The 66082-nt window shown below is 47.0% G+C and overlaps 1 protein-coding gene and 1 long non-coding RNA gene across 2 annotated transcripts; both read left to right on the top strand.

Annotated features, from left to right (window-relative positions):
- Positions 1-17110: 17110 nt before the first annotated feature.
- LOC122927192 lies at positions 17111-25285 on the top strand. Its single transcript, XR_006387767.1, has 2 exons — positions 17111-17149; positions 25096-25285. It is a non-coding gene; the product is annotated as an uncharacterized LOC122927192 (long non-coding RNA).
- A 4781-nt stretch (positions 25286-30066) lies between these two features.
- On the top strand, positions 30067-48880 carry MTHFD2 (methylenetetrahydrofolate dehydrogenase (NADP+ dependent) 2, methenyltetrahydrofolate cyclohydrolase). Its single transcript, XM_044279309.1, has 8 exons — positions 30067-30221; positions 41995-42179; positions 43364-43486; positions 45568-45720; positions 45807-45914; positions 46832-46924; positions 47021-47146; positions 47711-48880. The coding sequence occupies exons 1-8, from the start codon at positions 30142-30144 to the stop codon at positions 47851-47853; spliced, it is 1011 nt and encodes a 336-aa protein (XP_044135244.1). The 5' UTR covers positions 30067-30141; the 3' UTR covers positions 47854-48880.
- Positions 48881-66082: the final 17202 nt, after the last annotated feature.

Raw genomic sequence — 66082 nt, 5'->3', positions numbered from 1 at the left:
CGATCCCACTTAAACGGGGCGTACCTACGAGACAATATCTTAGACTTTGGCGCAATTGCTCGGAAGAACAAGAGTTTGTGTGCCAGGCAAACTGGCTGAGAACACGTTTTCATGAGCGGGGATATCCTGATAAAGTATTACGCTCGGCAGATCAAAGTGCACATACCTAAAACCGTATTACACTGTTCCATCCACCAGACACAGAAGTGGAGCCACGAAAAATCAGGCTGATTGGGACCTTTGACAGCACATCCAGACGAGTGAGGGATATCATCTCCCAACATTGGGATATTCTCCGCATGGACCTATGTGATTGGTCCCCAACCCTCAGGGTAGAAGTCTGAGGGACCACTTAGTGCACAGTCATTTTATGCTAAAACCAGAAAAAGACTCCAGAACCTGGTTAGACAACCCCGTTTTGGGCTGCTTTCGTTACGGTAATTGTAGTTTTTGTGACCGCGTACAAACCACTAAATCCTTTAAGGGTAATGTGGTTGATACCTTATTCAAGATCTGTGATTTTATTAAATACCGCACAAAAGGGGTAATTTACTTAATCACATGTCAGTGTTGCCTTCAATACGTGGGCATAACACATAGAGAATTTTGCTGACGTATCGGCAAACATATCTGTGATATCCGAAACAAAAAAGATACAACAGTGGCCAGGCATGCCGTGGAGGTGCATAATGGTGCTGTAAACGATCTCCCGGCACCCGACCGGCTACCTCCATTAATGGATGCTCATCTTCCAACAAGGTTACCACCCACAGTAAAAACAGCCAATAACTACATACAATACACTCAGACACTCCCACAGAAAATCCTCCCCTCTGCCTGTGATACAATTACCTCACACTGGGTTGATGTAATCATCACAGGCAGGAAAATACACATTGTCTTCTGTCCTGGAGACAACCGAGACGTAATTCAATTATCTCTCAGGACAAAGGGACATCGCCAATACAGACCTCACTACACAACATATACAATGTCCCACCCTTTACAATGCACATAGGCATTTAACATCCCAAAATGTCACGAATTAGACCAGGGGTTCAAGTTAGTACAAGTCTTTTGTGAACATAAGAAGCCTGGCTGATGAGAGGGCCGATAATCCTGGGGCAAGAGGCTAGCAAACAGGCCCCTCCAAAACCCAGTGGCAAGGTTAGTTTCGCCACAGGTGCCACAAGACGTGTCCGGTTTGTAGGTATAGAACGGTTTCCGCGCTCACTAGGAGGGGGTATTGGGACAAAGAGATCCTCCAGAGGATTCTGTTAGGTTTAGGGCAAAGTCCGCGAACACCCGTGCCCCCCACACACACTAAATAAAGTTTTCCACGCACGAACACACTCCCCTATGGCCCGCCGAATGTTCTCGGCCGAGGAGGCATACGCCCAGCTTGCCTCCGACTCCGAGAGCCCCAGTGAGGACGAGGATGACCCCACTTTCCTCTTGTCATCCGCGTCCTCCTCATCATCTAGCGATGATGATGAGCCCACAAGGTGGTGGAGACGCTGCCAGGCGGAGCAAGGGGACCGCCATGCCAGGGACCCTGTGGCCCACCCTAGTACGAGCAGCTCTGAGGCTCGTACTAGTTTTCCAGCCCACCAGATAAGTCCATCTGAGCCCCCTACCGGTGAACTTGCATGGTGTACCCCAGAGGATTTTTAGCCCGTGATTCCTGATTTTGTTGGCCAACCAGGAATCCAGATTCCCACAGTGGGCTTCACTGAATATGACTATTTTAGTATTTTTTTCAGTGACCACTTTGTGAATTTGATGGTGGAGCAAACAAACCTGTACGCCCAACAGTTTGTTGCTCCGTTTTGGCTAGGCCCGGTGGCTGGACCCCGGTATCACCACCAGACATCTGAGAAGCTCTGACAGACGTGTAGAACCTCCTCCTTGAGGTTCCTTTGTTTTGCTTTCATTTTCTCATCTCGTTAGCCTCTCTCAGCTGTCATGTAGTTGCACTGATTGCATCCCTTAAAATCCTTTTCCCATAGTGCATCACTTTGCGGTTTATACAACTTCCTAGAGTGTGTGCATGCTGTTCCTACTTCTGAGTCTTCTACAAGATAAGTTTTGTTCATTTATTTGTGTTTTTCTGTTTGCTGGATCCCAGGTGACCCTGACTCCCTCCGTATCTAGTGTAGGGAGCCGGTGGTCGTGTCCCCTCACTATTATAGGGTGTTCAGGTGTTATACAGTCGAGGTACGAGGATATGCGATCATCTATCATTGGGATTTTCGCATAGGCTGAGCAGTCAGGGAGAGAGCCAGGTCTGATGCAGGGCTCTCCCTTTTTGTTCCTTAGTTTTGGATCCAGTCAGTCGTATATTCATTTTGTGTTTTCTAGTTTCCTGCACACCTTCCGTGACATTATAAACCGCCAAAACCGTCTCAAGCATGGATCCGGTTTCACTTTTGACTGAACGCATGCAGGGTCTTTCATTGGAGGTAGCAGATCTCCGTAAGATTCTTTCTCAGTTTCAAGTGACCGGTTCAGCTTGCGTTCATGGAGCTTGTTCTGAGCCTAAGATCTCGCTCCTGGATACGTTCTCCGGGGGTAGTGAGAATTTTGTGCGTTTTAGAGAGGCTTTCAAACTACATTTTCGCCTACTTCCCCATTCCTCTGGTGATGAGGAACGGAGGGTGGGGATCATCATATCACTGCTCAGGGATAACGCTCAGTCCTGGGCGTTTTCGCTGCCGGTGGGGGCACGGCCCCTCCGTTCAGTGGATGAATTCTTTTTAGCCCTGGGTCAGATATATGATGATTCGGATCGTGTTGCTCTGGCTGAGTCTAGACTACGTCTTTTATGTCAGGGTAAACAATCCGCAGAGATATACTGTTCAGAATTTTGGAGATGGGCAGCTGATACTGGTTGGAATGATGCTGCACTCCGAAGTCAATTTTGCCATGGTCTTTCAGAGGGATTGAAAGATGCATTTGCCTTTCATTAAAGGCCTACCTCCTTGGACTCTGCCATGTCTCGGGCCGTTCGTATTGACAGGCGTCTTAGAGAGAGAGGAGAGATCACTCCTTCCTGTCATACTCAATCCCAGGACAGTGCGGCGGTCTCATTCTGTGCACAGGGGTCTCAGTCGCTGTCAACCCCTTCTGAGCAGGAGCCCATGCAGCTGGGTTTGATTGCCTCTAACAATAGAAGATTCAGCCCTCATGGGAAGGTTTGTTTCTGTTGTGGAGGTATAAATCATTTGGCAAATGTTTGTCCCTCTAGGAGATTCAGGCAGTTTTTTGAGAGTAATAAAGAAACAAAAAGGAAAAAATCCTTTAAAAATGTTCCATCTGTTACCATTGGCAGGGTTGATGCGGAAATTGAAGGTTTTCCGTTTGCTTGTAGTTCCCGTTTTGTCCTACCTGCCAGGGTGGCGCTAGAGAGCAAGAACATTTTTTGTGAGATTTTTGTAGATAGTGGAGCAGCTGTCAATCTCATTGATAATCAATTTGCTATAACTCATGGTTTCCAGGTGTGCACTTTGGGAAAGGATATACCTGTTTTTGCTATTGATTCCACTCCACTTTCTCAGAAATCATTAAAGGGCATAGTTCACAATATCCGTTTGATTGTGAGTGATGCTCATGTTGAGGATGTGTCATGTTTCGTCCTTAGCAGGTTGCCTACTCCTCTAGTGTTGGGGCTACCCTGGCTCACTAAACATAACCCCATCATTGATTGGCAAGCGAGGCAAATAAATTGTTGGAGTGACTTTTGCAGAGAGAATTGCCTCACGACATCTGTTTCTGAGGTTTCTACTAAGACTGTACCATCTTTTCTCTCGGATGTACCATCTTTTCGGATGTCTTCTCTGAGAGTGGTGTTCAGGACTTGCCCTCGCACAGGGAGTACGATTGCCCTATTAATCTCATCCCAGGCGCCAAGCTGCCTAAATCTTGTTTATACAATCTCTCCCAACCTGAAAGGGTCGCTATGCGTGCTTATATCTCTAAGAGTCTGAGAAAAGGACACATACTACCCTCGAAGTCACCTGTTGCCGCTGTTTTTTTCTTTGTTAAGAAAAAAGATGGTTCTTTAAGACCATGTCTGGATTTCAGGGAGCTGAACAGTATCACAATTTGTGACCCTTATCTGCTTCCTTTGATCCCGGACCTGTTTAACCAGATTGTTGGGGCTAAAGTTTTTTCCAAGTTGGATCTAAGATGGGCATACAACCTGGTCAGGGTCAGAGAAGGAGACGAATGGAAGACGGCCTTCAATACCCCTGAGGGCTATTTTGAGAATTTGGTTATGCCTTTTGGTTTGATGAATGCTCCAGCCGTCTTTCAGCATTTTGTGAACAGCATTTTTTATAATTTAATGGGGAAATTTGTATTAGTGTATCTGGATGACATTTTGATTTTTTCATAGGGAACACTTACGTCAGGTCTTGCTCATCCTGCGGGATAATAAATTGTACGCTAAACTGGAGAAATGTGTGTTTGCGGTTCCAGAAATTCAATTTCTGGGGTTTCTTCTCTCCGCTTCTGGTTTTCGCATGGACCCCGAGAAGGTCCGCGCTGTGCTTGAGTGGGAGCTTCCTGAGAATCAGAAGGCTCTGATGCGTTTTTTGGGCTTTGCCAATTATTACAGGAAGTTTATTTTGAATTATTCCTTTGTTGTTAAACCACTCACGGATATGACTAGAAAGGGGGTAGATTTTTCCTCCTGGTCGGTAGAGGCGCGTAAGGCCTTTTCTAATATCAAGGAGAGTTTTGCTTCCGCTCCCATCTTGGTACAACCTGATATTTCTCTACCCTTCATAGTTGAGGTTGATGCTTCTGAGGTGGGTGTAGGTGCGGTCTTGTCTCAGGGTCCCTCTCCTGCCAAATGGCGACCGTGTGCCTTTTTCTCGAAAAAACTCTCCTCCGCAGAAAGAAATTACGATGTGGGAGATAGGGAGTTGTTGGCCATCAAATTGGCTTTTGAGGAATGGTGCCATTGGCTAGAGGGAGCCAGACACCCTATTACCGTGTTTACTGACCATAAGAATCTGGCCTACTTGGAGTCAGCCAAGCGTCTGAACCCGAGACAGGCCAGATGGTCTTTGTTCTTTTCCAGGTTTAATTTTGTTGTCACGTTCCGCCCTGGGGTTAAGAATGTGAAGGCGGATGCCCTGTCACGTTGTTTTCCGGGAGGTGGGAATTTTGAAGACCCGGGTCCCATTTTGGCTGAAGGTGTGGTGGTCTCTGCTCTTTATCCTGAATTAGAGGCCGAGGTTCAGGTAGCCCAGTCAGAGGCTCCTGATCTTTGTCCTCCTGGGAGGTTGTTTGTGCCTCTCGCTTTAAGACACAAGATTTTTAAGGAACACCACGATACTATCCTTGCTGGGCACCCGGGGGCAAGAGCCACAGTGGATCTCATCGCTCGGAGATTCTGGTGGCCGGCGCTTCGTAAGTTGGTTGAGGGTTTTGTGGCAGCCTGCGAGACCTGCGCTCGTGCCAAAGTCCCTCATTCACGGCCATCAGGTCCTCTCCTTCCCTTACCCATTCCTTCCCGTCCTTGGACACATCTGTCCATGGACTTCATTACGGACCTGCCTCGTTCCTCGGGGAAGACTGTGATTCTGGTGGTGGTGGACCGTTTTAGCAAAATGGTGCATTTCATCCCTTTTCCTGGCTTGCCCAATGCTAAGACGCTGGTGCAGGCATTTATTGATCACATTGTCAAATTGCATGGTATTCCTTCAGACATAGTCTCTGATAAGGGCACGCAGTTTGTTTCCAGATTCTGGAAGGCTTTCTGTTCTCGCTTGGGGGTTCGGTTGTCATTCTCTTCTGCTTTCCACCCTCAGTCGAATGGCCAGACAGAGCGCGTCAATCAGAATCTGGAGACATATCTGCGCTGTTTTGTGGAGGAGAATCAGGAGGATTGGTGTTCCTTTTTGTCTCTTGCTGAGTTTGCTTTAAATAACCGTCGTCAGGAGTCCTCTGATAAGTCACCATTGTTTGGTGCATATGGGTTTCATCCGCAGTTTGGGACATTCTCGGGAGAGGGGTCTTCTGGTTTACCTGATGAGGACAGATTCTCCTCGTGTTTGTCATCTATTTGGCAAAAGATTCAGGATAATCTAAAGAGCATGAGTGAGAGATATAAGCGTGTGGCGGATAAGAGACGTGTGCCTGGTCCGGACCTGAATGTTGGTGATCTGGTGTGGTTGTCTACTAAGAATATCAAATTGAAGGTTCCCTCCTGGAAGTTGGGTCCTAAGTTTATTGGGCCTTACAAAATCTTGTCCGTCATCAATCCTGTTGCCTACCGTCTTGATCTTCCTCAGACTTGGAAGATCCATAATGTTTTTCATAAGTCCTTATTAAAACCTTATGTCCAACCCATTGTACCCTCGTCTTTGCCTCCTCCTCCGATTGTGGTTGATGGTAATTTTGAATTTCAGGTCTCTAGGATTGTGGATTCTCGTGTGGTACGCGGTTCTCTCCAGTACCTCGTTCATTGGGAGGGTTATGGTCCTGAGGAGAGGATGTGGGTCCCAGTGACGGACATTAAGGCCACTCGTCTCATCAGGGCTTTCCATAGGTCCCATCCTGAGAAGGTGGGCTCTGAGTGTCCGGAGTCCATTCGTAGGAGGGGTACTGTCACCACCAGACATCTGAGAAGCTCTGACAGACGTCTAGAACCTCCTCCTTGAGGTTCCTTTGTTCTGCTTTCATTTTCTCATCTCGTTAGCCTCTCTCAGCTGTCATGTAGTTGCACTGATTGCATCCCTTTAAATACTTTTCCCATAGTGCATCACTTTGCGGTTTATATAACTTCCTAGAGTGTGTGCATGCTGTTCCTACTTCTGAGTCTTCTACAAGATAAGTTTTGTTCATTTATTTGTGTTTTTCTGTTTGCTGGATCCCAGGTGACCCTGACTCCCTCCATATCTAGTGTAGGGAGCCGGTGATCGTGTCCCCTCACTATTATAGGGTGTTCAGGTGTTATGCAGTCGAGGTACGAGGATATGCGATCATTTACCATTGGGATTTTCGCATAGGCTGAGCAGTCAGGGAGAGAGCCAGGTCTGATGCAGGGCTCTCCGTTTTTGTTCCTTTTGTTCCTTTTTGGATCCAGTCAGTCGTATATTCATTTTGTGTTTTCTAGTTTCCTGCACACCTTCCGTGACACCCGGTCAGTGCAGCCGAGATGAGGACATTTCGGGGCCTCGTGCTGCACATGGGCCTAGTCAAGAAGCCTAGTGTGTCAGGCATTACTGGAGTTGGGACGTCCTCTACCAGACCCCACTTTACAGTACGACCATGACACACTCCCGTTTTGAGGCCATTCGGAAATGCCTGCATTATGCAGATAATGCAGCATGTGGCCTATGACCGCCTGCACAAAATCAGGCTGGTCATCGATCACTTTGGGGCCAAATTTTGGGAGGTCTATGTACCTGGAAGGGAGGTCGCAGTTAATGAGTGTCTCATTGCTTTCAAGGGGAGACTCATTTTCCGCCAGTATTTTCCCTCTAAGCGGGCGAGGTATAGCGTGAAGCTGTACAAACTTTGGGACAGTACCTCAGGTTTACTTACAAGTTTCGTGTGTACGAGGGGCGAGATTCCCGAATTCAACCCCCAGAATGTCCCCCCACTCTGGGTGTTAGCGGGAAACTTGTGTGGGACCTTATGCAGCCACTGCTAGATAAGGGTTACCACCTGTACGTGGATAACTTTTACACTAGTATCCCCTTGTTCCAGTCCCTCCCCGCCAGATCCATGTCCGTTTGTGGGACCGTGCAGAAAAATCAACGAGGGCTCCCTACCCCACCCCCTCCAGGTACCTATCCCCAGGGGTGAGACCCGTGCCCTTACCAGTGGAAACCTGTTGCTGGTCAGATATAAGTACTATCCACAATTCACAGTAATGGCATCACCCCTGTGCGAGGTACCGCCGCAACGGTCCTCAAGCCCGATTGTATTGTCGACTACAATAGCTATATGGGAGGAGTTGATCTCTCTGATCAAGTCCTCAAGCCATATAACGCCATGTGAAAAACCCGGGCATGGTACAAAAACGTTGCGGTCTACTTGGTACAGGTTGCCTTGTACAACCTCTTTTGTGCTGTCCCAGAGCGCTGGAAACACAGGTAAATTCCTCCAGTTCTATGAGGCAGTCCTCAAGGCCCTGATCTTTTCTGACCGGGAAAGAGCAGGCCAGAGTACCTCGGGAAGTGGAGGCGCCCGGATAATCCCTGGCCAACACTTTCCAGGTGTGGTCCCCCATACTGGAAAGAAGGGACAGACCCCAAAAAGGTGCAGAGTGTGTCACAGGAGGGGGATACGGAAGGACACCACCACTCAGTGTGACACGTGCCCCGATCATCTGTGCCTCTGCATTATTGGTTGCTTCAGGGAGTATCACACTTCCATTAAGTACTAAATTTATAATCCCCTTCCCCAATTTTAATTCGATTTAGCCACTGACAAAAAAACTATGGTTTTCAGACTTGAGACAATGGTTTTCAGACTTTCAAAAATTATATTTTGTAAAAAAATTAAAATAAAAAAGAGACACATTAGGTATTGCCGCGTCCGTAAGAATCTGCTCTATAAAAATACCCCATGACCTAACCCCTCTGATGGGTCAACACGGTCAAAAAAATAAAAACTGTGCCAAAACAGCTATTTTTTGGCAAATTTTCAATTTTAATCAATTTTTTCCAGTAACAAAGCAAGGGTTAACAGCCAAACAAAACTTAATATTTATTTCCCTGATTCTGCTGTTTACAGAACGTAAACTGCTGGTCGTAAACTGCTGTATGACCAAACAGCTGGGCGCAGGAAAGGAACGCCATATGGTTTCTGGGAGGCAGATTTTGATGGCCTTTTTTGGGCACCATGTCCCATTTGAAGAACCCCTGATGCACCCCTAGAGTAGAAACTCCATAAAAGTGACCCCATCTAAGAAACTACACCCCTTTAGGTATTTAAAACAGAATTTACAAACTTTATTAACCCTCTAGGTGTTCCTTAACATCAAATAGAGATGAAATTTCAGAATTTCTATTTTTGGTAACCTTGTGTCACGGATGTAGTAGGCGAGAACACCAAAAAACAATCAAGAAGGAAGGGGAAAGACACTAGGCCTCACCGCTAGGAAAGGAAAAGGGTCACCACCTATAAAACCCTGCTCCTGGCCCTAACTCCTATCCGTATGGGCACCTCTCGATGGTAGAGATACCCATACACGGGAACCTAGAAAACCCTGATGACCCTCAGATGCCCTAAAGATAATGACAGGGCAGAGCCCACCCGTTCCTTCCCTGGTGAAGGAACTAGCGTCTCACTGAGGCCTAGTAAACAACCGGGGGAAAAGGGGAATACAAAACACGACAAGCGGAACACTTAATGAAGCTATCCCAAGCAAGGAGTAATGGGAAAAGTCAGACTAAATAGGGTGTGGTAGAGGTCACATGATCCACACCTGAATAGGAGGTGTGGACATACCAGCAACACACAGACAAAGTGAAACCAAAAGAGGCTGTCAGATCACTAATGCATAGATAATCTTTCAGACCTTCTGGGACCTGTCACAGATGTGACACCTTGCCTCACAAAAATGTAATATAGAACAACCAAAAATCATATTTACCCTAAAAATAGTCCCAACAAAACTGCCACCTTATTCCGTAGTTTCCAAAATGGGGTCACTTTTATGGAGTTTCTACTCTAGGGGTGCATCAGGGGGGCTTCAAATGGTACATGGTGTAAATAAACCAGTCCAGCAAAATCTGCCTTCCAAAACCCACACGGCGCTCCTTTCCCTCTACGCCCTACCGTGTGCCTGTACAGTAGTTTACGACCACATATGGGGTGTTTCTATAAACTAAAGAATCATGGCAATAAATATTGAGTTTTGTTTGACCCAAAATTTGCCCCAAAATTGAAATTCTGAAATGTCATCTCCATTTGCCAATAACTCTTGTGGAACACTTAAAGGGTTAGCAAAGTTTGTAAAATCAGTTTTGAATACCTTGAGGGGTGTAGTTTCCAAAATGGGGTCATTTTTGGGTGGTTTCTATTATGTAAGCCTCCCAAAGTGAGTTCAGACCTGAACTGGTCCTGAAAAAGTGGGTTTTGGAAAGTTTCAGAAAAATTTCAAGATTTGCTTCTAAACTTCTAAGCCTTGTAATGTCCCCCAAAAATAAAATGGCATTCACAAAACGCTCCTAACATGAAGTAGACATATGGGGAATGTAAATTATTTTCAAAGGTATTACTATGTATTATAGAAGTAGAGAAATTGAAACCTGGAAATTTGCTAATTTTTCAAAAACTTTTGTAAATTTGGTATTTTTTTTATAAATAAAAATTGATTTTTTTACTCAATTTTACCAGTGTCATGAAGTACAATATGTGACGAAAAAACGATCTCAGAATGACCTGGATAAGTAAAAGCGTTTTAAAGTTTTTCCCACATAAAGTGACACTGGTCAGATTTGCAAAAAATGGCCTGGTCCTTAAGGTGAAAATGAGCCCGGTCCATAAGGGGTTAAAGGGGTTGGCCCCTTTCTGATTACTTGTGACCAATGTGTAGGTAAGATGGCTATAAGGCACTTACTAATTTAGTCATTGTTGATATTCTGTGCCGTTTTCATAAGCCATACTCCCATGTTGGGCAAATCTTCTGTGCTGTCCCCATAGAGGTCCTGTCCATAAGATGGCAGCTGATGGACATGATGCACATGACCAGACAAATCACACCGTCTTCTCTATTCAAACCTCCTAAACCTGGACTAAACTCACAACAGATGGCATGTGAGGGTGACATCACACGGAGGTCACATGACCCCCTATCAGCAGCCATTTTATGGACAAGACCTCTGTGTGGACAGCACAAAAGATTTCGCAAAGAAGGGGCATATCATATGAAATACAGAAAATGGCACACAATTTCAGCAAACGCTACAATAGTAAGTGCCTTATAGTCATATTTAGTGTTGAGCGACGTGAGCTTCGGAAGCTTCATCCTAAGTCGCTTTGTTACTAAACTTCGGAATAATACTGTACGGAGATTCGTCTCCGTACATTGTTAGAATGTATGGGCTCCCATGAGCTGAAGTTAGTTATTCATGTAGTCGCGCATGAACTTTGTTGAATAACTTCGGTAATTGATTTTTAAAGCGGAAAACCAATTTAAAACTTGAAACCGAACTCGGCTTCGATTCCGACTAGTACCTCGGAACCAAAGCTCAGTTCAGTTTCAAGTTTTAAAGTGTTTTTCCTGTGTCCTGTGGATAGGGGATAACTATCAGATCGGTGGGAGTATTCATGGAACTCCCATAGAAATGAATGGAGATGTGCGACCGGCCAGTCCGGTCATTTCAGGGGGCCTGCAGGGGTTACGGGGACCCGTTCTCATAATCGATGGGGGTTCCAGTGGTAGGACCTCCACCGATCTGACAGGGGATAACTTTTACCTACCGGAATACCCCTTTAAGTGTCACTGAACTTTAAAAAAACTTTTTACATATCACAGGTTTTGTTCAGTGGGGTCTGAGTACTGAGACCCCCATGATTGCTAGAACGAGGATAGAGGAGCACTCACATTCCACTCAGGACAGGTTTAATAGAAAGTCTATGACTGTTTCTCGATTCCATCTCCAGCAGTGAGGAGACAGAACATTTTTCTTTCCTTGTTGTAACGAATGGTCGGATTCCCAGCACTCGGACCCCACCAAACAAAACCCTTGATACGTCGCTATGACATAGCCCACTTTAGATCTTGCACAATTTGCCAAGATTGTCTGTCAAAATTTGGCATAATCCGAACAAATTCAGGGCTGTCATACAAAGATGGTTCGAGTCCCCCAGAATGTGAGCTGCTAGAACTGAGGAGGGTCCTGAGTGGGCCCTCATTATATATGGATTGCTGGATGAGGACACTTACATCCTGCAGCCTTTCTTCCATGCAGTACATTCAAAACACTGCTCAACGGTTTTGCTGATAGTATTTTGGATAAATCAGGGTTTAAAACATATTTTGCAAAAATTAATTGGTTTCATACATTGTGCTGTGAGGCTGGGGGGTTTACAGTATATGTAGAACCTTTGGGAAAGCAAGTGCCTCACAGTGCTGACCTCTAGTGGTCAACAAGGGTTTAGCTGAGTGCTGCAAATGCAGAGTTGTGCTGAGTCAGCAAAAATGCAGAACCAGCTGGTCTAACATTGCCTTTATCTAAAAGGAGCAGTATGCCCAGAGGTTCTTATCAGGACAGAGATAGGCGCAGTACTCCATTAATCATAATCAGTCCTTACCTCGTTTTCTCTTCTGTACCTTCCCATGTGCTGCATTTGTATGAATGGAAGCATTGTACGCTTTGTTACAATTTGAACACAACTCCTAAAATATGATCAAAACTAATTCAGGAGGTTAGACGGTAGGCGTGCTCCTTCTGGAGGTGGCGGTATACTTGCTGGGAGCCTGGTTTAGGACACTGTCACTCATCTGGAAGTGGGATAGTGGTTTGAGTGGGGTGAGGGCCATTGTATCCTGCACTGGGCTTTGGAAATAGGCTGGAGCTACGTGAAACAACAGATTGAGCAATGGGTGAGCAGTTTGGGTTTCAGCGCAAAAGACGTCTCTTGGTAAAAATCTAAATTGGACTAGCCCATGGTTTACACTACCACAAACCCTGATTCAGACCTATGTTTAGGACAGAAGAGTCAAAAGTATAGCTTTAGGTAACACAGTGCTATCATGTTCACATCCCACTGCAGGGACATCATATAGTGGTCGTGTGATGATCATAGAGGGCTTTCTTTCCTTTGGACCTAGACAATGTACTGTCATAGAAGAATCCATGACTTCTCCCTTGTACAAATACGTTCTTAAAGGGGTTGTCCAGTATCTACAACAGCCCCCCTCCATGGGAATATAGTTACCCTGCTCCCGGCACCGCTGCTGGGGGGGGGGGAGCAGCCAATGGCAGACGGGGAAGGGGGCGAGCCATCCTAGCACCGCGAGTGACGCTAGGGAGACTCGTCCGTAAGATTAATAACTTAATCTTACATTTTGAGCAATAGCCATTTTTTTCTGTGCTTTTTTTGTTTATCTTTTGAGTCCAGTTGTTCACTTATGCAATATACCTAATATTGTTGTTGGGCTGTGTCCCATACATGATACTTGTGTTTTACTATAGAAAAACAAGGAAAAACCTAAATAAAGAATTTATTTTAAAAAAGTGCAATTTTGAAATTTCACCTCTATTTTCCTTTAATTCTTGTGGATCACTTCAAGGGTTAACAAAGTTTGAAACATCAGTTTTGAATAATTTGAGGGCATATCAAAAGTTTTATATTGATGGGCTTTCCTCCAAATTGGTCATCAGTACCTGGCATCCCCACGGATCAGCTGGTTTGATTAGGCTTTGGATAGAGCCTGAAGCAGAGGGCCCCCACTACTGTATAGCAGTGTGCCAGGGTCCTGCAGCCCATCTCCCATTCAAGTGAGCGGGAGCCGAGATGCAGTATGCTGACGTCGGAAACTGCACAGTGAATGGAGTGCATGGCTTATGGTGCTGCCTGTGAACAGCTGATCAGTGGGGTTGCCATGAGCCAGACCCCCACTGATCTAATATTGGTGACCTGTCCTAAGGATAAACCATCAATACCTAAGTCATTGAAAACCCTTTTAAATTCTATGTAGAAGTGAATATTAAAATATTGCAGTTTTCAAATTGGCCACTAGATGTCAGCACAACCAGCTTTACTAGTGATTTCCAAAGTCTCATTACAAGTAGAGAGGAGTGAAGTTAAGAAAACTTTAATTCGGCTGCTTCGCCGAATTTCACAAAGAAATTCACTGTGTGAAGAATTATTTAGTCACGAATCACATTTATTTGTGAGTAGCGGGCGCAAAAACAGGGAAAGGCAAGTGATCTGTTCCCTGTCACTAAACCCCTCAGATTCTGCGTTCATCGCTGATCACGACATCTGAGATAAAAAAAATTGCGACTATCAGTGGTTAATCAGTGAAAAAAAAAAAAGACTCACCTGGCCGGCGTGAGTACACATCACCATGCACGAGATTTTGCTCGGGATCTTCAAGCAAGATCGCCTTGGTGGCCTCTTCGCGCTCAAATGGATGAGATGAGTATGAAATTCGGCTTTGGGGCGAATCGGATTTTTTAGAAGCGTGTGTATAATATTTCCTAAAGGGAACCTGCCACCTGAAAATCGCATATAAAACCGCCAGCATTACCTTATAGTAGCCCCCAGTCTGTTATTAATGATGTGTTTGATCCGCAGGGGCGGGCTGGGACGGGGGGCAGGGAGGCAATTGCCCCCCAGGCCGCTCAAAAAAAACGGCCGGGCCCTGGATGCAATCGTGGCGGAGGGCAGTAGGAGATGAGCGCTTCCATTGTGAAGCGCTCATCTGCATATTCATCTGTATCGCCGTCCTCAGGACAGCGATACAGATGTCTGTTCTGCAGCAGGAGAGGGAGAGGCGTCTCCCTTCCCTGTTCTTCTGATAGGCCGCAGGCACTAATGCCTGCAGCCTATCAGAGGCCGGCTCAGGCGGCGCGATAACGTCATTATCATCACGACGCCTGAGCCGGGCAGCACACAGAAGGGACACAGGCCGGAAGAGGCCTGCATCGCATCGCTGCTGATGGAGGTAAGTATTAGTGTTTTTTTTTGTCTTTGGGGGGGGAGCTGGCATTTCTTACAGCCGCATTTTTTTTGGGGTGGCATTCTGGGGGAATTTATTTCTTGCCCATTTTGGGGGGCACTATGGGGGCATCTGGGGGCTCTAAAGGGGCTTTTTTATTATTGGCACATTATGGGGGGCACTATAGGGGAGAGCGGCACTATGGGGCATATGTTGGCACTATAGGGGCATTATTTGGGGGCACTATGGGCAAGTGGGGGCTCTAAAGGGGCCTTTTTTATTGGCATATTATGGGGGGCACTATGGCATCTGGTGGCACTAAGGGGGCATTTTTTACTGGCACAATATGGGAGGCATTATAGGGGAGAGTGGCACTATGGGGCATTATTTGGGGGCACTATGGGGGAGTGGAGCACTATTGGGGCATCTGATGGCACTAAGAAGGGGCATTTTTTACTGGCACATTATGGGGGAGAGGAGCACTATAGGGGCATCTGCTGGGGGCACTAAGAAGGGGCATTTTTTTTTCTGGCATATTATCGGGGACACTATGGGGAAGGGGGAGAGGAGCACTATGAGGGCATTTACTGGGGCACTATATAGGGGTATTTTATACTGGCATACATTATGGGGACATTAACTCAACTGTGGGCACTAAGCGGGGGTATTTCATGTACTGTCATATTATAGGGAGAATTTTTACTACTGGGGGTATTATGCGGAGCTTTACTACTACTGGGGGGCTATGAGGAACATGATTACTAGCAGGGTTTTTTATCTCAGAGAAAAGGTGGTGGAACTCACCCCCCCTCCCCTGGCCACACCCCTACCCACCCCTAGGACCGCCCCCTAAAACCGCCCCTTTAGAGAACAGGGATGCAAGTAAAATTTGGATGGGGGGGGGCTATAAAAGTCCAGCCCAGCAAAGAAACTACCCAGATGGGGATGGCACTGTTAATGGGGGATCTGGGGATGGCACTGTTATGGGTTGGAGGATCTGGGGATGGCACTGTTATGGATCCCCATCCTATAACAGTGCCATCCACAGACCCCCCCCATCCTATTCAGTGCCATCCACAGACCCCCCACCCTATAACAGTGCCATCCACAGACCCCCCCCACCCCATAACAGTGCCATCCACAGACCCCCCCCCACCCCATAACAGTGCCATCCACAGACCCCCCCACCCCATAACAGTGCCATCCACAGACCCCCTACCCCATAACAGTGCCATCCACAGACCCCCACCCCATAACAGTGCCATCCACAGACCCCCCACCCCATAACAGTGCCATCCACAGACCCCCCACCCCATAACAGTGCCATCCACAGACCCCCTTAACAGTGCCATCCACAGACCCCCCCACCCCATAACAGTGCCATCCACAGACCCATCCCACCCCATAACAGTGCCATCCACAGACCCCCCCACCCCATAACAGTGTCACCCACAGACCCCCCATTGCCGCTCCAGTACAGTTATAAAATGTGTAATTCAATTAATAATGATTCATGCTGCCCCCTCTGTAGTATAACATTCAATATATCCTACTCACAGGGCTACTGTTTCATTGTAATGCAGGCCGGCCGGGCAGACAAGCGACAGCGTCACTGACTGACGTCACGTGCCTGCGCCTCCTGCTTCATTCATAAAGTAGGCCGGGCAGGCACGTGGCGTCAGTCAGTGACGCTGCCGCTCGTCTGCATTACGATAACAGTAGCCCTGTGAGTAGGATGGATATATTGAATGTTATACTACAGAGGGGGCAGCATGAATCATTAATTGAATTACACATTTTATAACTGTACTGGAGCTGGGGGCCGGAGCACAGTGAACGCACCGGCCCCCAGCTCCTCCTCCCAGTCCCTCCCCGCTGATACATCGCAGCCTGCGATGCTGGAGAATGGCAGGCTGCGATGTCAAAAGGTGGCGGAGCGCCGTTCCGGTGCGTTCCGCCAGAAAAAAGCCCTGATTACTAGTATGGGCACTATAGGGGCATTATTACTACTAAGTGTGCTCTGGCAGAGAATTATTTTTATTGGTGGGATTTTGGGGAGCACTGTTACTTTGGGGGGTACCCTGGCACAGTATCAGCTTAGCACAATTATTTTTGGGGGACATTATCTTTATACTATTAGTGTCTGGGCACAGTTATTTTTTAGAGCACTGTGTGCTAATAATTGTCGAAGGGGGCTCCATCTGTGTGGTAGTAGTATTTCCAGGGGGACTGTTTCTGCAGTATAGTATTGGGGGCACAGCGGGCACAGTATTGGGGCACTATCTGTGTGGTAGCAGTATTTCCAGGGGGACTGTTTCTGCAGTATAGTATTGGGGGGGTGTCAGGAAAGGGTGTTCAGAAGATAATGGAAATGTGGGAAACTAATGTCTGTTTGTCAATCTCTGCAGAGACGGGAGATGGCTGAAAAATCATCATGGTGGTCTGGTCTGAATGGAGAAGATGAGGAAAGAGAATGTCTACAACAAAACGTGACATCACTGGATGTAAGAGGTATGGGGCGCTATGTAGGAGAGGAGATGCTCCTGCTCTTCCCCCTGCCATTTGCAGAAGGAGGATTCAGAGCTGGGTGAGGACGGTCAAGGGGGGCAGCAGGCCACGGGCGGGTGGCAGATGGTGGGGGGAACGGCAAGCCTTGAGCAGGATCTGGGGAGGGAGGAGAGCGGAGGAGCTTCCTGGCTGTAGCCTGCTGTTTATTGTATATTGTGAAGCAGGCAGTGCAGCCAGGACACGCCCGCCCCTCTCCGTATGATGTGTAGAGACAGGCCGCAACTATAGAATGTCAGCTGTACAGTGTTTGTTGGGAGTGGCCTATTATATGTAGGAGGGGCTTTTAATAATGGGAAGGGCTAAAATGGGCCACTTGACTGGATTTGCAGCCAGCCAGTAGCGCAGGGGCAACACGTGAGGTGCACGGTGGACCGATGAGGGGCCAAATAATAACACACAGTTCATCAGTTTGAGTCCCTTGATGGTATTTGTCGTTACGCCAGTACTGTTAATGGTGGTACAACCAATAGTGGTAATAATGAGGTAGACAGTGGTAAGATGCAACTCACAGCTTTTACTGATGTTGTATTTGGCTGCAGCAGTACAAAATACAGTCTCTTGTTGGTATTAGAGTTAGGGTCCATTCACACGTCAGTATTTTTACCTTTCCAGATAAACGTTCCTTTTTTTTTTGAGGATCCGTTTTTCAGTACAAGTTTCCGTTTTTTTACTAAAGTGCTTACGAATCCTTTCCGTGTTTTCATTATTCCGTTTTTTAGATCTATTTTTTTTTTCATCCATTTTCCTGTCAACGGATCCACAAAAATCGGATGACATTCGGATAGTTTTGAGAATGTCATCCGCATTTATGTGGATCCATTGACTTCAATGGATAACGGACCCGAAAAACGGACAGAAAGTAGGACAAGCTTAATTTTTTTTCAGGATTCGCATACCTGAAAATAGGAAAACAGAACGGATTTTCGTGATTCGGACAGCACTAAGATTGGTGTCCGCATTTTTTCAGAGGCAATTGAAATTAATGGATCCGAAAAAACGTGGGAGCCGGGATTGCGCAGTAACAAGGAGCGCACCGCGCATGCGTGAGACTAACGCGATCCCAGGCCGCACTGTGGAATTTCAATCACACAGAAGAGGGGAAGGTTAGGGGGCGTCTTGACTTGAAGCAAGGAGGCCGCTGCCGCCTTGACTTCAGACTGACCAGTGAGATAGCGCTGATGGCGACTAAAACATTGGGCCAGATTTATCATTAGCTCAGGTCAGAATAATGGAGTGAAAAAGTCCCCCAAAAAGTCCCAAACGCTAAAACTACGCACAAATTTGCGACTTTTTTCTGCTCTGCACTATGCTCGCCAGTTTTCTGAAAGTGGGTGTGTTTTCTTATGTAAATTAATCTCTAGACAGATTTACTATTGGGACTATTTAACAGCCTCCGGACCGCCTAACGCAGATGTGCGGTCCGGAGGCGGCGGCCCTGCGCAGAGTCACGCATATATGCGTCATCTCGCGAGGGCCGGGATTTCCTGTGAACGCGCGCACACAGGCGCGCGCGCTCACAGGATCGGAAGGTAAGCGAGTGGATCTCCAGCCTGCCAGCGGCGATCGCTCGCTGGCAGGCTGGAGATCTGATTTTTTTTAACCCCTAACAGGTATATTAGACGCTGTTTTGATAACAGCGTCTAATATACCTGCTACCTGGTCCTCTGGTGGTCCCTTTTGTTAGGATCAACCACCAGAGGACACAGGTAGGTCAGTAAAGTCGCACCAAACACCACACTACACTACACCCCCCCCCCGTCACTTATTAACCCCTTATTAACCCATGATCACCCATGATCACCCCATGAAAACTCCCTGATTACCCCCCTGTCATTGATCACCCCCCTGTCAGGCTCCGTTCAGACGTCCGTATGACTTTTACGGATCCACGGATACATGGATCGGATCCGCAAAACACATGCGGATGTCTGAATGGAGCCTTACAGGGGGGTGATCAATGAGAGGCGGGTGATCACCCATATACACTCCCTGATCACCCCCTGTCATTGATCACCCCCCTGTCATTGATCACCCCCCTGTAAGGCTCCATTCAGACGTCCGCATGTGTTTTGCGGATCCGATCCATGTATCCATGTATCCGTAAAAATCATACGGACGTCTGAATGGAGCCTTACAGGGGGGGTGATCAATGACAGGGGGGTGATCACCCTGATCACCCCCTGTCATTGATCACCCCCCTGTAAGGCTCCATTCAGACGTCCGCATGTGTTCTGCGGATCCGATCCATGTATCCATGTATCCGTAAAAATCATACGGACGTCTGAATGGAGCCTTACAGGGGGGGTGATCAATGACAGGGGGGTGATCACCCTGATCACCCCCTGTCATTGATAACCCCCCTGTAAGGCTCCATTCAGACGTCCGCATGTGTTTTGCGGATCAGATCCATGTATCCATGGATCTGTAAAAATCATGCGGACGTCTGAATGGAGCCTTACAGGGGGGGGTGATCAATGACAGGGGGTGATCACCCATATACACTCCCTGATCACCCCCTGTCATTGATCACCCCCCTGTCATTGATCACCCCCCTGTAAGGCTCCATTCAGACGTCCGCATGTGTTTTGCGGATCCTATCCATGGATCCGTAAAAATCATACGGACGTCTGAATGGAGCCTTACAGAGGGGGTGATCAATGACAGGGGGGTGATCACCCTGATCACCCCCCTGTCATTGATCACCCCCCTGTAAGGCTCCATTCAGACGTCCGCATGTGTTTTGCGGATCCGATCCATGTATCCATGTATCCGTAAAAATCATACGGACGTCTGAATGGAGCCTTACAGGGGGGGTGATCAATCACAGGGGGGTGATCACCCTGATCACCCCCTGTCATTGATCACCCCCCTGTAAGGCTCCATTCAGACGTCCGAATGTGTTTTGCGGATCCGATCCATGTATCCATGGATCCGTAAAAATCATACGGACGTCTGAATGGAGCCTTACAGGGGGGGTGATCAATGACAGGGGGGTGATCACCCTGATCACCCCCTGTCATTGATCACCCCCCTGTCATTGATCACCCCCCTGTCATTGATCACCCCCCTGTAAGGCTCCATTCAGACGTCCGCATGTGTTTTGCGGATCCGATCCATGTATCCATGGATCCGTAAAAATCATACGGACGTCTGAATGGAGCCTTACAGGGGGGGTGATCAATGACAGGGGGTGATAACCCTGATCACCCCCCTGTCATTGATCACCCCCCTGTAAGGCTCCATTCAGACGTCCGCATGTGTTTTGCGGATCCGATCCATGTATCCATGGATCCGTAAAAATCATACGGACGTCTGAATGGAGCCTTACAGGGGGGGTGATCAATGACAGGGGGGTGATCACCCTGATCACCCCCTGTCATTGATCACCCCCCTGTAAGGCTCCATTCAGACGTCCGAATGTGTTTTGCGGATCAGATCCATGTATCCATGGATCTGTAAAAATCATGCGGACGTCTGAATGGAGCCTTACAGGGGGGGGTGATCAATGACAGGGGGTGATCACCCATATACACTCCCTGATCACCCCCTGTCATTGATCACCCCCCTGTCATTGATCACCCCCCTGTAAGGCTCCATTCAGACGTCCGCATGTGTTTTGCGGATCCTATCCATGGATCCGTAAAAATCATACGGACGTCTGAATGGAGCCTTACAGAGGGGGTGATCAATGACAGGGGGGTGATCACCCTGATCACCCCCCTGTCATTGATCACCCCCCTGTAAGGCTCCATTCAGACGTCCGCATGTGTTTTGCGGATCCGATCCATGTATCCATGTATCCGTAAAAATCATACGGACGTCTGAATGGAGCCTTACAGGGGGGGTGATCAATGACAGGGGGGTGATCACCCTGATCACCCCCTGTCATTGATCACCCCCCTGTAAGGCTCCATTCAGACGTCCGAATGTGTTTTGCGGATCCGATCCATGTATCCATGGATCCGTAAAAATCATACGGACGTCTGAATGGAGCCTTACAGAGGGGTGATCAATGACAGGGGGGTGATCACCCATATACACTCCCTGATCACCCCCTGTCATTGATCACCCCCCTGTCATTGATCACCCCCCTGTCATTGATCACCCCCCTGTAAGGCTCCATTCAGACATCTGCATGGGTTTTGCGGATCCGATCCATGGATCCGTAAAAATCATACGGACGTCTGAATGGAGCCTTACCAGGGGGGTGATCAATGACAGGGGGGTGATCAGGGAGTCTATATGGGTGATCACCCCCCTGTCATTGATCACCCCCCTGTCATTGATCACCCCCTGTAAGGCTCCATTCAGACATTTTTTTGGCCCAAGTTAGCGGAAATATATATATTTTTTTGTTTGTTTTTTCTTACTAAGTCTCATATTCCACTAACTTGTGTCAAAAAATAAAATCTCACATGGACGCACCATACCCCTCACGGAATCCAAATGCGTAAACATTTTTAGACATTTATATTCCAGACTTCTTCTCACGCTTTAGGGCCCCTAAAAAGCCAGGGCAGTATAAATACCCCACATGTGACCCCATTTCGGAAAGAAGACACCCCAAGATATTCCGTGAGGGGCATATTGAGTCCATGAAAGATTGAAATTTTTGTCCTAAGTTAGCGGAAAGTGAGACTTTGTGAGGAAAAAAACAAAAAAAAACAAATTCCGCTAACTTATGCAAAAAAAATAAAATTTCTATGAACTCACCATGCCCCTCATTGAATACCTTGGGGTGTCTTCTTTCCAAAGTGGGGTCACATGTGGGGTATTTATACTGCCCTGGCTTTTTAGGGGCCCGAAAGTGTGAGAAGAAGTCTGGGATCCAAATGTCTAAAAATGCCCTCCTAAAAGGAATTTGGGCACCTTTGCACATCTAGGCTGCAAAAAAGTGTCACACATCTGGTATCGCCGTACTCAGGAGAAGTTTGGGAATGTGTTTTGGGGTGTCATCTTCTCCTGAGTACGGCGATACCACATGTGTGACACTTTTTTGCAGCCAAGGTGGGCAAAGGGGCACACATTCCAAAGAGCACCTTTCGGATTTCACAGGCCATTTTTTACACATTTTGATTGCAAAGTTCTTCTCACACATTTGGGCCCCTAAATTGCCAGGGCAGTATAACTACACCACAAGTGACCCCATTTTGGAAAGAAGACACCCCAAGGCAGGGATGTCAAACTTGTGGCCCTCCAGCTGTTGCAAAACTACAACTCCCATCATGCCTGGGCATACTACAGCTATCAGGGAATGATGGGAGTTGTAGTTTTGCAACATCTGGAGGGCCATGAGTTTGACATCCATGCCCCAAGGTATTCCGTGAGGGGCATGGCGAGTTCCTAGAATTTTTTATTTTTTGTCGCAAGTTAGTGGAATATGAGACTTTGTAAGAAAAAAAAAAATTTAAATAAAATCATCATTTTCCGCTAACTTGTGACAAAAAATAAAAAGTTCTATGAACTCACTATGCCCATCAGCGAATACCTTAGGGTGTCTACTTTCCGAAATGGGGTCATTTGTGGGGTGTTTGTACTGTCTGGGCATTGTAGAACCTCAGGAAACATGACAGGTGCTCAGAAAGTCAGAGCTGCTTCAAAAAGCGGAAATTCACATTTTTGTACCATAGTTTGTAAACGCTATAACTTTTACCCAAACAATTTTTTATTTTTTTTTATCAAAGACATGTAGAACAATAAATTTAGCGAAAAATTTATATATGGATGTCGTTTTTTTTGCAAAATTTTACAGCTGAAAGTGAAAAATGTCATTTTTTTGCAAAAAAATCATTAAATTTCGATTAATAACAAAAAAAGTAAAAATGTCAGCAGCAATAAAATACCACCAAATGAAAGCTCTATTAGTGAGAAGAAAAGGAGGTAAAATTAATTTGGGTGGTAAGTTGCATGACCGAGCAATAAATGGTGAAATTAGTGTAGTGCAGAAGTGTAAAAAGTGGCCTGGTCATTAAGGGGGTTTTAGCTAGCGGGGCTGAAGTGGTTAAAAAGACGCAAAAAAGTCGCAAAGTCGCAATTTCACTCCAGTGAGGACCATGCTTATCTTATGAGACTTTTTAATAGAACATGCGACTTTTTCATAAAAACGTGCGACTTTTTCGTAAAGCTGCTTACTGACGGATAAACTGCTACCGTCAAACCACATTTATTACAGTCTTAAAGGGCCGATCATAAATCTGACTTGGCTAAAACTGACTTTAGCCATATGTGAAAGTGGAGTGACCTGTCAGAGTCATGATAAATCTGGCCCATTGTTTTTGTCATGTATGGAGTATCAAATTACCGGATCAAACACATCATTAATAACAGACTGGGGGCTACTATAAGGTAATTGCGATTTTGAGGTGACAGGTTCCCTTTAAAATCCCATTCCCTTTGCTGCCACTGCAGAAAATCTGCAAAGTATCAGTTAGGCTGCTTTCACACTAGCGTTCGGGTGTCCGCTCGTGAGCTCCGTTTGAAGGAGCTCACGAGCGGACCCGAACGCAGCCGTCCAGCCCTGATGCAGTCTGAATGGAGCGGATCCGCTCAGACTGCATCAGTCTGGCGGCGTTCAGCCTCCGCTCCGCTCGCCTCCGCACGGACAGGCGGACAGCTGAACGCTGCTTGCAGCGTTCGGGTGTCCGCCTGGCCGTGCGGAGGCGTGCGGATCCGTCCAGACTTACAATGTAAGTCAATGGGGACGGATCCGTTTGAAGATGCCACAATATGGCTCAATCTTCAAGCGGATCCGTCCCCCATTGACTTTACATTGAAAGTCTGGACGGATCCGTCCGAGGCTATTTTCACACTTAGCTTTTTTTTGCCATTTTAATGCAGACGGATCCGTTCTGAACGGAGCCTCCGTCTGCATTAATATGATCGGATCCGTTCAGAACGGATCCGATCGAACGCTAGTGTGAAAGTAGCCTAACATGTGAACATACCCTAACATAACAAGTATAAATCCACACGGCTTAGTTTTGCTGCAAATAATTTGCCGTTGTTGATTTTCCTGTAGAAACCAAAAAAGAACAAAGCCAATGGGGGTCATTTACAAAGACCAGTAGTAAGGCCTCTTGCACACGGCCGTATGTATTTTGCGGTCCGCAAAAAATATGGATGACATCCGTGTGCAATCCGTATTTTACAGAACTGAACCGCTGGCCCCTGATAGAACAGTCCTATCCTTGTCCATAATGCGGACAATAATAGGTGTGGGGATTCGCTCTGGTAGTTAGGACTAGCGGATGCAGTATAGAGGTAAAGTACACAGTTCTTGAATCAAACAGCGGTGTTTATTCACACATTGGTGTATCACAAAACGCAGGTGGCTTGGTGTTTGTTCACACACAAGGAAAGTCCATAAACAATAAAAGTCACCTTTTCTCCTGGGTGTTAATTCACACCCTGTTAGCAGTTCAGCCTCATCAAGTCCATAGGCGGCATGTTCGCCTTTAGAGGGGCCTGAGTCCTCCAGCCTGGCTCAAACCTCAAATCCCAGCATAGCCCTCAGTTCACAGCACACAGACTCCTGAGCTCCACTGTCAGAGGGAGGTAAATCCACACACCTGGCAGTGCTGGCTGGTTTTTATGCCTAGAAAAACCCAGCCTGGAACATGGGGAGTAGTCACCCACCCAGCACTTTGACTACTCCCAGTAAGAGCCGTCCCGGATCAGCTATGACAGCCATGCTAACTCTCAAGGTGTCAATTAGTAATAGCTGCTGACACATAAAATACCGGCTCTTACTTCACCGAGGCCAGGGACACATACCTTCCATCCACAATGATTCCAGGTACCTTCTTACATAGGACATGTTCTATTTCTTCGCAGAACGGAAATACGGAAATGGAATGTACATGGAGTAACTTCTGTTTTTTTTTTTGCAGACCAATTGAAAGCAATGGTTCCGTATATGGCCCGAAAAAAAAACGGAACGGAAACAGAATGAAAATCCGTTTGTGTGCAAAAGGCCTAAATGTGTCGAGCACAGCTAAAAAACTGGGGGTCATTTACGACAGGCGCTGCACCCTTTTTTGCCATTAAAAATGTTGAAAGACCCCGCTTTACAAATTTAAACGCCCGTGAGACAAAATTTTGTTTGGTTTGTTATGAGGTTATCCACAGCAAAATACACAGAAGTCAATGTCTGCAACCAATCCATGACAGAAAATGGCATGGTGTGGATTTATAGGGTTGTCTAACTTTTAAATAACCTGCTCACCCAGCGAAACCTGTGGAGGGAAGCTTACTTACCTGCTTCCCATCACTCGGTTCCAGCTCCCTCGGTCCACCGCGGTCTGCATCGTGCTTCAGTTGTTTCAAGTAAACTTCCGGCAAGAACTGGGTTCACATGGTGGGCCACATCTGCCATGAGGCGAGATGAGCATCTCACCTCAGGAGACAGCTGACCTGTCTATATGTGTGTGTGTAGAAGTTTACAGAGAGGACAGGCTGGAGCACTACAGGGGGTGGCATTACAGGCTGGAGCACTACAGGGGGTGGCATTACAGGCTGGAGCACTACATGGGGGGATGGCATTACAGGCTGGAGCACTACATGGGGGGATGGCATTACAGACTGGAGCACTACAGGGGGTGGCATTACAGGCTGGAGCACTACAGGGGGTGGCATTACAGGCTGGAGCACTACAGGGGGTGGCATTACAGGCTGGAGCACTACAGGGGGTGGCATTACAGGCTGGAGCACTACAGGGGGTGGCATTACAGGCTGGAGCACTACATGGGGGGATGGCATTACAGGCTGGAGCACTACATGGGGGGTGGCATTACAGGCTGGAGCACTACATGGGGGGTGGCATTACAGGCTGGAGCACTACATGGGGGGGATGGCATTACAGACTGGAGCACTACATGGGGGGTGGCATTACAGGCTGGAGCACTACATGGGGGGATGGCATTACAGGCTGGAGCACTACATGGGGGGTGGCATTACAGGCTGGAGCACTACATGGGGGGTGGCATTACAGGCTGGAGCACTACATGGGGGGTGGCATTACAGGCTGGAGCACTACATGGGGGGATGGCATTACAGGCTGGAGCACTACATGGGGGGTGGCATTACAGGCTGGAGCACTACATGGGGGGTGGCATTACAGGCTGGAGCACTACATGGGGGGTGGCATTACAGGCTGGAGCACTACATGGGGGGATGGCATTACAGGCTGGAGCACTACATGGGGGGGATAGCATTACAGACTGGAGCACTACATGGGGGGATGGCATTACAGACTGGAGCACTACATGGGGGAGATATTACAGGCTTGAGCACTACATGGGGGGATGGCATTACAGACTGGAGCACTACATGGGGGGATGGCATTACAGACTGGAACACTACACAGGGGTGGCATTACAGGCTGGAGCACTACATGGGAGATGGCATTACAGGTTGGAGCACTACATGGGGGGATGGCATTTCAGGCTGGAGCACTACATGGGGGATGGCATTTCAGGCTGGAGCACTACATGGGGGGGATGGCATTATAGGCTGGAACACTACATGGGGGGGATGGCATTACAGGCTGGAGCACTACATGGGGGATGGCATTAGAGACTGGAGCAGTACACGGGGGATGGCATTACAGGCTTGAGCACTACATGGGGGGATGGCATTACAGGCTGGAGCACTACATGGGGGGATGGCATTACAGGCTGGAGCACTACATGGGGGGATGGCATTACAGGCTGGAGCACTACACGGGGGATGGCATTACAGGCTGGAGCACTACATGGGGGGGTGGCATTACAGGATGGAGCACTACATGGGGGGATGGCATTACAGACTGGAACACTACACAGGGGTGGCATTACAGGCTGGAGCACTACATAGGGGGTGGTATTAAAGGTTGGAGCACTACATGGGGGATGGCATTACAGGGATGGCAATACAGGCTGGAGCACTACATGGGGGGCTGGCATTACAGGGTGGAGCACTACATGGGGGGATGGCATTTCAGGCTGGAGCACTACATGGGGGGATGGCATTACAGGCTAGAGCACTACATGGGGGGTGGCATTACAGGCTGGAGCACTACATGGGGGATGGTATTACAGGCTGGAGCACTACATGGGGGATGGCATTAGAGACTGGAGCACTACACGGGGGATGGCATTACAGGCTGGAGCACTACATGGGGGGATGGCATTACAGGCTGGAGCACTACATGGGGATGGCATTACAGGCTGGAGCACTACATGGGGGATGGCATTACAGGCTGGAGCACTACATGGGGGGATGGCATTACAGGCTGGAGCACTACATGGGGGGATGGCATTACAGGCTGGAGCACTACATGGGGGATGGCATTAGAGACTGGAGCACTACACGGGGGAGATATTACAGGCTGGAGCACTACATGGGGGAGATATTACAGGCTGGAGCACTACATGGGGGATGGCATTACAGGCTTGAGCACTACATGGGGGGATGGCATTACAGACTGGAACACTACACAGGGGTGGCATTACAGGCTGGAGCACTACATAGGGGGTGGTATTAAAGGTTGGAGCACTACATGGGGGATGGCATTACAGGCTGGAGCACTACATGGGGGGATGGCATTACAGGGTGGAGCACTACATGGGGGGATGGCATTTCAGGCTGGAGCACTACATGGGGGGATGGCATTACAGGCTGGAGCACTACATGGGGGGGGGGTGGCATTACAGGCTGGAGCACTACATGGGGGATGGCATTACAGGCTGGAGCACTACATGGGGGATGGCATTAGAGACTGGAGTACTACACAGGGGATGGCATTACAGGCTGGAGCACTACATGGGGGATGGCATTACAGGCTGGAGCACTACATGGGGGATAGCATTAGAGACTGGAGCACTACACGGGGGATGGCATTACAGGCGGGAGCACTACATGGGGGGATGGCATTACAGGCTGGAGCACTACATGGGGGGGTGGCATTACAGGCTGGAGCACTACATGGGGGTGGCATTACAGGCTGGAGCACTACACGGGGGATGGCATTACAGGCTGGAGCACTACATGGGGGGGTGGCATTACAGGATGGAGCACTACATGGGGGGATGGCATTACAGACTGGAACACTACACAGGGGTGGATTACAGGCTGGAGCACTACATAGGGGGTGGTATTAAAGGTTGGAGCACTACATGGGGGATGGCATTACAGGGATGGCATTACAGGCTGGAGCACTACATGGGGGGCTGGCATTACAGGGTGGAGCACTACATGGGGGGATGGCATTTCAGGCTGGAGCACTACATGGGGGGATGGCATTACAGGCTAGAGCACTACATGGGGGGTGGCATTACAGGCTGGAGCACTACATGGGGGATGGCATTACAGGCTGGAGCACTACATGGGGGATGGCATTAGAGACTGGAGCACTACACGGGGGATGGCATTACAGGCTGGAGCACTACATGGGGGGATGGCATTACAGGCTGGAGCACTACATGGGGATGGCATTACAGGCTGGAGCACTACATGGGGGATGGCATTACAGGCTGGAGCACTACATGGGGGGATGGCATTACAGGCTGGAGCACTACATGGGGGGATGGCATTACAGGCTGGAGCACTACATGGGGGATGGCATTAGAGACTGGAGCACTACACGGGGGAGATATTACAGGCTGGAGCACTACATGGGGGAGATATTACAGGCTGGAGCACTACATGGGGGATGGCATTACAGGCTTGAGCACTACATGGGGGGATGGCATTACAGACTGGAGCACTACATGGGGTGATGGCATTACAGGCTGGAGCACTACATGGGGGAATGGCATTACAGGCTGGAGCACTACACGGGGGATGGCATTACAGGCTGGAGCACTACATGGGGGGGTGGCATTACAGGATGGAGCACTACATGGGGGGATGGCATTACAGGCTGGAGCACTACATGGGGGATGGCATTACAGACTGGAACACTACACAGGGGTGGCATTACAGGCTGGAGCACTACATAGGGGGTGGTATTAAAGGTTGGAGCACTACATGGGGGATGGCATTACAGGCTGGAGCACTACATGGGGGGATGGCATTACAGGGTGGAGCACTACATGGGATGGCATTTCAGGCTGGAGCACTACATGGGGGATGGCATTACAGGCTGGAGCACTACATGGGGGGATGGCATTACAGGCTGGAGCACTACATGGGGGATGGCATTACAGGCTGGAGCACTACATGGGGGGATGGCATTACAGGCTGGAGCACTACATGGGGGATGGCATTACAGGCTGGAGCACTACATGGGGGATGGCATTAGAGACTGGAGCACTACAGGGGGCGGAGACATTACAGGCTGGAGCACTACAGGGGTGGAGATATTACAGGCTGGAGCACTACACGGGGGAGATATTACAGGCTGATAGGGGGCCTTATATATAATTTTACTTGGGGGCAAAATGCCAAATCAGCCCCTGTGCACAGGGTAACTCAGTCTAACCCACTCAGTACGCCTGTATCATACAGCTGGTGGAGGTAGGCGATCACTCTGCAGTGTGCGAGGGCCCCTCGGAGGGCGCTATTGTGTCGGAGGGGCAGTCATTGGGCATGACAGGCTTTGCGCAAGGGCTCCCCCAAACAAGGTGGGCGTGGTCAGACGACTGAAAGGCGGGGCTTGCACGTGCGTCCAGTTCCCCCATACACATGTGTATTTACAGTGCTCTATGGAAACTGTATTTAGACTGCTGTACACACGCCCCTCCGCCCGAGAATGACAAGCCGCCTAGCCAATCACCTCACCCAAACGTTATAGCCCAGCAATGGGCCACGCCCCTAGCTGTAATCGTGGGCGTGAACCTCGCGAACATTCCGTGACGTCGGCAAGTCTATATCAAGGCGGCGTGGCCGCGGCTCCTTCCCATTTAGCATAGTAGCTGTTCAGTCTGCGGACCCAAGGTCTTTCAGCTCAGGTCACCATGACAACCCTCAGCTCCCTGCGGTCCCTCTGCTGCGCAGCCAGAGCCCAGGTCCGGGCTTTTCACTGCACTCCCGCCCGGTAAGTACCAGAAGCTTGTGTGGGTGTCTGCAGAAACTGGTGCGGAGTGCACTGTATAGGATGGAGAGGGCACCTTCATGTGCCTGTAGGAAGATGGTCAGTGATGGAGAGGGCACCTTCTGTGCACATAGTATATATAATGTGTGGAGCTGTCAGGCAGTGCCAGTGCCAGTCATAGCTGTCAGTGACTATGGCTGTCCACGTACACTGGTGCTGCGGGCGCTGTGACCGGCACCGGACAGGCTGAGGACACGGAGCGAGTAGCGGAGGATGCAGGAAGTGCACGGCGGCTGATGAAATCTCCTCTACTGCTTGCATTGGGCTGCTTGGCCCCGCCCCCTCCCTGTGCCCGCGCTGCTGCTGTCTGTGCGCTTCAGTGTATGGCAGTTATATAGTGTGTGCTGTATGTAGGTGGTATATATGTGTGTGTGTGTGAAGGTATATAGTGTGTGCTGTATGTATGTAGGTGGTATATATGTGTGTGTGTGTGAAGGTATATAGTGTGTGCTGTATGTATGTAGGTGGTATATATGTGTGTGTATGAAGGTATATAGTGTGTGCTGTATGTAGGTGGTATATATATGTGTGTGTGTGAAGGTATATAGTGTGTGCTGTATGTATGTAGGTGGTATATATGTGTGTGTGTGAAGGTATATAGTGTGTGCTGTATGTATGTAGGTGGTATATATGTGTGTGTGTGTGAAGGTATATAGTGTGTGCTGTATGTAGGTGGTATATATATGTGTGTGTGTGAAGGTATATAGTGTGTGCTGTATGTAGGTGGTATATATGTGTGTGTGTGAAGGTATATAGTGTGTGCTGTATGTAGGTGGTATAGTGCTGTGTGTATGAAGGTATATAGTGTGTGCTGTATGTAGGTGGTATAGTGCTGTGTGTATGAAGGTATATAGTGTGTGCTGTATGTAGGTGGTATATATGTGTGTGTGTGAAGGTATATAGTGTGTGCTGTATGTAGGTGGTATAGTGCTGTGTGTATGAAGGTATATAGTGTGTGCTGTATGTAGGTGGTATAGTGCTGTGTGTATGAAGGTATATAGTGTGTGCTGTATGTAGGTGGTATAGTGCTGTGTGTATGAAGGTATAGTGTGTGCTGTATGTAGGTTGTATTGTGCTGTATGTAGGTTGTATAGTGCTGTGTGTGCGTATGAAGGTATATGTGTTGTATGTAGGTGGTATAGTGCTGTGTGTATGAAGGTATATATGTGTGCTGTATGTAGGTGGTATAGTGCTGTGTGTGTATGACGGTATATAGTGTGCTGTATGTAGGTGGTATAGTGCTGTGTGTGTATGTAGGTATATAGTGTGTGCTGTATGTAGGTGGTATAGTGCTGTGTGTGTGTGTGAAGGTATATAGTGTGTTGTATGTAGGTATATAGTGTGTTGTATGTAGGTATATAGTGTGTTGTATGTAGGTATATAGTGTGTTGTATGTAGGTATATAGTGTGTTGTATGTAGGTATATAGTGTGTTGTATGTAGGTATATAGTGTGTTGTATGTAGGTGTATAGTGTGTTGTATGTAGGTGTATAGTGTGTTGTATGTAGGTGTATAGTGTGTTGTATGTAGGTGTATAGTGTGTTGTATGTAGGTTGTATAGTGCTGTGTGTAGGTATATAGTAGATATAGGATATAGAATATACATGCTCATATATAGTATGCATCTATAACTGCCTTACAAATATTACAGAAATGTATGCTGTATATAACATCCATACATCTATAATAGAGCTACGTGTGTGTATATAGATGTGTGTTGTATAGTGTGGATCTATATAGTATATATTTGTATCTAGGCTACATAGATCTATAATATACATCTATGCAGGATATATATATATATGTAGTAATTGTATGTGTGTGTATATGTGTATGTGTGTGTATGTGTATATATATATATATATATATATATATATATATATACTGATATCCTGAAATGCATCAGCCTTCATCATTAGGTAACTACAACTCCCAGCATGCACACTTGCTCAGCTTTTCTCAGAACCTCCGGGAGTTGTAATGTCACAACAGCTGGCGTGCCGGAGGTTGCTGATCCCTGATGTGGTGTTTCTTGCACACTCCTTGATATATCTGTATATAGACACAGGTGGATACATAGTATATACATTATATTACCGCTGTGGTGGGGGTGTTTCTCTGTTCTGGAAGTAAAGAACAACATGCTTTGCTTGGGCTGTGAAACAACTGCTCTTCAGAGTTCCACTTACTGTGTGTACATTACTGAGGCGGAATGTGTGCCAAGATCCAAACTCGGTGTGAACATATCCTAACATAGCCAACCCCTCAGAGCGACAGAACTAGAGCTGTATTCACCCGCTACACGTTAGTCGCTTGTGCTCCTTTCTCATGGGACTTGTGTGTAATGCAGTCATTTATCGATGGTCACGCCCCATGTACTGCCGACAGTCTGCTGTGTGTTGTATGTCGTCAGTGTATGCTTAGTCATATTGCAGTGGCTATGTCCACACCAGACGCCTGTACATAAAGCCCTGGCATACAATCCAGCTGTAGCTGGAATGATCCGACTCCTGTCAGCCGCTCGTCTGTGTCCTCTTTGTACGGTAGCAGAGGGACAGGAGAGCTGCGCAGGGTTTTTCACGCCCCCCGGGGGAGTATTGGTTGTGTAACCTCAGTTATATGGATATATGGTGTTTAGTCTTCCAGGTGTGGTCTGTACAGATCTCCTTTCTGGACAAGAAGATGAACAATGCCCGCTGCCGACATCCTGGCGAGGGATCAGGAGGATGGGTTAATGATTACACCAGAGACCTGCACACACAAGGCTCAGTGCTTCGGGAGCCATATAGTACTGCTGCTGGCCGTACACATGAGAGAAGTCTGTGTATGGAGGCCTGACAGCGGGCGACGAGGATGCACAGTTGGGTTTCAGCCCAGTCAGTCCTTCTCAGAGACGAGCTGCCCTCACAGGAGTCTGGCAGCCATTGCCTCTCTTTCCCTCTTCGGGCCACATGTATGGTCTGCCGAGTGGGCATTTGTATTGGGGGTCGGGAGAGGCCGTTTATGGCTGCGGTTGTCTAAGAGCTATATACAGTAATCTGTGCAGCCGGTCTATGTAGGGGGTGTGAGGATAGTCATGCCTGCTGTGGACATCTCTTCAGTTTTCACTTACCAGAAGGTCCTCACAGGCTTTGTGACATCGAGGTGCCACATCTCATCCCAGGCCTCAGCCCTGACTGAATTTGGTGATATTTTGCATAAAGGGATTATTCAGGCTCCAGATATTGTTGACCTTGCCTCAGGGTAGATTGGTGGGGGTCTTACTCCCGGCACCCCCCACTGATCAGCTGTTTCAGGCTGCTGTGGTGCTGGAGCCTGTGTATGGAGCGGAAGCAGAAGGCCTCATGCACACGGCTGTTTGGGTCCGCATCCGAGCTGCCGTTTTGGCGGCTCAGATGCGGACCCATTCACTTCAATGGGGCCGCAAAAGATGCTGACAGCACTCTGTGGCACACTTACACAGGACAATCTGCGGCTGAAAAGCAATGATTTTGGAGTAATATTTCACCCTATGAACCGGTGTTTGCCCCTTCATCGGGGGCACCTTTACACAGGGCAGTTATCAGGAACAAGTGTTCATATGAATGTTCGATCCCTATAATCATCCCTTGTAAAGGGACCTTCATTTATGTGAACATCTGGCATATGCGTCAGGAGAGCTCCCAGCGCAGGCATCTCCAGTAGTAATTCCCTTATAGTCTCTGACATGCAGCACGTGTAGGTTCTACCCTCCATACCGTTCATCATTGCTGGGCACTGTGCAGGGATTCGGGAACGCCCTTCCTGCTGCTCCCCGTCACTACACATGGCTTCTGTTGTAGGCCTGGCTGCTGGTCACGGTTAATATTTACATTGCTGCCTCCAGTCTGTTTGTGGACCGTGGAGGATTTAAAGGGAACATCATCAGAAAATGACCTTTTGTTCAAGTCACATTTTACTTTAACATTTTTAAAATAATTTTGGGTGGTATTTAACATATTTTTGTCAGTAGCTATTTAAACAAATTCCATAAAATGCTGCAGTTTTGGCACTGGCAATCACCCTAGTAATAAGCCCCACTTCTTGGTTTGTACAGATCACTTCTCTAATCAATACTGACAGGATCAGCATGGCAGATATCACCCATGTATGTAGATAACACAGGGTCCTCCAGTCATAATAGGTGATTGTCAAAGCTTAGCTTCTCCCTACTGACCTCTGCACAGGACACGGCGCATGCCTAGAAGTCAATGTTACACATCTCTAAATGCTGTTAAAGGGGTTATCGGCACGTCCCCGCCTGCCATTGGCTGCTTTTCCCCTCCGACAACGGATGTTTTCATCCGTGTACAGGAAGAAGCAGCAGCGGCGGTGTGAGGACAAGGAGAGCTGCAGGGAGCAGGGTAAGTATATTCCCACAGGGGGCCCGGCACATAAACAAGATGGCCACCCCCATAATCGAGTTCTCCTTAGTGTCCTGTAAATCCTGCGCCGTCCTGTTTAGTATTCAGCGCAGTGAGTGAAGGACACGCTCCTGCTGCCGGCTTCCTTCGGCGCAGGCAGGGAGTTATAAAGCACACGGTTATGTACTGCTGACATTAGCACATCACTAATGTCAGCCAGCTACATAATGTTATTTCTCATGACAGAAACCCTTTAAGTGGCAGAAAAAACGATTAGTGACACATTCCCTTTAAAGAGGACCTGTCGCTTCTCTTGACCTGGGAGGAGAGATTACAGGTCCTCCATAAGGCTCTGTTCACAACTTGTATTTCCCATCACAAGCTGGTATAGCGAGCGGTGCACCCGGTACATGTATGTGAGGAGAGCACGCGTGTGCTTCATCCGGCCTCCCGCAGCTGTAAGCTTATCACTTCCTTCTAAATTTAGTTTGGTGTCTAGAAAGGGCTGGTGAAGAATTGGGGAGGTGACACTTGAATGTTAACGGTGCTCCTAAATAGGTCCTAAATCTGCTGCATCCGGCATATGACAGGCACTGCCCCGGCTCAGATGGATCCCATCCACCTAAACGCCATTCTAGTCTGACTAAAACAGAAAACCAGAACAATCCTCCACTTGTCCTTCTGGGACCTTGTTAAAGGGAACCTGTCACCAGTTTTATGGTGTCCTAACTAAGGGCAACATAAATAAGTGACTGATTCTCTAAGCAAAATGCTGGGTCACTTTCTTTAATTGACCCTGTCAATCTGCCAACATCTTGTATTGAAAAGCTCCAGCTGATAATGATGAGTCCTGAATATTCATGAGCTCCTGACTCTCCCCGCCCACCTGCTGCTGAATGACAGTTTGTTTCCATAGGAATCAGCAGCAGGTGGGCAGGGGAGTGGCTATAGCTTTGAATTAAAGGGAGTCTGTCACCACATTTGAGCATATTAGACAGATCCTATAGCGTTATATGTGCCACCCAGCAGTTAAAAACGGTACCTTTGTTGCATATAACCGAGTCTTCTTTCTGCCAAAAATGAACTTTGAAGATTCTGTAAATGCGCCCTCTCAAGTGCCCAGGGCGGCGTCTCAATCTTCCGAGCCCAAGACCGGACCTCCCCAACGGCTCATAACCCTGCCCTCCTTGTGCCTGTGCCCGCCCGTTTACTCCCCTCCCCTTGCCTTTTCCATTGCGGCTGCGCGGACAAATTCGTAGCCGGCGCATGCGCAGTAGGTATTGCGATAACCTGCCAGGACTGGGCATCGCATTGCGCATGCGCCAGCTCGTTTACATAATCTTCAAAGTTCATTTTTGGCAGAAAGAAGACTGTTATATGCAACAAAGGTACCGTTTTTAACTGCTGGGTGGCACATATAACGCTATAGGATCTGTCTAATATGGTCAAATGTGGTGACAGACTCCCTTTAAATATACGCTGGACTCAAATCAGCTCATTAGCATGCAGCATATTTGTGTGTATATTATGAGGTAACCATCTGTCACACCAGTAAGTGAATACATCTAAGGTACTTTTTAGTAGTTAATGATTGTATATAATTAGTTAGATTATAATCAAATATACACATATAAAGATAGGCTGACTGAAGTTGAGAAAAGGACATCGGCAGTAGACCTATTGCAGATAACGGTGGAAGAAATTTTTTTTTAAAGGAAGAAAATAGGGAATAAATTAGTAGGGATCGACCGATTATCGGATTTACCGATATTATCGGCCGATATTCAGGATTTTGAACGCTATCTGTATCGGCATCTATTTTGCCGATATTCCGATAGTGTATGGGAACACAGATCGCGCTGCTGACAGCGCTCTCCGTGTTCCCTCACAGCAGCACAGGGGAGAAGGAGCAGTGTCTCCTCCCCCCTGTGCTGCTGCTGCTGCTGCCGCCAATGAAAGTACAGGGGACAGGAGGAGGGGAGGAGCTATGTCCACTGCTCCACCAATGAAGATTAATCTATCATTCATTCATATACAGGAGGCGGGAGCTGCAGGATCACATAGCCGGCTCCCGACCTCTATGAGCTGTAGCTGCGATCTGCGGTAGTTAACTCCTCAGGTACCCTGTATATTAATAAATTAGAGATTAAGCTTCATTGGTGGCGCAGTGCGCCCCCCCCAGTATCAGACATTGGTGGCGCAGTGCGCCCCCCCTCCCCCCCAGTATCAGACATTGGTGGCGCAGTGCGCCCCCCCACAGGATCCCCTCTCCCCTGCTCCTCCGATCGGAGCCCCAGCAGTGTAATGCTGGGGTTCCGATCGGTTACCATGGCAGCCAGGACGCTATTGAAGCCCTGGCTGCCATGATAAGCTCCATGCTGCAGTGTGCACAAAGCACACAGCAGCAGGGACAGTGTGAGCTCCTATTCACCCTGATAGATCTCTATCAGGGTGAATCTCTATCAGGGTGAATAGGACAAGGGTTCTAGTCCCTAAGGGGGCTAAAAGTTAGTTAAAAAAAAAAAGTTACAAAAAAAAAAAAAAAAACACCAAAATATTAAATATAAATGAAAAAGAAAGATTTACAAAAAAAATACACATTAACAATAAACATTAATTTTCAGCAGATTTGTGGGAATTTTTATTTTTTTTTCAAAAATGAAAATTCCCAGAATATCGGTATAAATTATCGGCTATCGGCCTGAAAGTCCACAAATTATCGGTATCGGCCCTAAAAAATCAATATCGGTCGATCCCTATAAATTAGTACACTTAGAAAATAGGTCTAGGAGGGTTCATCTGAGATGTCTGGGATTCTCAGAGGGGCAAGACCCCCGCACCTTCATACAAAAATGGTTGATGGAACAATTGGGCCAGGCCATCTCTGATTATAACATTTTTGTGGAACAGGCATATAGATTGGCGGCAAAAATACCTCCTCTAGGAATGAGACCGAGAGCGATTATCCTTAATTTACTATTTGTTAGGGATAAGGAGGAGATACTACGCAGGTCAAGGAAGAGAGGGAAGATGGAATATTTAGGTACAACAGTAATGCTATTTTCAGACTATGCAAAGGAAACTAAGGGAAAAAAGGCAGTTTATTGATGTGAAAAAAATATATATATATATATATATTTTTTTTTTTTATGCAGCAGAAGCGGCTGTAGAATGGGTTAAAGAAAAGATAGAGTTGAGTGGTATTTGGGCTGGGCGTGAGCCGAGAGGGGGAATGCTAAGTTAGAGAACCAGGGCTGAGGCTATCTTGGCTCATTCAGGAGGGGAGGGGTGGTAGGGTTTATAAGCGCTGCTTGTGTTTAAATTTTTTATTTTTTCATCTTTCTCCTCCTCATCTCCCCTTTTTTCTCCCCCCCCCCCCCCCCCACACACACACACTTTACCCCAGGTGAATATTCTGGAAATGGGTAGATGTATTAACAAATTGTATGAGAAGGATCTCATGGAATATTAGGGGCTTGAGCAGGGACATAGAGTTGCTGTTTTTGACGCAATACAAAGGTCTCTCCCTGCTATAGTTTGTTTGCAAGAAACACGTCTGATAGGTGAGACGATGGCCGGGGTTTCTAGACCGTGGATGCCATACTCCTTCCATTCAGTCTATTTATCGTATGCGAGAGGTGTTGAGTATATTAATACACCGGAATATAGACATTAAAATTGTGAGGATAATTATAGATGGGGAGGGTTGTTAAGTTCTGCTGGATTGTATATTGGAGGGAAGAGCATGGATAATAGCAAATGTGTATATACCGCCACCTTTTAAAATTGACAATTGACGTCCTACTAAAAATACACGATTTTGCACTTAATGCGGGGGATAAACCACTTTTAGTCTTGGGAGACTTTAAAGGAAACCTGTCACCATGATTTTGGAGCTGGGCTCCTTTCCGCTTGACTCATCTCTGGCTACAGGACTCATATCAGGTCATTTGCATATCGATCAAAACTGTTTTTTAACACAATAAAAGCACAGAGAGCTATGGGGACTGGGTACTGCAGATGTGCTAGCGGCCATCTAGCAACCCATGTCCCCAGCTCTATGCGCAAAATCATGGTGACAGGTTTCCTTTAACGTAATGGATGGAAGAATAGATAGATGTAGAATAGGTAACACTGAAGTTTTTTGTACGGGATCCAAATAAAAAAAATCAGAGGAAATGGGCTTGATTGATATTTGGAGGGTAATGTATCCAAAATTAAGAAAATATTCATGCTTTTCAAAGACTCATAGGAGCCTGTCACAGATTGATTTAGTTTTCACAAATAATAAAGGTTCGCTAGACATTGAAGGGGTTAAATATGGACAACGTGGAATTTCGTATCACAACCCAATTATTATAAATATAAAAACAATAAAAGGGGGATGAATATCACTATAGGATGGATAAATATGGGAATACTCAATAAGGTTTTGAAAGAGATAAAGGAGTTTTTTGACACGAACGATGGTTTAGCGGCAATTAACATGGTATGGGAGGCTGCAAAGGCCTTTATTAGAGGGATCAATATATAAGAAAGGAATAAGGGAAAAAAATAATAAACTTGGGAAAACAGACTGAAAAAAAGTATATTGAGATCCCCACAGAGCAACTAGAGGACGAACTGTTTTTATTGGCAGAACATCAAAAAGCTAGACTTAGGAGTGTGGTCTTGGTGCTTGTTCAGGAGGATCAGACTGGATTCATGTTGGGAAAAACTACAACGGACAATATCATGAGATACCCAACTTGAACCTACAAACTGCGGAGAACGAATGATTGTAACCATAGATGCCTCAAAGGCTTTTGATACTGTAGAATGGCCCTTCTTAATTAGAACATTGAAAGAAATGAGATTTGGAGATAATTTAGTTTCATGGGTAAAGCTATTACACACCGAAATTTCTGCAAGGGTAATAGTAAACGGAGAATACTCCGATAATATACATATTGGCAGAGGGGTTAGACAGGGGTGTCCCCTTTCTCCTCTATTTGCTATAGCCATGGAGCCGCTTACCGCCATGATCGGGCAAGATAAAGAAATTGTGGGGTTTAGGTTTGGTAGTTATGAGGAAAAATAGCTTTATTTGCAGACGATATTATGCTGTTTGTGGGTTCACATGGATCACTTACTAAGATTTTCCAGATATTTGATCAATACGGCAAATACGCTGGACTTAGTATAAATTGGTCTAAATCAGCTTGTGTCCCAAATGATCCTCTGAACAATTTTAGACCGGGATTATTGGAAATTAAGAGGATTGACGAACCTGTTAAATATTTGGGTATTCAAATCACCCCAAACCCCAGGGATTACGTCCAGTTTAACGTGGTCCCCAAAATACAGGAAATTGGGAAGAAAAAAGAGGTATGGAAAAGATTACATGCGTCGATGGCAGGCCGTATCTCTTTGGTGAAAATGTGCTTATTATACGCCTTGAACTATACTTTGTGGAATACACCGGTGATAATTCCTAAAAGATTTTTTAAAATAGCTAGCTTACTAATAGATTTAATATGACGAGGGGAAAAACCAAGGATAAAGGCACAAATATTGTGCATTCGTGAGGAGGAGGGTCTATCAGTACCAGACCTGGAACTTTACTTCATTTCTGGCCAGAACATGATAGCAGTGATTGACAAGACTGGAAAAATGTAATATTTTTCAAATACTGGAAATGTTGGTGCAACAGGAATGTAATAAGAAACCGCTATTTGAGTTGATGGCCAGAGCGTGGAAGGAAACAAGAGCATTGTGGCCCCAGAGTGGGTTCCATGTTGACGCCATACTGTGGGATAACATTGATCTCACAGAATTAAAGGCAATTGAACAGAAAATCTGGTGGAAACATGGAATATATAAACTGGGCCAGGTATGAGAAGAGGGGGACGTAATTCCCTATGAAGAGCTTAAAGAGAAGTATCGATTGAAAGATATAGAGATGAGGTTCTCTTATTTACAACTAAAACAAGCCCTGCGTACGAGGTTAGGAAAGGGCACACAAATTGTCGCTTTATCGCAGCCTTTAGTTAATATCACCAAATTAATACCAGGGAGGAAACTAGTTTAAAAAATACATGAATGCCTGTTACATCAAAAGACCAGGGGTAGAGCAGCTAATAGTTTAATGTATAAATGGCAAGGGGTCTTTAATCCCCAGCGGGAAGAGTTTTGGGAACTGGCTATACACACAAAAAACAGGGTCTCAAAGAACTTGTCCTATAGAATGACTCAATTCAAAATATTGTACCGTCTTTACTATTCTCCCAAGATTTTAATGAAGTGCTACAGATCTAAAGGAGCAGGTGAGAGGAATAATAAAAAAAATATATATTCTCCCCCCTTTGGAAAAGGAGCAAGCGGCGGGCAAAGGGTAGGGGGGTTGTGGAATTGCTTGTAATGTAATTAAAAATTGAATGTTGAATAACTTTTGTAAACTGTTTTTAAAAATGAAGTAAAGATTTATATTTAAAAAAAATCCCTCCAGGCACATAGTGATGACCGGATCGGGCAGCCGCAGGCTCTTAACGGCTGTAGTCTGTAGCGCAGACAGCCTGACGTAACCGATTGCGTCTACAGCTAGAGGGGGCAGATATGCTAACATGAGGGGGTGGATTTTCTGTGTTATTCACAGGGGATGCTTTACTTTAAATGAACAGAAACGCGCCATTGTCCTTGTGTCTTCTTAACCCCTTATTGACCACCAATGCTCTTCTTTTTATGGCTGCTGTTAGAGCTTCCTGTTTTTATGACACTAGCATATGTCCTACACGGCTGTCATCCTGTTTGGTGGTCTGGAAGCCTTAATCCTTCTCTAATGGCCAGTTGCACATTTGGTTGCTGTGGTCAAGAGTGACTGCGGCAAACCCCTGTGACCTGATGGATGAGTGCCCCTTTATTTTTACACCTCCTAGTCTCTGTCCCTGGGAAGGCAGCTATGGAGCCACGTCCTTTCAGCTGCTGCCCATTAGAGATACAAATGGTCATGAAAGGCTGAACCAGGGTGGATCCTATTAGTAACAAAACCAGAGAGGTGACGGTTGTGACAGGTGGCATTGTCTCTGGTTGTGAGCTGGAACTAGATTTCATGTTTTACCCTTTTGTGTGAGGTTATTAAATTCTACTAAGATTTTAAATTTATTTTTTGGGGGGAGGGGGGTTCAACACAATGGGTGCTGTGTGACTGAGTGCCCATAGGGTACCATGTGCAGACATTGTCAGTCAGTGTTAAAGGCATTCAGTCTTTTGGAGATGTTGGCGATAAATGACTTTTGCATACTTTGTCCATCGCTCTGTATAGTTTTTTTACTTAGTTTTCTGCTTTTCTTTTTAAGGAATGAGGCTGTGGTGATATCCGGGAGGAAGCTAGCCAGACAGATCCGCCAGGAGGCCCGGCAGGAGGTGGAGCAGTGGGTGGCCTCTGGTAACAAAAGGCCACATCTCAGCGTGGTCCTGGTTGGGAATAACCCTGCCAGTCATTCGTATGTGCTGAACAAGACCAGAGCGGCCGCTGATGTTGGTATGTAGAATTCTTACTGATGCACAACCTAAATCTCTAATTTCATCCTGCAATGATTAGCAGAATTGTATGCCGCTGGGACCTCCATCGATTATGAGAATGAAGCCACCTCCATTGATTTGAGACCCTGCTAGTCACTGGAATGGAGGGGCGGGGGCGCGCCTAGCGGAGGGAATGGAGGGGCGGGGGCGCGCCTAGCGGAGGGAATGGAGGGGCGGGGGCGCGCCTAGCGGAGGGAATGGAGGGGCGGGGGCGCGCCTAGCGGAGGGAATGGAGGGGCGGGGGCGCGCCTAGCGGAGGGAATGGAGGGGCGGGGGCGCGCCTAGCGGAGGGAATGGAGGGGCGGGGGCGCGCCTAGCGGAGGGAATGGAGGGGCGGGGGCGCGCCTAGCGGAGCGCTGTGCCTTTTAGGCTCAGCTCATAGCAGTGTTATAGGCTGGTAGGAAGTTTCTGTCCCCACCAGTGCCAGAAGAGCCAAACAATGGGTTACTGCACTCATCTGATCACTTCTGCCCTTTGGTTCCAGTGATTAGTGTGGGGGGGTAGTGGTCTCAGCCGCTGGACACAATCAGCCAGGTCACCATGACAGGTCAATATACTGTGCCATGCGTTGTTTTAAGGATGAGAACACAGACACTGAACACAAGTCATATGAGGTCACATTGACGTGTCAAATCTTGCCAACTTAAAACTGGCAGGATTGCTTGGGCGCTGGCACCCTGGATATGTAATTAGAATAATTATCAGGCACAAACGTTCATCCTAACATTCGTTCCCAATAATTGTCCTGTGTAAAGGTGTCGCCAATCGCTGGAAAAATTAGAAAATACATGTTTGGGTGATCGCAACTTCAGACCCAAAAGCATTGTCTGCCAGTAGCCCATTGGTTGTCCTTTGCAAAGAGAAATGTTCTGCCTGCAAACAATGAATACGTATGGAAATGAATGATTGCAGTAGTGATCGTTTGTCCCCAGAGGGGACGATTGCTACGTGTAAATGCGGCTCTCCTGCACTGGACTGATTGGGCAGTCATCAGGGACTAATCGTTTGTTCCCCATCATTTTCCATGATTAAAGAGCCCCAAGTCTTTTCTTACCCAGCTGGTCAGCAGTTTTTTAAAGGTTTCCTTTTTAGTATTACTTTTATATATTTTTAACTTGCAGTTCTGAATATTTCTCTTCTTAGGAATCAGCAGTGAGACCATTCTCAAGCCCTCATCCATCTCACAGGACGAACTTTTGGATTTGATCGGCAAACTGAACAACGACCACAATGTGGATGGTCTTCTGGTGCAGCTTCCTCTGCCAGGTACGTGCTGCTCACACACACTCATTTGGACTCAACAAAGTCCTTCTCATCTCCTTAATGGGGTGACAAGCTTCTACCATCATAGGAGTCACTGCTCAGATAAGGGACACTTTAGTGTTGATGGGCTATAGCTAAAGCCCCATGATTTTTTTCTAGTGCTATGTAAGAAATAATCACCTGACAAGCCCCTGCATCAAGTGCAGACTCTAAACCGGCATTTAAAGGGGTTCTCCGGGAATTAAGAAAATGAAAATACTTAAATACTACTTAATTATAAATATATTCCCAAATACCTTTCATTAGTTATAATGGCTTGTTTGGCCGGGGAGCAATCATTAGGAAAAATTAAATGTCCGCCATTCTACTAGTCCACACACAACCTGTCCTAATTACACAGGAGGACGAGTTGAAGAGCAGCACCATCTTCCTCTTACTTGTCAGGGATTATGATCCTGAATACAGTTTAATATGATCTTCAGATTAATTTCTGTAGGAAGGGAGCTGAAGATCTTATTTGTATTAAGGATCATAATCCCTGACAAGTAAAGCAGCGAGGAGGATGATGCACCGATTTACCTCAGTGTTGTAAAGTTACTTGCCCTCCTGTCCTGTGTTATTAGGACAGGTTTTATGTGTACTGATAAAACGGTGGCCATTTTATTTCCTCTAATTGCTCCCTAGACAAAATGAACCATTATAGCTAATGAAATGTATTTGGGAATATATTTATACTGAAGTAATATTTAAAGGGGTTCTACAGTTTTTTTTAACTGATCTATCCTATCCTCTGGGACCCCCGCTGATCAGCTGTTTACCGCTGGCCCAGTGACGTCACGACCGGTATCAACTGGCCTGGGCGTGGCTAAGCTCCGTTCACTTGACACCCGGGACTCCCGCCAGCCAGAGGCTGATGATCTATCCAGAGGATAGATCATCAGTTAAAACAAACTGCAGAACCCCTTTAAGTATTTTCATTTTCTTTAATTCTCGGAGAACCCCTTTAAAGAGTACTTTTAACCTCTCCTGACATGCCAACCACGTGCAACCTGCTGCACTAACAGGTCTGGAGCGTCTATTCTTATGACTATATACTGTGCTGTTCCTTTTTTATTCCTGCTGGAAGTTATAAATTAATAACTAGCAGTTTGAAATGAAGGTCCAGATGGGTGTTACCAGCTGTGGGTGTGTCCCTGCACAGTCTGATACTGGCAGCACTTATTTGATAGTGACAGACTGTGCAGGGACACACCCAAACTGGTAACACCTATCTGGACCTTTATTGCAAACTGTGGTCAATGTAATCCTTTTTGGAAGGAATAATGAAGGGATAGCACAACCTAGAGTCCTAGGAATAGATGCTCCAGACTTGTTATGCAAGTAGTTTCTGAGAGACCTGTCAGGAGAGGTTAGAGGTCCTGTTTAAGAGGAATATTTACGTTCGGCAGCTGTCGCTGGGGGGAATTCCTCTAATAGAGCAGATAGGGTCTTGTTTTGTGCCCACAGTATAGCATTGATGTGATTTTGTCTTAATTGAGCTCTTTTCACACATGTATTCTTTTACATTAGGTTTCCATTGCTATTTGACTATAAGAACAGCATAGCACGCTGCTCTATTCTGTCTAGTACAATAAAAATGCCTGGACCCATTTTAAGGGAAGAACAGCACGGAATTTGTGCAGCATATAACTAAACCCATGCCACTTGTGTGAACAGAGCCTTAAAATACAATACAGATTCGCTTGCATTCCAGTTATGTAATGTGAGAAGACTCTCTGGCTGAGTCCTTTCACTGCCAAGTTGTATGTAATGTGTAAGCTGTATTATATCATTGCTATGTCACAGTGCACCCCGGGAGGGGCGTGTGAGTGACCTTGCAGATATTGGCAGATAGTTTGGAAAGTGGCTTGTCATATTAGATTACGGTAGCTTTTAGAGGACACGCCTGAGAGTCTCACATATGGAGATATTGGATGTGTGTGTGTGTGTGTGTGTGTGTATATACATATACAGAACATAACCCAACAGTTTCAGACTGGTATACCGGAATGTGTGACCAATTTTTTTTATTTTTTAAATAACAGAACACATTGATGAGCGGGAAGTGTGCAATGCAGTTATCCCAGATAAAGACGTTGATGGCTTCCATGTGGTGAATGTCGGAAGAATGTGCCTTGACCAGTACTCCATGTTACCAGCCACACCCTGGGGTGTATGGGAGATCATCAAGAGAACAGGCAAGTTCCCTTCCCAGACATGCTAATTTCCTTCAGTCGGCTATGATCCTAGGATGCGTCCGTCTGACTGGTCTTTGTCTCTACAGGAATCCCCACCCTGGGCAAAAACGTAGTGGTGGCTGGTAGATCCAAGAATGTAGGAATGCCCATTGCTATGCTACTGCACACAGATGGCAGGCACGAGCGCCCTGGAGGTCAGTGCTTCTCCATTGCTTGCCAACAGTGTCCCGTGTAAGTTTTAAAGGGGTATTCCGGTTGTAACACGTTATCCCCTATGAATAGGATAGGGATAGGGGATAACTATTAGATCGGTGGGCATCCAAGCAGTCGGAACCCCTCGGTCACAGATCCCCTGCATTGAATGGAGTTGTAGGTCAGGCATGTGCACGCAGATGGACTCCCACCAATGAAATGGTTATCCCTTATCCTCTGGTCTGGGAATACAGTGGTACCTTGAGTTACAATGGCCTCAGGATACAATATTTTCAGCATACAGTGGTCATTCTTGGACCATCGTAACTTGAAACCAGACTGGACATACAATGCCTCAGACACTCATCTGTGGTTTTTGTGATTGACTGGAAGATCCAACCAATCAACATGGCCATTTTACTGGTAAACCACCTGTATTGGCTGCATAATAGCGCCTCTCTACAGTACAGTGGTGGTATTGCATGTTCTATACTGCTCTTTATCTGTGCCAGGATGAGCTACTACTTTGGACACGAGGTTGAGGGCACCTACATATTATTTTTCTGGTGATCTATGTACTGTACAGACCCCTTGAAGAAGCTCCTGTCCGCTACATTGAAAGCTTCCAGAAGATCTTACTGACTTATGTCAGGACTTGCTTTATCTTTAGTAATTTGCTACTTATTTTACTTTAATCTTAATTTTCTTATTTAAGTATGACATTTTAGGTCTTTGGAACCAATTACAATTATTCCATAGAGTTTATGGTCTCAAGTTACAATGGTTGTCCCATCTTGAGGGGCCACTGTAACTTGTTACAACCGGAATACCCCTTTAATGCCCAGGTTTTTAATAGGGTAGTAACATTGTCAATGCTTAGAATGTTTCCCAGAGGAAGAATAATGGTTTTATGTTGCAGGTGATGCCACCGTTACCATCTCCCATCGCTACACCCCCAAGGAACAACTGAAGATGCACACGAAGATTGCTGATATTGTAGTTGCGGCTGCAGGTGAGTGGGTTCTGCCGCATGTAATGTGGATCCTACTGTCTTGCAAGCGGATGCGATTATGGTTATAATGACAACCCGCCTCTTTTTTCTGTCTAGGAATCCCCAATCTCATCACAGCTGACATGATTAAAGAAGGAGCTGCTGTCATAGATGTTGGAATCAACAGAGTGGAGGACCCTGTCACCGGGAAAGCAAAACTTGTGGGAGACGTGGACTTTGAAGGTAAATTCCAGTGACCATATGGTTATCTATAAAGCGGAATAATATGGGATGTGCACAAACTGGTTAGTATATATTTACTTCCCCCATGGTCTGCTTTGTTTGGGGCAATAAACCAGGACATGTGCAAAATGACTAAAAAGTGTCTGGGGGGGCAGGAGTTAATTAAAAAAAAATAAAACCCATCCAGAAAGGGCTAAATTACCCTCACTGATCTGCTGCTGTTCCGACAGACGCTGCTTAGGTACCTGCTGCTCTTCACGTCCAGGTCCTAGCTTGACACAGGAAATGGCTTGGAATACGCAGTGAGCCAATTGCTGACCCCAGCAGTGACCCGCCTCATTCACTGATTGGCGGAGCTTGACACGGGAAGTGACTTGGAATACCCAGTTGGCCAATTGCTGACCCCAGCAGTGACCCGCCTCATTCACTGATTGGCGGAGCAAGCATTTCAAGCAACTACCTGTGTCCAGCTAGCATGCCCTGGAGTGTATACCTGTCCAGTTTCATTTACGTAGGGCAGTGTTCCTGAAGCGTAATTTTTTTATATATTTTTTCTCTTCCTAGAAGTCAGAAAGAAGGCAAGTTACATCACTCCTGTCCCTGGAGGAGTCGGTCCCATGACTGTTGCTATGCTAATGAAGAACACCATTATTGCTGCAAAGAAGATGCTGAAACCCACAGAACAGCTGCAGGCGGTCGCCATGTAACGCATGTTCTGTCCAAGAACTGTCTTTACATTCCAAACCCACTCCCATGAACAGGCCGATGATCAAATGCAATATTTGTATTTTATTATAGAGAAGTTATTTATTGGAAGCGGAGTTCTTGCTCCTGCAGAGCAAGGAGAGCGGCGGCTCCCGGGGGACCGTTCTCCGCAATAAATGCAGACTTCTCATGTGTGCTGTTACAGGTGGCTGTTACTAGTTACTGTTACAAGTGCATGCTAAAGCCAAAGGTACAGACCCTGCCGTCCACCTAGGATGTTAGAAGGCAGGGTCGGACACTGAGATCTCCAGTGCTGGGAGGCCATAGCACAGCCTGCCACTACTGACCAGTCTCACTTTAGTCAGTAGCGTCCATGGAGGATACTTTTGTTATTGATTAATGGGATTTTAGCTAATTTTTTTTTTTTATCGCGCTTCACAAGTCATCCCTATTATCCTTTTAATTAATACATTTTATTTTTATTTTATTTTTTATTGCCAGTTTTTCTGGTAGCTTCCTCTTATTTAAGCTGTGGATGGTGTAGTGTCCAGTTTGGGTACATGTGCTATGAGCTTAACCCCCCCCATCCATGTCAGTCAGGCCTCAGCTTGACGACCGGATTTGGGTGAATCTGCTAATAATCGGCGCAAGCAAGACTTGACTCAAAGTGGTCTGTAATACCCCCAGGTACCCAGCTGTACACTATAGTGGGCTGTAAGGTTTTGTAAAAAACACATCCGCTCATGCATCTTTTTACAAGTCTTTATGGATTGACTGATTGTGAATGGAGTGTGTTAGGCCAGTCTGCAGCTGATACATGAACGCAGTGGAGGTAGCAATTGAGAATTGAATACAGATTTAGATGGGAATTGTAATTTGTGTTAGGCCGCCTGTGTGTGATGCGGATCATCGCTAATTCATCATGCACAGGCGGCCTCATGCAGAAAATGTACCTGCTATATAATTTTACCACCATGTGAGTGAAATGTAGGTGCTATTGTGACATTAATTAAAATTCTGAATTCCCAATCCTTGTATCGTTAATCCAACCCCCCCACCCATTGAATTTTGGGCAAGTCTGCAACAAATGTGACATGAGGTGGATTGTAAAATGTGCATGAACAGTTTCCACAAAATTCACTGTAATAGCATAAAAAAGTTAATACACATCTAACTGCCATGAGTGGAGAATCACAAATGTCTGGTAAGCAAGCCAAAAATATACATATGGCATTAGTGGAGTTGTCTGGGATTTTCAAAAACCCAGCCAAGGCTAATTTCATACGGGGAGATGTTCCTGCCCAGATGCAATTGCTTTTTACAACGGTCAGAATCCAGACTTAACCCTGAGGGGAAGACATCAGTTTGTCAGACTCGTTTTGCATCAATGGTGTGAAAGAGGCCTATTATACCTGTTCAGTCCTGCAATGGGGACGTCATGTACGTAATGATTGTGATGTCATCACTGCAGGAGCAGCGGATTGAACAGGTCAATATGAGAATATTCCCATGGGATGTAATTTCTGTGGGAAAGATGAGAATGAATCACATTGTAAAGTGTGACAACCACAACTAGTGTTAAGCGAAGCAAGCTTTGGATGCTTCATCCAAAGTCGCTTTGTTCAAAACTTTGGAATAATATTGTACAGAGATCCGGCTCTGATGAACTGAAGTAAATTATTCATGAAGTCGCATGTGACTTTGTTGAATAACTTCAGTAGTGGATTTTTAAAGTGGAAAACTACTTTAAAACTTGAAACTGAAGCAGAGTTCGGTTTCAAGTTTTAAAAGTCAACTACGGAGGTTATTTAATGAAGTCACACGCGACTTCGCAAATAACTAACTTCTGCTCATCGGAGCCCAGATGGATCTCCGTACAGCATTAATCTGAAGTTTTAAACGAAGAGACTTTGGATGAAGCATCCGAAGCTCACTTCGCTCAACAATAGCCACAACATAACGACATTGGATTTTAAATCTGCGCCACAGATGAATTTCTGTCGTTCTGTGGATGAGATTTCATAAAATTGCATCTACTTTGCAGCTGCTGGTAAACACTGGGTTTTACACCGCATCTCCACAACGGCACTTACAAGAGGAGGGTGCCTTGCCCCTAGGACAGGTTACAACGCAGAAGCACAAGATTTAAAAGGCCACCTCAGTTTACCCGTTGTTTCCACTTCATCACCACGACGGCTACAAGGAGATTGACCCCTGACCTCTGTAGGGGCAGGAACAGAGAGAGGGTTTAAATCCCCCCCTCCCACCACCAGCACCAGTGTTTCCTGTCCCTACAGAGGACAGGGGCAGAGAGAGTCTCCCTGCGGGGAGATGAAGTTTGAAAGCGGAACTTCCTGACACCTACCGGGTGTTCCCCCTGCCTCCTGCGGTCTTCGTACTAACGCTGGGCAGGGGTGAAGGAGGGAGGCCTCGCTCCATTATCATATGTGAGCCTGCTCCCGGTCGCGATCTCCCGCCGGGCCTGCTTGGCTATCGCCGGGTGCGCGTCTAAGCGCTTCAGGATAACGGCCGACGTCACTTCCGGGTGTCGGGGGAAGTGACGTCATTCAGAAGCGTCTCCGATTCAAATTTTCGGCGTCAGCAGTGCCGAATGTCTCAATGTACCGGCGTACATCGGAGCCAGCGTGCAGTCATGTCGGCTGAACCCCGCTCCCCTGGAGACCCTTCTGTGCCGCCTGTAGTAAGTTCCCCTGTGGGGAAGCGCTTCTTTCTTTTGCCCTGTTACTTGTCTATACACTGTACCAGGTTGCTTGTTCCTCCTCCTCCACATCTCTGGCTTGGGGCTCCTACTGTTAGCATGTGTACTTACCATAGCTAATAAGAGTTGTTCTCCCCAGGTCGTTAAGGAGGCCCAGAAAAAGATCAAAAAACAGTCCAAATGTGTGTCCTGCCTCAAACGGCTACCGGACGACTACCGCAAAAAGCTTTGCAAGGATTGCATATCTAATGTGATCGCCGAGGAACAGCCTTCATTCCTTAATGATCTAAGGTCCATGATCCATGAGGAAGTTAAAACCTCCTTATCCCAGATGCCTTTACCTAGGGATGCACCCCCTTCAAAAAGACGTAGGGGCCCATCCCCTTCCCTATCCGATCCAGAGATTATAGAGGAAGAGGCCTCGTCGTCCAGAACACGGGAAGACGAGGCGGTCTCCTCTGATCTTGATACTTCAGAATCAGATCAAAGATTCTGCTTCTCCTTGGACGAGATGCCAGACCTGCTAAGGGCGGTCCGGGCCACTATGGGGGTCGAAGAAACCCCTAGAGCACACTCAGTCCAGGATGAGATGTTTGGGAGACTCAGGGTTAAAAAAACCCGGGTGTTCCCAATCAATGAGAACATACGGGATATGGTGCTGGACGAGTGGTCCAACCCAGAAAAGAGGTTGGGGGTGTCCAGGTCCTTTAAAAACCGGCTGTTGTTTGACACTGACGAAGTTAAAATCTTCAGTGAAACACCGAAAGTCGACATTCAGGTCGCAAAGGTCAATAAAAAGACTGCCTTGCCCTTTGAAGACACCTCTCAGCTGCGTGATCCCATGGACAGGAAGGCAGATAGCCTCTTAAAAAAATCATGGGAAGCAGCGATGCTTATTTTAAAAACAAACATCGCAGCTACCTCAGTTGCAAGATCCATGAAACTGTGGCTAGAGGAACTGGAATCTCGTATCAGAGATAATACTCCCAGGGATGAGATCTTGAGATCCCTCCCCCTATTAAAATCCGCCACAGCATTTATGGCTGACGCCTCGGCGGAATCGGTCAGATTCGCTGCAAAGGACGCGGGGCTCTCCAATGCGGCCCGTCGCGCCCTGTGGATGAAAAGCTGGTCGGGCGACAACACATCAAAGATGAAGCTTTGCTCCATCCCGTTCTCAGGGGAATACGTCTTTGGCCCTGTCCTAGACCGTATCCTGGAGAAAGCGGCTGACAAGAAAAAGGGGTTCCCAGAAGAGAGACCCTATAAAAAGAAATATCCCTTTCGGGCCCCCACTAGCCAGAACAGACCCTTTAAGGATAAAGGGAAGTCAGGACGCTGGAGTTACCCCAAAGGGGGCAGGGGTAGGAATAACCCCTCCTCCTCCCAGAATAAGCCCTCGGATAAGCAATGACGTCAGAGTGGGGGGGAGATTGAAGAATTTTCTGACTCCCTGGGAGTCCATTACCCCGAACCCTTGGGTCCGGGACATCATAAAATCCGGGTACCGGATCGAACTCTCTTCATCTCCCCCAAACCGCTTCATTGTCACCAACCCACATTCCTCCAAAGTACGCGGAAAGATTCTGCAAGGAATTCAAAGCCTTCTGGCAACGGACGTAATAGTACAAGTCCCGCCAACACAGCAAAGACAAGGGTTCTATTCAAACCTGTTTTTGGTAGAGAAAAAAGAAGGCTCATTCCGTACAATCATAAATTTGAAAGCCCTGAACAAATTTGTCATCTATCGAAAGTTCAGGATGGAATCCCTGAAGTCCCTGATTCCGTTGATAAAGAGGAATGCCCTGATGTGCTCAGTAGACCTTCAGGACGCATACTATCACGTCCCAATTCATCCAGAGTCACAAAGGTTCTTGAGGTTCGCCATCCAGGACCACAAGAGGGTAACCCGTCACTACCAGTTTACGGCCCTTCCCTTTGGGATATCATCTGCACCCAGAGTGTTTACAAAGCTGGTAGTCGAGATGATGGCCTTCTTGAGACACAAAGGACTGGTGATTATACCGTACCTGGACGATTTCCTCCTAATCGGGAATTCAGAGAACGAACTTGGAACAGACCTACAAACCTTTCTGTCTCTCATTCAGGATCTGGGTTGGTTGGTGAACTTAAAAAAATCAAACCTGGTGCCCTCCAGCACTATCCAGTTCTTGGGTGTCATCCTGGATTCCCGAACACAACATACCTTCCTTCCGCCAGACAAGGTCAGAAACCTTCAATTAAAGGTTCGACGATTCCAGCACAGGAGGTCCTGTCCTATAAGAGAAGCTATGAGCCTCCTGGGTCTTCTCTCGTCCTGCATCACGTCCGTCCCATGGAGCCAGTCCCACTTCAGATCCCTCCAGTTGTGGATCCTCAGAGCTTGGAACAGACAGCAGTCCTCCTTGGATCAGAAGGTCCTGATCCCTCTGGCAGTAAAGACCTCCCTAGATTGGTGGAAAAACACAAGCAATCTGTCCTTGGGGGTCGCTTGGGAGAAAATCCCCTACATTCAGGTGCTTACAGACGCAAGCGAGAAAGGATGGGGAGCGAAAGTGGGAGACCGTTGGTTCCAAGGTTCCTGGACCCCAACTATCCGCTCTCAGTCCTCCAATTTCAGAGAACTAGAAGCAGTCTGGAAAGCCCTGAAAACCGCAGAGATACTTCTGAGGGGTCAACACGTAAAGATTCTTTCAGACAACACGACGACGGTGGCGTACCTCTCTCACCAGGGAGGCACGAGATCGGAGAAACTGATGTCTATTACAAGGAAGATTTTCAACTGGGCAGAATCCCACGTGAATTCCATCTCCGCAATCCACTTAAAAGGGATACTGAACGTAGAAGCAGACTATCTCAGTCGCCAGTTGATAGATCAGACAGAATGGTCCTTGAATCCAGAAGTGTTCCAGCTACTGGCAGAAAGATGGGGCATTCCACAGGTGGATCTGTTCGCATCCAAAAGAAACGCAAAGGTACCGACGTTCTGTTCGTTAAACCCACGGGACAATCCCTGGGCGTTGGATGCGCTCACAATTCGTTGGGACTGGGATCTCAGTTATGCATTCCCACCATTGCCTCTACTTCCCAGGATAATCCAGAAACTCTACCTAGAAGATACGACACTAATCCTAATAGCTCCCTATTGGCCGAAAAGGAGCTGGTTCCCTGCTCTAAGGAATCTATCAGTAGAGGACCCATGGCCTCTTCCTGCCAGGAGGGACCTGCTTCACCAAGGCCCAATACTACACCCGAACTCAAGCTTCCTCAGGTTGTCAGCTTGGATCCTGAGGTCCAGAAGTTGAAGTCACAGGGGCTTTCGGACCAAGTGATAACTACCCTTAAAGCGAGTAGGAAGAAAGTTACCTTCTCAATTTATCTAAAAATTTGGAAGAGATTCTGTACATGGATGGGGAACCCTGCCCCAAACTTAGAGCCGCCCAATTTCCTGAAGATCTTGGACTTCCTCCAGCAGGGACTTGAACTAGGTCTCAGACCCTCTACCCTAAAGGTACAGGTCTCGGCACTAGCCTGCTTCTTTGATCGAGATATAGCCAGTCATCACTGGATCAGGAGATTCATGAAAGCTGCCTCCCGTCTACGCCCCTCTCTAAAATCTAGGATCCCCAACTGGGACCTTAACGTGGTACTCACTGGCTTAACTCTCGCTCCATTTGAACCCCTGTTTGATTGTTCCATCAAACATCTGTCGTTTAAAACTGCTTTCTTGGTGGCCATCACGTCCGCAAGAAGGATAGGCGAGATCCAAGCATTATCGATACAGGAACCCTATCTCCGTATCACCGATGATAGGATTATTCTTAAATTGGATCCAGGTTTTTTGCCTAAGGTAGTATCTGATTTCCACCGTAACCAGGAGATAGTCTTACCCTCCTTTTGCAATAATCCCTCTAATGTTAGGGAATCTAACTTCCACTCTCTAGACGTAAGACGCTCTGTCTTACGGTATCTCGAAGTGTCAAAAGGGTTCCGTAGATCCAATAACCTGTTTGTCCTCTTCTCGGGGAAGAATAAGGGTCTAAAAGCCTCCAGGTCCTCTCTAGCACGGTGGATAAAAGATTCCATTTCCATTTCCTATGAGTCCCAAGACCTGTCTTGCCCCTCAAATTTAAGAGCTCACTCTACCCGGGCTATGTCCTCCTCCCAGGCCGAGCGGGCTGGAGCTTCCCTTGAAGATATTTGTAAAGCCGCTACGTGGTCTAACATCCACACCTTTACAAAACACTATAGGTTAGACCTATCTAGCTCAGACTTGTCTTTTGGACGAAAAGTCCTTCAGGCGGTCGCCCCCCCTAAGCTATAATTTTTTATATCTCCTTGTAGCCGTCGTGGTGATGAAGTGGAAAGCCGGAATTAGACTTACCGGTAATTCAATTTCCACGAGATCACCACGACGGCACATATATTCCCTACCCTTCCTTTTGCGTTACCTGGGAGGTTATGAAGGAATACCCTCTTGGTTTATTATGTTTTATTCTCACCACTTATTTCTGTCTCTGTAATTTTGGACACACTGGTGCTGGTGGTGGGAGGGGGGGATTTAAACCCTCTCTGTTCCTGCCCCTACAGAGGTCAGGGGTCAATCTCCTTGTAGCCGTCGTGGTGATCTCGTGGAAATTGAATTACCGGTAAGTCTAATTCCGGCTTTCCTGTCCTTGGGCATGCTTGGAGTGCCAGGAACATAATCTTATCGTCCAGCCTTATTCTTCAGAGCCAATATAAATATAGCGGCGGTGCATTATTCCCCACGATGTGCGAGGGCTGGAGCAGGGAATGGGTACTCCAGGGACGCATGGCCTCCCTTACTTGTTCCTTGGAATAAGCCCTGTATGCAGGCCTCCCCTGATGTGTGCGCAAAGATTCCCAGGTAAGGGGAACTCGCACGGGATTCAACACAGTGACGTCACCAGGCGGGATTCTTCTTGGGCAAGAGAATCTCTCGATCATGCTGCACGGCGTTCAAGTTAAATGTGAGTGGGGAAATTCAGTTTTCTATCCTTGCTCTCCATTTGTAGCCATGCTTGCCCTGGGAGATGTGGACACCATTAAGTCTGGGCATCCCACTGCCTCAGCCTGGTAAGCCTCCTCACCAAAGGGGGGAGGGGCTCTTCTCCTACTGATTATTTGTATTTTGCTTTCATTGGGTTTAAGGTATCACTTGGTGTTGGTAATTCTTGCCATCTGAATCCACCCCTGGTGTAGGTGTCGGTCGTCTTTCTCTGCTCGGCCCTCTAAAAGAGGAACTTTGATTGTTCTAGGGCAGAGAGACCATGATGCCCAAGCCAGCAAGTGGAGACTCGGGGCGCAAAAAATGCGCTATATGCCGAAAGTAATTTTCCTCAAAATCTAAAAAACTTTGTGCCCTAAATGCACTGAAAAGGTAGTTACAGAGGAATCGCCTTCCTTCCTTGAGACAATGAGAGCCATGATTAAGGAAGAGGGTAATGCAGGTAAGATTATGCCACAATCCCCTGCCCCATCCACGTCTCATAGATCTCTTGCTTCTGGTATAGCATTTGATCTAGATGATGGTGAAATACTGTCCGAATCCATACTCCTTCTACTCTGACTGTTCTGGAAAACCTTTGTTTCCCATCCATAACCATATTAAAACCATAATATCCAGGGAATGGAGAGATCTGGAAAAAAGGTCGGCCGTAACAAATACCTTTAAATGAAAATACCCCTTTTTAGCGTCTGACTAATCTGTGGGATAAAACACCAAAAGTAGATGCTCCAGTCTCGGATTTAAAAAAACAAAACACCTCCCTCCCATTTGAAGACATGGGTCTCTTGAGAGATCCCATGGACAAAAAATTAGAAAACTTACTAAAGAAATCATGGGAAACCAATACAGCCATGTTACGTCCCAGCATTGCATCTACCTGCACTGCCAGAACTTATCTGGCTAATTCAATTAGAAGAACACCTGGCAGCAGGTACCCCCTAGGGAGGAAATCTTAGCCTCCTTGCCTACTTTAAAGAAAGTGTCCAACTTTCCCCTCACCCATGACAGCACCCCATGCGACCAGGGACCTCCCACCCGGGACAGGAAACCTGAGAAGATAAAAGGTTCACACCCCCACCAAGCACCAGTTCAGGTTTCCTGTCCTCTGGATAGGAAGTGCCTGGGAAGCTCCTAAATTGGGTCTCACCGGCAACTGGGGGGAGGCCCAGGCTCTGATCTGGTAGGTGGCTTCCCCCAGGTGGCTGAAGGCTCTCTGGGGCTGCTACCTCTAGTCTGTTTTCTCCCCCACATTCTGGCCCTGATCCGAGGGAGCTGCTATGGCAGTGTTCAGGCGGCTTCCCTCCTTGCTTCGGTGTCTTGCCCGGCTTCCTGTCGGGAGGGGGGGGTGTCTTCGCATGCGCGCGCTTCCGGCACAGGGGGGGTGGGCTTGACCCGGAAGTAGGAGAAGCGCTGGAGTGGCCTAGGCGTGTCTTTTAAAATATAAATGTGGCGGGGGGGGGGGGAAATCCTGCCAGCTGGTGTGGCACACAGTGTTGTGCTGAAGAGGCTCGTTTTCCTGCAGGATGTCAGAGCCGGTAGTCTGCTACCAGTCCTGAGGAGTGGGGGCAAAGATCATTGGTGAGATGGATCTTTTTTTTTTATTAATGGGGTGTTGTTTGCTTGGTTTGTTTAGGTGGCAAAGACCCCCCAAAAAGCGACCTCAAAAACGAAACATAAGGAGTGTGCGGGATGTAAAGTCGCCCTGGCATCCTCCTATTCTAAACCGTTATGCACCCCGTGTATTGATAAATTGGTGGCGGAGGAATCCCAAAGCCTCTCCAAAAATATGAGGTCCTTAAGATCTGAGGTCAAGGCCTCCTTAAAATCTTTGAGTAAGAGCTGCCCTAGGTCTCCGGATGTTAGGGACTCTGATATAGACCGCTCTGACGTGGAGGAAAGAGAAGCAGGCCAGTTACTCTCTAATGACGCCACATTGTCAGCGGGGGGTTCCTTTTATTCACCTGAAGATACCCAAAACCTCCTTAAAGCTGTCAGAGCAACCATGCAACTGGAAGAGGTGAAACAGGCTAAGTCTACAGCAGATATTGCTTTTCAGGGGTTAGGCCCCAGGAAGGAAAGGGTTTTCACCATTCACGAGAATGTTCAAGCATTAATTAAGGAAATCCTGATAGGAAGTTTTTCATTCCAAGCTCAGTTAAAAGAAAATATCCCTTTGATGAGAAAGTGGCAGCTAGCTGGGACAAGGCCCCTACAGTAGACGCTCCGGTTGCAAAGATCGCCAAGAAGTTTGTTCTACCGTTTGATGACTTGGTAGCCTGTCTGATCCTCTTGACAAGAAAGCAGATTTTTATTTAAAGAAGGCGTGGGAATCGTCCTCTACCTGCTTGAGACCTGCTGTTGCGGCGTCATGGGTTTCTAGATCACCGCATATCTGGCTGAAACAGTTAGAACAGCATCTCAGTGAGAAAAAGCCAAGAGAAGAGGTTTTGGCCTCCCTTTCTACCTTTTTTAAGGCCGCCGATTTTTTTTGCAGATGCCTCCACGGATATAGTTACGTTCTCAGCCAGATCATCCGCCATGTCCAATGCGGCTAGGAGAGGTATTTGGCTGAAGTCCTGGAAAGCTCATCAGGGCTCAAAGGCTAGACTGTGCTCCATCCCCTGTAAGGGTGACAGGCTTTTTGGGTCGTCCCTTGACTACATACTTGAAAAAGCCTCAGAAAAGAAATATGGGCTTTGCAGTTCCCCAAGGCCCCCCCCCCCTTTTTCGTAGATACCAGAATAAAAAGCAAAAGGGTAGGCAGTATGACAGAAGGGAAAAAGGATACATTTCCTAAGAAATCCGGCGGTTTCCTTTTTAAGCCTTTCCTTTCCTTTGGTTTATAACCAAAAACGGCTGGATCCTGGGAGGGATTGGAGAGGGGTTCTGGCTAGAGTTTCTGACCCATCCCCAGGATTCATTCATTCATTCATACAGACAGACTGCCCCAAGGACAAAATCAAATAACAAGCCCCCAGAATCTTCACAAAAGTGATTGCGGAGGTGGCCTCCTTCCTAAGATTGTCAGGGGTTCCGTTGCTGCCATATCTAGACGACTTCCTGTTTATTTCCCAGACCAAAGAAAAGTTGATTCAAAACATCGGCGTTTCCTGCGCCCTGTTAAAGAGCCTGGGCTGGAAAATAAATTGGAAAAAGTCTTGCCAGACACCATCTCAGACTTGTGTTTTTTTAGGCATCCTTTTAGACTCCCGAGTAGAGAAGACCTTCCTCCCGTCCGCCAAGATAATCTCCATCAGGGAGCATGTTTGGGATCTTTTCAGGTCCTACCTCTGCTCGTTCAGAAGGGCAATGGCAGTACCGGGCCACCTGACAGCAACAATTCCGGCGGTCCTATATGCGCAGGCCCATACAAGGAAGCTACAGTCATGCATCCTGCGCCAATGGGACGGCTGCAAACAGTCGTTAGACCGGCCCTTCCATTTATCTGTGGAGGTGAGGGTGTCTTTTCTTTGGTGGACTGTGGCAGAGAATCTTTCAGCAGGGGTACCATGTTCTTTTCAGGATCCGATAATAATGACGGATGCCAGCCCGTGGGGATGGGGGGCTCACTCGGAGAACAAAGGTTGGCAAGGGAGGTGGGATTTGAATACCAGGAAAGCCACCTCAAACTTCAAAGAACTAAAGGCAGTAGAAATGGCATTAAAAGCGATAGTTCCGGACATATCCTACAAGAAGATAATTCTATACTCGGACAACTTGACAACAGTGGCATTCATCAACCATCAAGGCAGAACAAGAGTACCTTCTCTGGCAACACTGTCACCAGATTTTTCAGCTAGCAGAACAGAAACATCTATTCCTGTCGGCAGTCCACATAAAGGGGAAGGAGAACATAGTAGCCGATTTTCTGAATCACACCCAGCTAAAACAGGGAGACTGGTGCCTGGACCCAGAGGTTTTCTCCCAGTTAACGCAAAAATTCGGCCTCCCCACGGTAGACCCATTTGCCTCCAGGAAGAACAGGAAAGTGGAAAGATTCTTCTCCCTAAATCGTTTGGACGATCCAACAGCTCTAGACGGGTTGGCACAGAACTGGTCTCAGGAGGAGGGTTACGCCTTCCCTCCTTTTTCCCTAATTCCGCAGGTCCTAAAGAAAGTCCAGAGGGAGAAAGCGACAATTACCCTAGTTGCCCCAGTGTGGCCGAAAAGGTCCTGGTACTCCTGCCTCCTAGACCTAGCGATAGCCCCCCCCCCCCCCCGCATGGATTCTACCTCCCCGGGAGGATCTATTGTATCGAGGCCCAATCCTGCATCCCAATCCAAAAATCTTGCACCTGGCAGTTGGAGGCTGAGAGGGGGATTTGGTTAGGTTGGGGTCTGTCCCAATCAGTTGTGACCACTATTCTGGGAAGTAGGAAAGCTACTACAGCTAGGAAATATAATAAGATCTGGGAGGTCTTCTCCTCCTTTTTAGGGATCAAGCCTGACCCTTTCTCTCCTCCAAATGTCTCTAGGGTCCTAGACTTTTTACAAGCTGGCCTGGATAAGGGGCTTAGGGCTTCCACCCTGAGAGTACATGTGGCAGCTTTAAGTTACTTTTTTGATATGCAGCTGGCCCTTCATCCTTGGGTTAAAAGGTTTCTGTCAGCAGCCTCCAGGATCCACCCTTCGATAAGACCTTTGTCCCCTCCTTGGGACTTAAACACGGTCTTGGCGGCCTTGTCGTCACAGAAACCTTTTGAGCCCCTGTCAGAGATCCCCATAGATATGCTCTCCTTTAAGATGTCCTTTTTACTGGCCATTACTTCAGCTAGAAGGATTTCAGAGATTCAAGCCTTCTCGGCCTTTCCTCCTTATACCCAGATCTTAGACGACAAAGTTATTATTAGGCCTCTCCCATCCTTCCAGCCAAAGGTGGTTACGGACTTCCACAGAGGTCAGGATGTTGTCCTTCCATTCTTTTGCTCAAATCCTTCCAATGATTTAGAAAGGGAGTATCATTGCCTTGACGTCGTAAGATGTTTGTTAGCCTATTTGGAGTCTACCTCGGCCTGGAGGTTGGAAGAAAACCTCCTTATTCAGTTTTGGGGTAGAAATAAGGGGTGGAAAGTGTCCACGGCAGTCATTGCTAGATGGGTCAAAAGGGCAATTTCCAAAGCCTATTTAGCACAGGGTCTATCGCCCCCTTTAGGGTTTGGAGCTCGCTCCACCCGAGCCGTGGCTATGTCCTGGTCCAAGAAGGCGGATGCCTCTCTGGCTCAAATTTGTAGAGCAGCAACATGGAGCTCTCAACATACCTTTTTAAAGCATTACAGGCCCCAACTTCACGTGGATTCCGCCTTTGGTAGGAAGGTGCTTCAGGCGGTTTCCCCCCCCTAGTTTCCTCATTAATAGTCTATCTCTCATGGGGTGCCGTCATGGGTGAGGGGAAAACAACATTGCTTACCGGTAATTGTTTTTCTCGATACCCATGACAGCACCCCCAAAATTTTTCCCTCCCCCCCCCCCCCAAAGAATAAAAAAAAATAAAAAAATTAAATAAAAAATAATAAGAGTCTTTATAGGTGTTATAGTTACCTTAATAGGTTATATGCGGAGTAGCCTGCTACTCCTTGATAAGTTTCTTAGAGAAACTCTCTTGAGTTTAGAAGAGATATAATGTACCGTATTGGATCTCTCTCTTTTTCTTACGTGTATTCACCTCCGGAGTACTGTTTATTACTATCACTGGTGCTTGGTGGGGGTGTGAACCTTTTATCTTCTCAGGTTTCCTGTCCCGGATGGGAGGTCCCTGGTCGCATGGGGTGCCGTCATGCGTATCGAGAAAAACAATTACCGGTAAGCAATGTTGTTTTCTAGCATGGCTAGGTCTGCCGCCTTGTCTAATGCAACCAGAAGAGCTATCTGGCTTCGTACATGGTCTGGGGATGTAAATTCTAAAAACCGCCTGTGCTCAATCCCATGTGAAGGATTATTATTTGGCTCAACCTTGGATGATATTCTTGAAAGCTTTCGATCAGAAAAAGGTTTTCCACTTGAAAATCGTTACTTTCAGAGACGTTCCTTTCAATACCAGAAAGATCGAGATCGGACCAGAAGAGGGATCAAGGAAATGGCAGCAGTCCAGGGGCAGAGGAAGAGGTTTCCTTTTCAACCCAAAAAATTCCTCCTGTTCCAGACAATGATGTCATACACTAGGTGGGGTGGGGGGGCGGGCAGACAAACATTTAGCTCCCATCTGGAAAAGCATAGGAGCCTCCCCATGGGTTGTAATTACCTTAAAAGGAGGCCTAAAACTGGAGTTTTTGTCTTATTCCACAGACCGTTTCTTTATAAACAAAAAGCTGCACCAGAAGGAATAATAAATTTGTTTAGAATCAGAAATGTTATCCCTAGTACACAAAAAAGTAATCCATCCGGTCCCAGAAAATCAATGAGGCAAAGGCTACTATGCTCCAGTTTTTCTCGTACAAAAGCCAAACGGATCCTTCCGTCTAATATTAAATCTAAAAACCCTAAACAGATCTATCATCTACAGAAAGTTCAAAATGGAGACGATAAAATCTACTATAAACATACTCCCTCAGGACTGTTTTATGGCAAATATAGACCTTCAAGACGCGTGCTACCACATCCCAATATACCACAACCAAGCTGTCTTCATAAGGAATCAGTTATGCCATTTTCAATTCACAGTCCTCCCATTCGGACTCTCCTCAGCCCCAAGAGTATTCTCAAAAAACATGTCTGAAGACACAAAGTTTCTTCACTTACAGGAAATTTTAATTATTCCATATTTGGAAGACTTCCTGATTGCTTGAATTTGCTTCTCCATTGGAAGAGATCCTATGGTCTTATCTTTCCCAACTCCAAAGATGTTTCACCACCTTGGGATGGGTGATAAATTTCAAAATATCAAACCTGGTTCCAGATCAGAGAAAGCTCTTCCTAGGTGTGCTTCTAGATTCTCATCATCTAATTTATTTTCTTCCTCTAGAAAAACAGAACTGTCTTCAAAAAATGTCTCCGTTCTGCAGCCCAAAAGTCTCCTCCATAAGGAATATCATGACCATTCTAGGTCTCCTGACAGCCTCAATCCCGTCGGTCAGATGGGCCCAGAGCCACACGAGGATCCTTCAGGAATTCCTTCTATCCTCCTGGGACGGTACCAGCTCCATGCTTGAAAAGCGAGTTCTCATTCCAGGTCAGTAAACAAGGCTTTGATGTGGTGGAGGATCCAAAAAAATCTGCAGACGGGGCGCCAAGAAAGACAGATCATTGTGACCACAGATGCCAACAGTTCAGGTTGGGGTGGTCACTCAGACGCATGGGCATCCTCAGTGGGGGGCAAGTGCCCCCCCCCCCCCCTGGGGCCCTGGAAATCTGTGAACTGAGTTCTGCCTCTGCTCTGCAGCACTGGCGGATCCAGGGGGGGCAACGGGGCAATTCCCCCCCCCCCCCCGAGCTGCTCAGAAGTGGGGGGGGGGGGGGCGGCGCGCGGTGGCGGCGGGCACAGGAAGATGAACGCTTTCATTGTGGAAGCGTTCATCTCCATAGTCATCTGTATCGCCGTCCTCAGGACAGCGATACAGATGACTGTGCTGAGGCAGGGGAGGGAGAGGCGTGTCCCTTTCCCTTCCTCTGACAGGCTGCAGGCACTAGGCCGGCAGCCTATCAGGTTGGCGCAGGCGGCGCGATGACGTCATCGCAGCGCTTGAGCCGTACAGAGCGGGACACAGGCCAGAAGAGGCCTGCATCGCATTGCTGCCAAGGAGGTAAGTATAAGTGTTTATTTTTTTTTGTGTGTACAATACTGGTCGCTACTGGCACATAGTGGGGGTCTCTGGCTACTGGCACATAATGGGGGGGGGGCTGTCATTACTGGTACATGATGGGGGGGGCTGTTATTACTGGCACATTATTGGGGGCACTATAGGGGCATCTACTGAGGCCACAAAAGGTGTTTTTTATAGGGTGGGCTCTGTACAGTAGAATTTTATACTGGGACACATTATGGTGGGTACTATGAGGAAGGGGGAGAGGAGTACTATGGGGTCTTCTACGGGGGACACTAAGAAGGGGTATTTTATACTTGCAAATTATGGAGGACACTGAGGGCATCTACTGGGGCATTTTATACTGGTACATTATGGGGGGCACTAGGAGGAAGGGGGGAGAGGAGCACTATATAGAGGTATTTTATACTGGCACATTATGGGGGACTATGGGGACATTAGCTCAACTGGGGGCATTACAAGGGGGTATTTTTTGCACTGTCACATTATAAGGATAATTATTTCTACAGGGGGGCATTATGGTGCGCTTTATTACTCCCCCATGGTATGACCCCCTAGTAGCAGCACCAGCCTCTCCCTGCTCTGCTATCCCTCTGCCCCTTCTCCACATCCTTATTATGAAATCTTTCTCATTAGGATAAAACACAACATCAGCTCCGCCGAGCCCCCCAGCCAAGTGTTGAAGTGGTGTCTGAGATCCCCAAGGGCCAAGCCAAGTAATTGTAAGTTTTCATGTGAAATATGTTTGTTATACACATATAGCCTACACTGTGCCACACAATATACAGTATACCGCTACACTGTGTAGTCTGTTCTATAAACACCATTGTTTTGTGGCGGCGGACAGATAATAATCTGGAAGTGCCCCTCCCGAGACGAGGCTCTGGATCCGCCACTGCACAGCTCATGCGTTATTATACTTTGTGATGATGAATCTGCCCCTCCCCTTCATTGCATTCTCAGAAACAAGCAGAGCATGGATGTCCCAAAAATTATGCCCCCCCCCCTGGAAAAATTTCTGCGGACGCCCATGCTCAGATGGGAGAATAATTCAGGGTACATGGGGAAAATATATGAAAGATGCTTCCTCCAACCTAAAAGAGCTTACAGCCATCTACAACATAATTGTCTCCCTTCATACACCCTCATCTCCCCAAAAATATAAAAGGGGGGGAACCAGAAGCCGATCCTTAGGAGCAGTGGCAAGAGACGTTTTTCTTTGGGAAGAGAAAAATCTTACATCACTGACAGCAGTACATGTCAGGGGAGAAAACAGTGCAATAGCCAACTTCCTCAGTCGCCAAGCAATAAAGGAAGAAGAATAGTATCTTCAAATATTTCATCAAATCTGCAAAAAATGGGGGCTTCCAGATTTAGACCTATTTGCCATGAAAAACAACAGTCAGACCATGAAGTTTTGCTCCCTTTCCCAACTTGATCAGCCATTATGGGTGAATGCACTTTCCCAACCATGGCCCAAATCCCTTATTTATGCCTTTCCTCCCTTCAGTTTGATCCCAAAAGCGCTTATGAAGGTAGAGGAAGAAGGAGCCTAGGTCATATTCATTGCTCCCTTCTGGCCAAGAAGATCTTGGTTCCCCCTCCTACTCAGGCTGTCTGCAGGAATATTCTGGACTCTCCTGTCAACACCGGACCTTCTCCACCAGGGCCTAGTACATCATCCCAAGATAAGCCAACTCAATTTGACGGCCTGGAGACTGAACGCCTCACCTTGAGAAGGAAGGACTTATCAGATGCTGTGATCCCCTTAACATCTAAGATCTACCTGAGAACCTGGAACGCTTTTTTATCCTTTTCAGGTAATGTGTTTTCCCCAGATATTCCACAAATCTTTCAATTTTTGAAAACAGGGCTGGATAAAGGCCTTCGACCTGCAATGCTTAAGGTACAAGTATCAGCCTTAAGTGCATTTTTGGACATTAAGCTAGCACATTCTCCCCTAATTAAACGTTTTCTGAAAGGGGCTATGAGAAGTATACCCGCCTCCCATTCCATTGTTCTACCCTGGGATCTCAACCTGGTTCTTTCGGTCCTGATGGATCCTCTGTTTGAGCCAATCGAAGAAATTTCTCTCAAACGGACACTGACAGGCCCAATAGGCATATTTAGGTATATATATCACAGTACAGGTCTTCTAAAGTGTATTAAAATCATCTAAGTATCCCCCCTGTCCACCTTATAAATACAGTAAACTGAAGTTTTATAACCTGGTTGAAGCGTCTTCAATCTGCCCAAGGTTCGGCGTTTCATCTCCACTTGCGCCCAGCCAGCTGCCCCCAACTGCCGTTTTGAAGATGAGACAGAGGCCGATGCCCATAGGATTGTATTGGGCATGCGCTGGATCTTGTGAAGTCGGGGACAGTAGTAGCCGCCCAGCGAAGTGAATATTGATGAGCTGGGCGGTGCTTCAAAACGGCAGTTGGGGGCGGCTGGCTGGGCGCAAGTGGAGATGAAACGCCGAACCTTGGGCAGATTGAAGACGCTTCAACCAAGTTATAAAACTTCAGTTTACTGTATTTATAAGGTGGACAGGGGGGATACTTAGATGATTTTAATACACTTTAGAAGACCTGTACTGTGATATATATACCTAAATATGCTTATTGGGCCTGTCAGTGTCCCTTTAAACTTCTCACCTTCAAAATGGGTTTTCTCATAGCAATAACAACCGCTAGGAGAGTTGGTGAAATACAGGCTTTCTCCTG

This window comes from Bufo gargarizans, chromosome 2 (genome assembly GCF_014858855.1).
Source record: "Bufo gargarizans isolate SCDJY-AF-19 chromosome 2, ASM1485885v1, whole genome shotgun sequence".
In the NCBI taxonomy this organism is placed as follows: domain Eukaryota; kingdom Metazoa; phylum Chordata; class Amphibia; order Anura; family Bufonidae; genus Bufo; species Bufo gargarizans.
This window is presented reverse-complemented; position numbering and strand designations above follow the sequence as displayed.

What these genes read in the sequence shown, in the direction of transcription:
- MTHFD2 (XM_044279309.1), top strand. Translation starts at nt 30,142, where the DNA reads ATGACAACCCTCAGCTCCCTGCGGTCCCTCTGCTGCGCAGCCAGAGCC. An exon ending in CAGAGCGGCCGCTGATGTTG is followed by an intron (nt 42,180 to 43,363) that starts GTATGTAGAATT and finishes TTCTCTTCTTAG; the next exon opens with GAATCAGCAGTGAGACCATT. An exon ending in TATTGTAGTTGCGGCTGCAG is followed by an intron (nt 46,925 to 47,020) that starts GTGAGTGGGTTC and finishes TTTTCTGTCTAG; the next exon opens with GAATCCCCAATCTCATCACA.